At 40.5% G+C, this 72,089-nt stretch overlaps 1 protein-coding gene across 36 annotated transcripts; it reads left to right on the forward strand.

Moving 5' to 3' along the window:
- Nucleotides 1-18,798: 18,798 nt before the first annotated feature.
- LOC107803119 (uncharacterized) lies at nucleotides 18,799-48,929 on the forward strand. Of its 36 annotated transcripts, none has more exons than XR_012697353.1 (8): nucleotides 18,811-19,018; nucleotides 19,607-19,663; nucleotides 20,016-20,133; nucleotides 20,825-20,889; nucleotides 35,396-35,470; nucleotides 35,987-36,064; nucleotides 45,813-45,884; nucleotides 48,442-48,929. XR_012697353.1 is itself a non-coding variant. In XM_075226608.1 (7 exons), the coding sequence occupies exons 2-6, from the start codon at nucleotides 19,116-19,118 to the stop codon at nucleotides 36,035-36,037; spliced, it is 279 nt and encodes a 92-aa protein (XP_075082709.1). In that variant the 5' UTR covers nucleotides 18,799-18,925; nucleotides 19,019-19,115; the 3' UTR covers nucleotides 36,038-36,064; nucleotides 44,192-45,833. The 36 variants fall into 36 exon arrangements, 17 of the variants coding, with proteins under 17 accessions (XP_075082709.1, XP_016482229.1, XP_016482227.1 ...); XR_012697349.1 differs by having other exon boundaries at nucleotides 18,818-19,018; nucleotides 35,396-35,485; XM_075226608.1 differs by lacking the exons at nucleotides 20,016-20,133; nucleotides 48,442-48,929 and adding an exon at nucleotides 19,019-19,131 and having other exon boundaries at nucleotides 18,799-18,925; nucleotides 35,396-35,485; nucleotides 44,192-45,833.
- Nucleotides 48,930-72,089: the final 23,160 nt, after the last annotated feature.

Genomic DNA, 72,089 nt, shown 5'->3' on the forward strand with positions numbered 1-72,089 from the left:
TTTTGTCCGAAAATTCCAGCACTGTATAAATTGGAGAGTTTCACTTTTTAAGGTTAAGTTTTTGACATCAGCTGCTACAGTAGACGGTTTCTTTTACTCTTTTTATTAGTTTTTGCTATTTTGAGTTTTTTGAATATTAATTTCATCATTTTAATTATCAATATGGGTTTAATTATCACTTCTTCTTCTTCTTCTTTTTCTTCCAATTTAAGCATGAGTAGTTATATTTTCACTAGAGTTGTGACCCAACCCTAGTGTGTAAACTTAATGGGTGTTTAATTTATTGCTTGTTTATGGTTGGGTGTTGATTATCTAGCCTAGTTCTTGCTTTTATGTGAAGAATTAATAGTTGCAAATATTATTTCATGCCTATTTGACTTGGTCTCTACTTGAGAAAAAGAGACTTAGTCTTGAAAAACTTGGCTAGCAAGAAATTGGGTCAATCGAGAGACTGATAAGCCCAATTAAAGGGTTGAACCTAGAGATAGTAAAACCCGACTTGAGCTTATTATCAACTGTTTTGTTCAATACCCATTTGGACTTGAGAAGGCCAAACTAGGCAAAACCACTCTCTGACTGATAGGCAGTGAGTGGGTACTTGAGTGTTGATAGCTATAATACACCCCGACCAAAAAAACAAGCTTTAAAGTTTACAACCCATTAGGCAAATACCTAGGTGAAGGTCATAGCCCTAGGCCTTTTATATCATTTGAAAAACAACCAAAAATAATTTCCTAGTTTCATTTTTTAAATCGCAATCGTAGTTTGATTTATATTTTCAAACAAAACCAATTATTGCGGAAGTGCAAATTTAGATATGCAAACTCACGTGCTAAGAGATATACTACTAACACCCATTCACATAGCTCCCTGCAGAATTCGACCCCGACTCTTGTTGGGTAATACTATTGCTTCGACCGTTTTCATATCCTCAAATAGAGGAGTAAAATTGGATGAGATCACTTCTGCGGAGAAAGGACCGCATCTGCGGCCAAGCCCCAGGCTGTCTCCCCAAGTTCCGCTTCTGCGAACGTAGCCTCCGCATTCGCGAGTCCGCTTCTGCGGACAATTGATCGCACCTGCGATCCTAGCTAGCCTAGAAAAAATCCGCTTCTGCGACCAGAGGCTCACATTTACGATCCCGCACATGCGGCCAATTCCTCCGCAGGTGCGAAGACACCAGAAACAACCCAACTTCAACAGATTTACACAAGTCTAAAGTGATTCGATATCGATACGAATCACACCCGGGGCCCCCAGGACCCCGTCCGAGTATACCAACTAGTTCCAAAACACCTAACGGGCCTACTTGAGGCCAAAACCCACATCAAAAAACATGAATTCAATGAATCGCAAGCCAAATTCAAGCTTAAGCAACTATGAACTTCCGAATTTTGGAACCGACGCTGGTACATACCAAAACAACTCTGATTGACACTAAATTTTGCACACAAGTCATAATTGACATTACAGACCTATTCCAACTTTCAAAATTGGAATCCGACCCTAATATCAAAAAGTTCACTCCCGGTCAAACTTCCCAAACTTCCACAAATTTCCAACTTTCGCCAATTAACGCCAAAATGACCTACGGACCTCCAAATCAACATCTGAACACGCTCCTAATACTCAAATCATCATACGGAGATATTGGAACCATCAAAACTCCATTCTGGAGTCATCTTCACCTAAGTCAAACTACGGCCAACTCCTACGACTTAAACTTTCAAGTTATGGATTATGTGTCCCATATCACTCCGAAACTCTCTCGAAACCAAAATCAAATACCTTGACGAGCCATGTAAGCACAATATAACATAGAGGAAGCATAAGTTAGGGAATCGGGGTTAAAATACTCAAAATGACTGGTCGGGTCGTTACATCCTTCCCCTCTTAAAACAAACGTTCGTCCTCGAACGAGTATAGAGACATACCTGAAATGGTGAAAGGATGAGGATAACGGCTACGCATATCATGCTCGGTCTCTGAAGTCGCATCTTCGACTGGTTGACCCCTCCACTGAACCTTCGCTGAAGCAATGCTCTTCGACCTCAACTTTCAAATCTGCCTATCTAAAATGGCCACCAACTACTCAACATAAGACAGATCCATGTCGAACTGGACTGAGCTGAAGTCTAGCACATGGGACGGATCGCTGTGATACTTTCAGAGCATAGAAACATGGAGCACTGGATGAACTACAGCTAGACTAGGTGGTAGCGCAAGTCTGTATGCCACATCTCCAACCCTCTCAAGAATCTCAAAAGGTCCGATATACCTAGGGCTCAGCTTGCCCTTATTCCCGAACCTCATAACACCCTTCATGGGTGAAACCCGGAGCAAGACCCGCTCCCCAACTATGAATGCAACGTCGTGAACCTTTCGATCCACATAACTCTTGTGTCTGGATTGGGCTGTATGAAGTCAATCCTGAATCAATTTAACCTTTTCCAAAGCATCCTGAACCAAGTATGTACCCAATAGCCTAGCCTCACCCGACCCAAACCAACCCACCAGAGACCGGCACCGCCTACCATACAAAGCCTCGTACGTGGCCATCTGAATGCTCGACTGATAACTGTTGTTGTAGGAAAATCTGCAAGCGGCAAGAACTGATCCCAAGAACCCCCAAACTCCACACAAATGCACAGAGCATATCCTCCAATATCTGAATAGTGCGCTCGGACCGCCTGTCCGTCTGATGGTGAAATGCTGTGCTCAACTCAACCCGAGTACCTAACTAATGCTGTATGGCTCTCCAGAACCATGATGTAAACTACATACCCCAATCAGAAATGATAGATACCAGCACACCATGAAGCCTCACAATCTTGCGAATATAAACCTGAGCCAGCTACTCTTAAGAGTAAGTAGTCACCACTGGAATGAAATTAGCTGACTTGGTCAATCTATCCACAATCACCCAAACTGTATCGAACTTCCTCTGTGTTTGCGGGAGTCCAACTACAAAATCCATAGTGATCCTCTCCCATTTCCACTCTGGGATCTCTAACCTCTGAAGTAATCTACCTGGTCGCTGATGCTCATACTTCACTTGCCGACAATTTAGGCACCGAGCTACATACTCCACTATGTCCTTCTTCATTCTCCTCCACCAATAATGCTGCCTCAGGTCCTGATACATCTTCGCGGCACCTGGATGAATGGAGTACCGCGAACTGTAAGCCTCCTGGAGAATCAACTCACGCAAGCCATCTTCATTGGGCACACATAGCTTGCCCTGCATCCGTAATACACCACCATCTCCAATAGTGACCTCCTTGTCATCGCCGTGCTGAACCATGTCTTTGAGGACAAACATATGGGGGTTGTCATACTGACACTCTCTGATACGATCATAAAGGGAAGATCGAGAAACCACATAAGCCAAAACTCGACTCGGCTCAGAAACATCCAATCTAACAAACTGGTTGGCCAAGGCTTGAACATCCAAGGCTAATGGCCTCTCTACTACCGGTAGATATGCTAAGCTGTCCAAACTCTCTGCCTTGCGACTCAAGGCATTGACCACCACATTGGCCTTCCCAGGATGATATAGATATCATAGTCCTTAAGCAACTCTAACAACATCCGCTGCTACAAGTTAAGATCCTTCTGTTTGAATAGATGTTGCAGACTCTTGTGATCGGTGTAGACCTCACAAGGGATACCGTACAAATAGTGCCGCCAAATCTTCAAGGCATGAACAATAGCTGCTAAATCGAGGTCGTGGATAGGATATTTCTTCTCATACAACTTTAATTATCTAGACACATAGGCAATCACCCTACTATCCTGCATCAACACCGCGCCGAGACCGATACACGACGCATCACAGTACACAATATAAGACCCCGAACCCGAAGGCAATACTAACACTGGGGCTGTGGTCAAAGCTGTCTTGATCTTTTGAAAGCTCTCCTCACACTCCTTGGTCCACCTGAACGGAGCACCCTTCGGGGTCAATCTGGTCATAGGTGTTGTAATAGACGAGAAACCCTCTAAAAATCGGTGGTAATGCCCTGCCAAACTAAGAGAACTCTATATCTCTGTAGCTGAAGACGGTCTGGGCCAGCTCTGCACTACTTCAATCTTCTTGCGGATCTACCTTGATCCCCTCACTCGATACTACATAACCCCAAAATGCCACCGAATCAAGCTAAAATTCACACTTTGAAAATTTTGCATATAACTTCTTTTCTCTCAAGGTCTAAAGCACAGTCCTCAGGTGCTGCTCATGATCCTCTTGGCTCCGGGAGTACACCAGAATGTTGTCAATAAACACAATGATGAATGAGTCAAGATAGGGTCGGAATATAGTGTTCATCAAGTGCATGAATGTTACTGGGGAGTTGGTCAGCCCAAATGACATCACAAGGAACTCGTAATGACCATACCGAGTCCTAAAGGTAGTCTTCGGGATATCTGGTTCCCAAATCTTCAACTGATGATAGCCTGAACGTAAGTCAATCTTGGAGAACACTCTGGCACCCTATAGCTGATCAAATAGGTCATCAATACATGGCAATGGATACATGTTCTTCACTGTAACCTTGTTCAACTGGCGATAATCAATACACATGCGCATAAAACCATCCTTCTTCTTTACAAACATGACTGGAGCACCCCAAGGCGACACACTGGGCCGAATAAAGCCCTTACCAAGCAACTCCCGAAACTTCTCCTTTAACTCCTTCAACTCTGGTGGGGCCATATGATATGGGGGAATAGAGACGGGCTGAGTGCCCGGTAGCAAATCAATGACAAAGTCGATATCCCTGTCGGCATGCCCGGAAGATCCACTGGAAATACATCTGGAAAATCCCTCACTACCAGAACTGACTCCACGGTAGGAGTATCAACACTGACATCCCTCACGAAAGCTAGATAAGCATTATACCCCTTCTCTACCATATACTAAGCCTTTAGAAATGAGATAACTCTGCTAGGAATATAATCTAAAGCACCTCTCTACTCTATCCGTGGTAATCCTGGCATAGCCAGCCTCACGGTCTTGGCGTGACAATCGAGAATAGCATGATAGAGAGACAACCAGTCCATGCCAAAAATAATATCAAATTCTACCATACTGAGCAACAATAGATCGGCTATGGTCTCAAAACCACCAAGAACAACTAAACACGATCGATACACACAGTCAACAATAATAGAATCTCCCACAGGTGTGGATACATAGACAGGAGAACTCAAAGAATTATGGGATACACCCAAATATGAAGCAAAATAAGATTACACCCAAAGACTGATGCATCTCTATGACACACCGGAACAATACCTGTGATGACTTAGTTGGATGCAACTGCCTCCGTCCTAGCAGGAAGAGCGTAATATCTGGCCTGACTCTTCCTCTAGGGCGACCTCTACCTGCTCGACCTCTACTTCTAGATGGTTGTGCAGGTGGAGTGGTAATTGGTGTGGTACCAATGGCCTGAGGACCCGGTGGAGCACGCGGAGCCTAAGTAGTCTGTGAAGGTGCACCCCTCCTGAGCCTGGGGCAATCCCTCACCATATGACGAGTGTCACCACACTCAAAATAAGCTCTCGGAGGACGTGGCTGTTGTGGATGGCTCGGGCCTGATCGATTGGACTGACCATTAAAAGCACCTCTTGCAGGAGGTGCACTAGACAATGGCGGTGCATAATACGGAGCCTGAGGCCTCGGAGTGGCCGGAATAATGCTGGAAGCTGGAAGTGCTGAATGAACAATGCGACTTACATAGCCCCTATCATGACAAGCTACAACCGGGGCACGGGTACCACTATATGTGCCAGAATCTCGAGACCTCTTGGCCTCCTTCTCATCTCTCTCCTGAGTCAACATGCCCTCCAATCTCCTAGCGATCCCCACCACTTGCTGGTATGCGATGTCCATCTCCAATTCTCGGTCCATGCTAAATCTGATATTAGGGTTGAGCCTCTCGATAAATCGACGGACTCGCTCTCTAACAGTAGCAACCAAGGCTGGTGCATGCCTAGCCAAATCACTGAACCGGACTGCATACTCTGACACAGTCATAGAACCCTGGTGCAACTGCTCAAACTCTATGCGCCATGTATCTCTGAGACTCTGGGGAACATACTCCCTCAAGAACATATTCGAGAACTGAGTCCAAGTGAGTGAAGCTGCCTTGGATGGACTACCATAGTACGGAGAATACGGTTGCACTCCTAAAGAAAATCATGGGCATCCTCTGATGCCAAGCCACTGAACGTAGGAGGGTGGTACTTCTTGTACCTCTCGAGCCTGAGCTTCTCCCCCTCAGAAACTGCTGCCCTAACCTCGGGCTGAACTGGGGCGACCGGCTGTGCTGGTATGACCTCTGGGATTATGTCAACCTGGACCTGCTACTCTGGGGTACGGGCGGCAAGAGTCTGTGCTCCTCCCCCAGCTTGAGATGTGACAAGAACAAGTGGGATCAACCCTGCCTGAGCTAAAGTGCCGAACATGCTCAGAAGTTGGGGGAGAGTCTCCTAGAGTGCTGGTGCAGTAACATGCGTCTCAGGTGCCTGCCCTCCAACTGGAGCTACTGGTGGCTCCTCTGTAGCATCTCGTGCGGGTGCTCTGGCTGCACCACGTGGACGTCCCCAGCCTCTACCCCGTCCCTGGCCTCTCGCGGCTATAGCAGGGGCACGGGTGTATGGTCATCTGATCCAGCTGTGCGTGTCCTCACCATCTACGAGAGAATAGAAAGACAGAAGTTTAGAATCCCGAGGTCAATAATTTCGCACGATAAGGAATCAAAGAAGTAAAGCTTTTCATAACAGTTTCATAGCCTCCCGAAGATAAGTACAGACGTCTCCGTACCGATCTGCGAGACTCTACTAAACCTGCTTGTGACTCATAATACCTATGAACCTAGAGCGTTGATACCAACTTGTCACGACCCCAATTTCCCTCCGTAGAATGTCGTGACGGCACCTAGTCTCTAAGACTAGGTAAGCCTAACAAACATACAGAATAACTGAAATGATAATTTTAATTTCAAAAAAAATATCAACAACTATATGAAATAAAATCTGCAACTCAACATGTACATCTCCCAAAACCTGGTGAAAATATAAGTCACAAGCTCTAAATACAATACTGAACACTCATATACATCACTGACTATAAAGATGAAAAGAAATAAGAAAAGAACAGGGTAGAAGGGGACTTCGAGGCCTGCGAACGCGGGCAGGTGTACCTTGAAGTCTCCAAAGGCTGATAGGATGTACCTGTATATGAACAAAACATGTGCAGAAGCGTAGTATGAGTACACCACAACGGTACCTAGTAAGTGCCAAGCCTAACCTCGGTAGAGTATTGACGAGGTCAGGCCGAGGCCCTACTGGAGATAATAAGAAACAAGACATAAAATATAATAATATACTGAAATAACAGGGAAGGAAAACAATAAAGAAATTACAGAAAGTAACAACACGGAAATCAAGGAAGCTAATAAAATCACGAAAGGAAAACAAGGATTTTACATGTTAAGGAAACAACAACCAAACAATACAGCAAATAAAGAAGATCAACATGGGCACTCCTAAGGTACCGCCTCGTAGTCCTAAATTATTAAAATAAATCATAGTCTTTCCTTATATCACCGCGGGAGCCTTTACATTAAGTTTTAAAAATCATTTTTTCCGAAATAGCACCTTGCGTTTTAGCCCACCTTATCACACCGCATGGCTTCTAGTAGTTCCCTACTAACCACGCGTATCAAGCCCACCTTATCTCACCGCATACGTTTCAACACCCAGACCTTATACCACCGCATGCGTATCAATAATCACGTCACGGCAAAAACCTCGTGCAAACAGTAACAACCACACGGCAGAAATCTCATACAAAAAATAACAACAGCACGGCGAAAACCTCGTGCACACAACCAAACAATCACCTCAACAATAACACGGAAGTCAAAATGTAACAACTAAATAAAATGACACTTCATAACTTACACCTTGTCTCAATAGAAACCACGACCTTTGCAACTCAACACCAAACTCAACAACAAGATATTTCAAGGATAGCAAATTTCAAGTAAAGAATTTTCACAGTTTAATGAATACGGAATTAAGAAAGCAAGTAATTCAACTAAACATGTAGTACAAGTTGCAAATAAGATATAAGACAATTAGACATGTGAAATTAGTCTAAACATGATGACTATAATATGCTAAAGTGACTCTATTAAAGCATGAAAAAGAAACTACGAAGCTAAAACTGGAATCTCAACATTTAGCCCGTGTACGCACTCGTCACCTTGCGTACACAGCCTTCACATATCACAAATTATCACAACAGTACCAAATCCGAAGAAATATTTCCCTCACACAAGGTTAGACAAGTTACTTACCTCAAACCACGACAAATCAATCAATTAGAAGGCGTTTCCCTTGATTTTCCAACTCCGAACGACTCGAATCTAGCCAATATAATTTCATACTATAAATATAACTATAGAAAACTACTTTAAATGAATAAATTATGATCTTAGCAAAGAATTGAAAAATCACTCCAAAAAGTCAACCCGGGCTCGTGTCTCGAAATCTGACCAAAATTACAAAAACTAAATACCCATTTAATATCGAGTTCAACTATACAAGAATTACACAAATACGATACTAAAATCCCGCTCAAAACTCCAAAATTCAGCCTAAGAAGTTTCCTCCATTTCCCCCAATTTTAAACTCCAAAACACTAATTTAAAAGATGTAATTAACAGTATATTCATGGGAATTAATCAAAAATGAGTCAAGAATGCTTACCCCAACAATTCCTCTGATAATCCCTCAAAAATTCGCCTCAAATCGAGCTCCCAAAGTCCCAAAATGAATTATGAAATCAAACCCTCGAATCCCCATTTTCTGCCCAGCGACTTCCGCTTCTGCGACCAATAGGTCGCTTCTGCGATGCCTCACATGCGAAAAAACCATCGCAAGTGCGGTCCCAACTTAAGTCCAGGGCTTTCGCTTCTGCGGATAAGGGCTCGCATCTGCGAGACCGCTTCTGCGGAGAAAGGACCGCATCTGCGGTCAAGCCCAAGGGTGTCTCCCCAAGTTCCACTTCTGCGAAGGTAGCCTCCGCATCCGCTAGTCTGCTTCTGCGGAAAATTGATCGCACCTGCGATCCTAGCTGGGCCTAGACAAAATCTGCTTCTGCCCACACCAGCGGCCAATTCCTTCGCAGGTGCGAAGACACCAGAAATAGCCTAGCTTCAACAGATTTACACAAGTCTAAAATGATCTGATATCGATCCGAATCGCACCCGAGGCCCCCGGGACCCTGTCTGAGTATACCAACTAGTTCCAAAACACTAACGGACCTACTCAAAGCCAAAAATCACATCAAACAACATGAATTCAATGAATTGCAACCCAAATTCAAGCTTAAGCAACTATGAACTTCCAAATTCCGGAACCGACGCCGATACATACCAAAACAACTTCGATTGACACCAAATTTTGCACTCAAGTCATAATTGACATTACAGGCCTATTCCAACTTGTGAAATTAAAATCCGACCCCAATATCAAAAAGTTCACTCCCGGTCTAACTTCCCAAAATTCCACAAGTTTCCAACTTTCACCAATTAATGCCAAAACGACCTATGGACCTCCAAATCAACATCCGAATACGCTCTTTAGACTTAAATCACCATATGGAGCTATTGGAACCATCAAAACTCTATTCCAAAGTCATCTTCACCCAAGTCAAACTACAGTCAACTCCTACGACTTAAACTTCCAACTTAGGGACTATGTGTCCTATATCATTTCGAAACTCTCCCAAAACCAAAACCAAACACCCCGGCGAGTCACGTAACCACAATATAACATAGAGGAAGTATAAATTAAGGAATCAGGGCCAAAATACCCAAAACGACCGCCGGGTCGTTACAGTTGATTGCTCTAGGTGGCTCGACCAACATCATCAGATCGAGGGTCATAGAACACTGGGGTTGCAGGATCAAATCGTACCGGCGGTCCGGGTGTTGAACGGATTCAACATGGCATGCGAGACCACGAAGGGTGATATAACTTTACCGGTAAACACTGCCGGGACCACCCAAGAAAAAGAGTTCTAGGTGATTGAAGGGGATATGAGGTACAACGCCTTGTTCAGAAGGCCATGGGTTCACAACACAAGAGTGGTGCCTTCGACCTTACACCAGGCACTGAAATTTCCCACTCCAGGAGGAGTCAAAACAGTCTATAGAGAACAACCAGGCGCAAAGGAAATGTTCGCTATCGATGAAGTAATCCCGGCGCCCGCTGTTTCAACATCAAAAAGCAGGGAACCGACCAAAAAAAAAAACTAAATCGAATCAATGATACCGGCCTCAGCCGATCCGTAAAAACAGAAGGAGCACAGAGCAGGCGATGAGGATGAACAACGTCCTGAGATCTTTCATAGCGCCCGATGACACTGACGCCATCTAATCGACGATCGAGGGGTTGGAGTAGGTTATATTGATCGAGCACCTAACAAATCGAAAGGTATACCTTGGCACGGGATTAACCCCCGAGCTCAGAAAAAACTTATTGATTTTCTTAAAGCTAATGCTGATTGTTTCGCCTAGTCTCATCTAGATATGACAGGGATACCATCGGAGGTAACAACTCACAAATTGAGCTTGGATCCAAAGTTCCATCCGGTTAAGCAGAAGAGAAGGCCATAGTCCGAGATCAAACACATATTCATCAAGGATGAGGTATCAAAACTTCTAAAAATAGGTTTCATCCGGGAAGTTAAATACCCAGATTGGTTAGCTAACGTAGTATTCGTGCCTAATAAAGGAAATAAACTTAGGATTTGTGTATATTATAAGGATCTAAACAAGGCATGTACGAAGGACTCTTTCCCTTTGCCTAACATCAATCGAATGATCGATGCAACGGTCGGACAAGAGATACTAAGTTTTCTCGACGCTTATTCTAGGTACAACTTAATTTGGATGGACCTAGGCGATCAAGAAAAGACTTCTTTCATAACCAAATTTGGCACCTACTATTATAACGTAATACCATTCGGATTAAAGAACGTCGGTGTCACATACCAACGCCTAGTCAACCGAAAGTTTGAAGAACAAATAGGAAAATCAATGGAAGTTTATATTGACGATATGTTGGTTAAGTCCCTGTGAGCAAAGGGCCATTTGAAACATTTGCAGGAAACCTTCGACATATTGAGGAAGTACAACATGAAGCTAAACCCGGAGAAATGTGCATTTAGAGTCAGCTCGGGCAAGTTTCTCGGATTCATAGTCTCTAACCAGGGAATAGAGATCAACCCGGACAAAATAAAGGCCATAGAGGACATCGCCATAGTTGACAACGTCAAGGCAGTACAAAGACTGACCGGGAGAATAGCCGCATTGGGCCGGTTTATTTTGAGATTGTCGGATAAGAGCCATAGGTTCTTCTCACTATTGAAAAAGAAATCCAACTTCTCTTGGACCCCGGAATGCCAGCAAGCTTTAGAAGAACTCAAGCAATACCTATCAAGCTCCCCTCTTGCTTCACACTCCGAAGGTGGACGATTAGTTGTACCTCTACTTGGCGGTTTTCGAGGTGGCAGTAAGTGGTGTCCTGGTTCGGGAAGAAGAAGGTACACAATTTCTTATTTATTATGTTAGTGAAACCCTAGGCGATGCAGAAATAAGGTATCCTCACCTAGAAAAATTAGCGCTCGCCTTACTAAGCGCTTCTAGGAAATTAAAACCGTACTTTCAATGCCGCCCCATATGTGTCATGACCTCTTATTCGTTGAGGAATGTCATGCATAAGCCTGAGATCTCGGGGCGGTTAGCCAAATGGGCCGTATAAATTAGCGGGTTTGATATCGAGTACAAACCCTGGACTTCCATAAAATCTCAAATTTTGGCGGACTTTATGGCTGACTTTACGCCGACCTTGGTACCCGAGGTCGAGAATTACTTACTACTTACTTCAGGGATTAGCTCGGGGATTTGGACCCTATTCACGGATGGTGCCTCCAATTTGAAGGGGTCCGGGCTCGGTATCGTATTGAAACCACCTACGGGTAATGTAATTAGATAGTCTATTAGAACTGTAAAATTGACTAACAACTAAGACGAGTATGAAGCTATGATTGCAGGTCTAGAACTGGCTAAGAGCCTAGGGCCCGAAGTGATCGAGGCCAAATGTAACTCCCTTCTTGTCGTAAATCAAGTCAATGGGATGTTAGAAGTAAAGGAGTAATGAATACAGAGGTACTTGGATAAGTTGCAGGTGACCTTACAATGATTCAAGGAATGGACTCTACAACACATAACTCGGGATCAAAATAGTGAGGCTGACGAACTGGCCAACTTGGGGTCGTCTGTCGACTCTAATGAATTTGATTGGGGGCAGTGTTACAACTGATGAACTCAGTGGTAGAAGAAGGTCATGCCGAAATAAACTCGACAGGTTTGACTTGGGATTGGAGAAACAAATACATAGACTACCTGAAGATAGGAAAATTGCCATCGGATCCCAAGGAGTCAAAAGACCTGCGCACCAAAGCTGCCAGGTTCAGCTTGGTTGAGGGGAAATTGTTCAGAAGATCCTTCTTCGGCCCACTAGCTAGGTTCTTGGGTCCGGGAGAGACTGAATACGCTATGAGAGAGGTCCACGAGGGCACTTGTGGGAACCACTTGGGGGTAGAATTCTTGGTTCGAAAGTTAATCAGAGCCGATTACTACTGGAATGAGATATAGAAAGATGCGAAAGACTTCGTACGGAAATGCAGCGAGTGTCAAAGACACACCCTAATGATTTATCAACTGGGAGAGATGCTTTACCCGGTCCTATCACCATGGCCGATTATAAAATGGGGGATGAATATCGTCGGTCCCCTTCCATGGGCGTCCGGTAAAGCCTACTACATACTACTCATGACCGATTATTTTTCCAAGTAGGTCGAGGCTCAGGTGTTCGAGAAGGTCCGGGAGAAATAGGTCATCGACTTCATCTGGGATTACATAATATATCGATTTGGGATACCGACCGAGATCGCTTGCGACAACGAAAATAATTCGTCTGCAGCAAGGTAAGTATGTTTTTCGAAGACCACAAAATCAAAAAGATATTGTCAACACCTTACCAATCTATGGGAACGGACAAGCGGAGTCAACGAACAAAACTATACTCCAAAACTTGAAAAAGAGACTGACCGATTCAAGGGGAAGTGGAAAGAAATCTTGTGGGCATACTGAATGACTTCGAAGTCAAGTACTAGAGCGACCACGTTCTCCCTAGTCTACGGTGCAGAAGCCTTAATCCCGATCGCGATGGGGGAATCGAGCCTCAGGTTCCAGTATGCTACTGAAATATCAAATGACGAGGCCATGACCACGAGTTTGGACTTATTAGACGAAAGGAGAGAAGCCACTCTGGTCCGGTTGGCCGCCCAAAAGCAGCGAGTGGGGAGGTACTACAACCGAAGAGATAACCTTCGATATTTTCAAGTAGGAGACTTGGTGTTAAGTAAAGTAATGCTACACACTAGGAACCCAAACGACGAAAAACTAGGCCCGAATTCGGAAGGACCATATAGAGTTGCCGGAATAACCGGGAAAGGTTCATATAAACTTGAGTCCGAAAATGGTGAACAACTACAGAACAACTGATAAGGTACAAGCACAATTCCCTTTTTAAAATTTGTTATATTATGGACTAACTTATGTAGGTACTAGGCCTAGGGCAAATGTGATAATTGAGTCTGAAAGCACATATTGTACTCTTTTTCTCTTGATCCGATTTTTCCCAAAGTGGATTTTACGGAAAGGTTTCTAACGAGGAAACAGTAAAACGTGCTACCTTAGTTTCGAAGGCCGACCTAAAGCCATACTTTCTGATCACCTATGCCGGACCGACAATATTCGAGCCCTCACGAGTTCGGTCTCTAATACTGGGGGCCATTACCCCCTAAGTTAGGATCCTTAGAAGGTGTTATTATTTAATACTTAAAGCCAAGGCTTGATGATTAGGATCTGTTATAAGGGTCAAATGGTCAAATGAACCATACCCATATAGCTTACTCTTTCCGTGGCATAAAGCTTATGCGCATTATGTACTCTACAAGCAAATCAATGAAAGAAATTTTCCGTCTATATTTTATCACTACGCATTTTGCACCATCGATACATTCGTTAAGTTACTTAGAACAAATAACGGATCCTAAATCCTAGAGCCTACGGGACACCCCGACTCGGGGACTGTCGTTTGACAAAAAGATCAGATGGCCCGGGCTATCGAATCCTGGAGGCACCGACCTTATTAAGCAGGGCCCCAATATGAAAGGCTACAGCTAACATAAAATGGCTTGGAGACGTCCATGTCCGTACTCAGAAAGTAAGGCCCTTACATATGATTAAAACATATTAAAAAGGTTACCCTCGGCAAAACATCGTCGAGTACGATTAAAACACTCAAGTATCTTAAAGGTCTTCATTTTTTTATCGAGATTTCAAAGCCTAAACAACTCAGAGTTATTATCGAAACCGGTCCTCACTCGAGCTTCCGAAAAATGGGTACTCTAGATTACGTCCAACTCTATGCTAAGGCATTAATGACGATCTTCAAATAAAAAATTGCAAACAGATGCTGAAAAATAAAAGACACAGTGTTGCTGAAGGGAAATTTTTTATATATTCCAAAAATATTTACAAAGGCACGATAAAACGGCCTCAAAATAAACAAAAAGAAATATACAAAAGGAAATAAAAAAAAACGATAAGCTAAGGCATCTACGCCTAATCTTCACCAAAGCCCGACTCAACACCGGAACCTTTGGGCTCATATAGCCTTTTTGCCTCGATCTCAAGCCTCTTGACCTCTTCAATCTCGGCCGACAGATCAAACCCCCGGGCATGAATCTCCTCGAGAGTCTCCCTCCGGGATAACCCCTTTACATACTCGGCCTTTGTTATTAAGCGGGCCTCAGCTATTTCCACATCGGTTTTGTATTGGGCCGACATTTCCTCGACTTCAGAGGAATTAATCGATGCTGCCTCTAACTTGGACTTGAGCGCAGTATATTCCCGAACGAGGTTGTCCCATTCCGAGACAGCTGAATCCAGTTGTGCTCGAAGCTCGTCATTTACCCAATCCCACTTGTCGGCCTTATCCTTTGCCACCCGGAGCTGGTCCTTGACCAATGCCAACTCCTCTTTTGTAGCCTCATTTTCTGAGGCCAGAAGGTCCATCCTGCTCCTCAGCGTCTCGGCCAAAGTTTTGAGCTCGTTCATCTCGGCCCGAAGCTGGTCAATCAGGTCTATCTTCTCTTGGACTTGCGAGGTTGCATCGTTAGTCACTACGTGTAACCTCTCATTTTTAATCTAAAAAATTCTTACCTTCTCGACCAGTTCGGCATGCTCCCACTTCACAGACAAAGCCTCCCTTTGAGCTTTTTCTAGCTCAGCTTGAAGAACAGGGAGATCCTCGAGGGCCTCATATTTTTGCTCGCCGAGAACCCTGTACATGTCCTTCTGCCAGACTTGCTCCTTGAGCTCAAACTCGAGCTGGCTGACTTTCATTCAAGACCAATGGAAGCTTTCATGATGGCGCACTGAAGCTTGAAAAATAAATCAATAAGATCATGATAATACACTGAAGTTAAATAAGATGCACGAAGGGCAAAAGGAATGGGAAACTTACCTAGTTCAGTGCCTGTTGTGCCTCATTGAAGAGGATCGATGTGCTCACCTTTTTCATCTTCACCTGGTCCTCTTCGGTCACCAGGCAACAAAGATAGCTGGCCATGCCCACCGAAGCGGACAATACCCGAGTGTTCGCCATAATAGTAAATACGATCATTCTTTTACGGTCGGGATCCATGCTCGGAGTAGGGAATTATTTCACCAGCTTTGGGCTCGAGCTCGGCTCGCCTTCTCCCAATGACACGTCCTTTTTCAGGATCTCTAAATGACCAAACTTGGAATAATCCTCCAATGCGCCCATGTCCACACCGTCAAAGAACATGTTGAGGACCTCGTCTGTAGCCCGTGCCATCTCATTTGGATTCTCCTTAATGGCCTGAGCCTCGTCGAATAAGGATTCTGTATGGGACGACGAGTCCGCGATGTCAGTGACACCTTCAGCTTCCCTCGGAGCAAGGATAGTTTCTCGAGAGACCATAGCCTCGGATTTTCCTTATGACTCCCGAGCTAAAAAGGGATCGGCCTCTCAGCCACTTTCTCCGGTTGCCGCCTGTTCTTCTTCATCAATGGCCGAACCATGAGCGACGAACTCTAGTTCGTCATCTTCAGGGTAATCCCTGATCCGGTAGAGGGAGTCAGAGTCCAGTACCCTGGCATGGGTACTCTTCTTGTTGATTTTTCAGACCCAGACCATTACCCTCTTCTACTTGGCTTCGGCGTCCGGGGAGCCCAAAGATTTCCTCTTTTTTCTCTTTTTCTCCTCTTAGCTCCAGGCTGACCTGAAGCGGATGGTTTATTGAATGAGGACGAAGCTTTATCCTTGTCCAATACCCGAAGCTTAGTGGTCTTGGGTAAACCTATGAAAGAAAGAGAACTTAGTGGAAATGATGGTTGAGTATGAGAATAGACTTGGTCGGGAGGAGCACTCACCATGGGAACAAGCCTCCCACTTGCCATTTGAGAGTTTGCGCCGTTCGCGCTCAAAGTACGACAGTTGTTTGCAGCTACCCTCGACCTACTCTTTGAAGTGATGAACTGCATTGGGAACTTGGGCAACCGCTGCACGATGGTAGAAGCAGGCAATAAGTAAAAAGAACAAAAGAAATTCCAAGTACTCAGAAGGGAAAGGAACTTACGGGCTAAGTTCCACTTTTCAGGGAACGATAAGAATTAAGAGGGAATGAGATCTTCGATTTTTACCCGAACGAATCTCCCCTGCCAGCCTCGATCTCGATCTTCATCGATGCTCGAAAATAGAGCTTTACTTACCCGACGAACGAGCTTGATTAACCCCTTAGGAAAACTCGGGGACTGTAGATACGAAGCAGGTGGTCGATGGTAAATCGATGCTTCAGTGTTGTTGACAAAAATGGTGGAGGAGGATTATGATCCTCCAAAAGGACGGGTAAATCTGCCCGAGGCAGACCTCATACATTTTGCAGAAGTTAAGAATTATGGGATCCACCGGGGCAAGTGTGAAGGGATAAGTGCAAATACTTATATACCCCTCTACATGAGTGGTAATGCCGTCATCGGGACCAGGGACGACTACTTCTTTTCCCTCCCAATTGTAGTCCTCCCAAACTATAGGGGGTGTATCCTCGATAATGGAGAATATGTACCTCCATACCCCCTCGCCTTGGTCCTGTAAACTGGAGGCTTTTTCGACCTTGAAGTCATTTTCAATGGAGTAGCCTCCGGAGATGAAGCTCTTCAGGGGAGGTTCCGGGGCCACTTCAGGTACGACAACTTCAACATTCATGGCCGGGTTAGAAGTTGAAGGGACGGTCTGTTGAGGCACATATTTCGAAGTCTTCGCCATCAAATTCTGGGAAATATGAAGATTTGAAGGTGAGGATGAAGATTTGAAGATGAGGATGAAGGATTGAAGGTCAAATTTGAAGATTAAAAGATGGAATATGAAAATTTGAAGATGAAAGTATGAAGATATATGGAAAAATGTATGAAGATTTGAAGGAGTTAAGAATAAGTGAAAAGTTTGGGGGTAAATTAAGGAGCTCTGAAATTAGAAAGTAAAAAAGTGAGAAAAGAACCGAAGCTTTATAGAGAAGGGGTAATCAATGCGTGACATTTCACATTCGGGGACGGTCAACCGGCGGCTGACACATGTCCGAAGTCAGAACGACGTAATTGATCGGACGTTTCACTGACCCGTCATCTCGGCTGTAGTGTACAAAAGAAGGAACATGGTTAATTCATTGCTTCTCGTCGCTTTGATAAATCTGCTCTCCGAAAAGCGAAGGGACTATCTGTGTACGGGTAAAATCGGGGGCAAAGTTTTCCTCGATTCCCCAATAAGAAAATAAGAGGGAAGTACGGTTCAATGCGACTATAAGCAAGGCTGAAGGACCCCTCATATCTAAACCCAAGAGGAGTGAACGATGTATCTGGGATCGGGCATGACAAAGTAATGGATCTAGACCAAGTAAAGTTTATAGACCACGAGAAATGCAGGGAACAGTTATGCATGACAAGTAGGGAGCAGTAATATTCGCCCTAAACTGGATATTACGACGCGAATCCCGTCCGATATCAACTGAAGATCGACATTTACCTGAAAAAAAGGATTTTTACCTTATTTAGACTGCTACTAGGACTGAAATTTCTTTACTATATAAAGGGAAAAATTTCTTTTATTTTGACACAGTGTTGACATGCAAATCAAAGCAATATAAAAGTTCATTTTTGTCTTTCAGCTATTATTCAAAGTGTTCTTAAGTTTTTCTCTTCTCTAATCGCAACCGAGCTTACATCGAGGGTCCAATCGAGACCGAATTTCAGTGTTCAACTTAAGATCAGGCTTGATCATCATATCATAATTGGTTTGATTGTTCATTTTATCTTTAACTTAATTACTTGTTGTTCTTAGATCATTTGTATCCAATTAAATCACATATCTTTTAAACCGCGTACTAATTTAATTATTACTCATTTTGAGAGTTAAACACATTTTAACTATATAACAAGTGAAGGTACCCTTGTGCATCCAAGGGTACTTTCGAAATAATATTAGTTTTTATGGGTATTTTGGTACTTGACTTTCAGCCCTTCTATTTCTTCTTTCTAGGTGACACGTGATGGAACATTTTGTTGGATATAGCTGGATTCCACTACAGTCTACTAGGGTCCCACTGAGTTTCACAAGCCTCAGCTGATTTTGCCATATTTCTTATTCGTCACTCTATTTCTTTTTCATTCTCTGCAACTCGAAGTTCGCCTTTTTTTTGGTCATTAAATTTCAATTTTTATCTCGCTCTCACCTTTTTCTTAAGCGGGCATTGTTTTTGTTCTCATGTTCCGATTGGATTTACCTGTTGCAGGTGAGCTTCGGTTTAATTTTTCCTGTTGGTTTTGGATTTTGGTGCTTTTTTCTCTAAGATCATACGGAGGGAATTTTTCACAACTTCTAAGATTTTGATGCATGTGGTTAGAGGTAATTGATTTTCTTCCTTTTTAATTTTTTTCTAGAAATTTCAAGGTTTCGATCTGTAATTGCGTGGTCATCTTCTTCAAATGCAGTAAACTATGAGCCTTAATCCTCTCTGTAATGTTAATGGATGTCAGTTTAAGTGATTTAGACATTTCAGATTTAGTCTCTGCCGTCATATTGTTCTTTGGCTCTGCGTTCTATGTGTTCTGTGCTATCTTTGCTGTACAGGAAAATAAATCTAATTCTTTCACTGCATGTTACGGCATGTGAACTCTACAAACAGTTGTCTAATGTTGCGGCATGTGAGAAGTTTGAATTTTCTTTTGCTTATTTTGGAATAATGTGGAGGTGATATTTTATTTTCTGTCTGTGAATTTATTTGAATTGCACTGAACTTCCGCTGATTTTTCTATAATTTCTGGATTCGTGTGTTTCTATAATTCATCTTTTGAAGGTTCATTATTATTGGACTTTGCAGGTATGCATTTTTTATTTGGTCCATTGAGGATTGAGCACTTAACAGTTAACACTACGGGTAAGCTCAATTATCTAATTTTGTTTATACCATAGAAATTTTTAGGTGATATGAAGCTAAGGAAGTAGAGTACGACCAAGGGTAAACTGGTAATAACATATGATGTGTAGCTTCAAACGGTTGTACTTGACGCCTGAAAAGATTTAACATCATCTTGCCAGACCAAATAAACCAAGCCATTTCGCTATTATTCATGTGCATTTTCTCCTGGCTTTGTTGTTATTACTGTAGTTGATCCGTAAGTTTCCAGAAATTAAGGCAAGTTTGAGACTATTTTGTAAATCTTTCTCTTTCTTCTACATCAAATCTGTCTCACCATTTTAACTCTCCACCTTTCTCTCTCTCGGTTAAGAAACTCCAAAAGCTGTTTGCACATACGCTATTGTGAACTTGAGAAATGTGAAATTTGACGTCGAAGATAAATGTGAAAAAAGAGATCACGAAGAGCCAGTTGACCACTTTCAAATGAGGTCATTTTATTCTTCATTTATTTTTCTTTTTTTTGTTCCCCTTTTGTTGATTATCTGTTTGATTGCTAATCTATCTTTCAATATTTGCTTCTTCGTTTGATATTTGAATTGTAATCGTGTTGCATGGTTGATTTTTCTCTCTGTCTTTAAAGATTACCCCTCTCGGATTCTCAACCCCTATAATGTGGTAGGTCTAAGATTGTAATCGTGTTGCATGGTTCATCCTTCTCATTATTTATAACCTTCTAAATTGTGATTTATGGAATTGAAACTGCTTTCTCTATTGCAGATTTTATCATGTAAATTAGCGGAAATTTGATATTTTCTTTTCATCTTTTGGCCTCGTACAGATTTAAAGAAACAAATGTGTTCTCTTTAATTCTTTAGGACAACAATAGGTATTTGGAATGTTAAAGCAATATGTTATATTAGCAACATGTGCTAACCTTCCCAAGTTAATTGTTTTTTATGACATTTATTCTTCTAAAGTATGAAATCCATTCCTCCTAATACATAATCTTAGCAGAACCCATTTGAGTTTTTGCGACTTAGCTATGTATGTCAGTTACCGATTTACGTTTAATGATTAAATGATTTAAATATGTTAATAACTCAGCATGTGTTAGATTTACCTAGTCCTCGGGACTAGGTGCCATCACGATACTCATGATGGGATTTTTTGTCGTGACAGGAAAACAGGTATATCTTCAATGCCAACTCCCGCCATGCACAACAAATCAGCTCCAAGATCTGCAGGTAAGGTGCAGAAGTGTAGTATGAGTACAACCGACCCCATGTATTCAATAAGTATCATAATTAACCTCGGCGAGGTAATAGAAACAAGAATTATAAATGATACTCGCCAATCACCTGTACGGTTCATAATTTCCAACATGTACAACACATTAATATGAACGAATCATGAAATTTTAGATAAGACCACCTTGAAGATCAAAATATCCTTAATGCACTCTACTCAGTCAACAATCCAACAATCCAACATATAGGGAAGATATGCAAATAAATAAGATAAACATCCAAGGAATATAGCAATTAAAGAAGAAATACAATAATTAAATATCAATCCCTTATGACGCGTAACTCGATCCAAATAGAAATCACATTACAGCTCTTTGGCCCACATCAGAATCTCAGTAATCAAACCAAAACAGTAACCAGCTTTCCCAGAGCTCACATCAACCAGAAAAATTGTCAATTTCTCACAATCCGCGGGTACACCATTAAGAAGGCACATGAGAGGGTGACCTTGGGTGATGGATCCGTATCCACATGTAGCACGACCAATTCAACGTGCTATCAGCCCGACGTGGTCACATGCTCAATATCATAATCCGCCCGGTGTGGTCACAGGCTCAATATCACAATCCGCCCGGCGTAGTCACAGGAAACAACACAATCAACCCGGCGTGATCACAGACATAACAACACAATCTGTCCGGCGTGGTCACATGCATAACAACACAATCCTCCTGGCGTGGTCACGGGCATAACAACACAACCCGCTCGACATGGTCACATGCATAATAACACAATTCGCTAGGCATGGTCGCATGCATAACAACACAATCCGCCCGGTGTGGTCACAGGCTACTAGTCCAAATCATATCATGCAAAAAGAAAATATATAGAATACATGTATAAGATCAATGCATATTAGATTTCATGCTCCTGGACTGGTATAAATGACATGCTAAGGTGTATGCATGTGCAAAGTGTTCTAGTATAGCTCAAAATAACAATTTCATCACGGAAATAGCAATTATCAAGCTTATTCAGGGGATTAACCTCAATATAACCTCTAACATGGTTCAAATAGTTCACAACATGGTTACAACTATGAGAAACATCACAATATAAGGCTTAGCAAATCAATTAAAAGCATGTCATAGCCTAAGAATGGATAAATACCCCGGTGCTCTCACATGGGCTCAAACCCCACATATATGCGCACCCATAGCACGTAGCTATCACAAATAACTCAGGTAACTAGTGCCTCAACCAAGTTTAGGAAAGATACTTATCTCAAGCAATTCAAACCAAATATCGAGCAAGCCAAACAATACTCTAGAAACGCTATCCCGCGCTAACCGACCCCCGAACGGCACGAAACCAACCAAAAGCAACTCAAATCATCAAATAATGCCAAAGGAAGCAAACACAAATGATAAAGGTCGAATCTTTAACCAAATACTCCAAGTCAACCAAAAAGTCAACCCGATCCCGTACCGCGGAACACGACAAAACTCACAAATTCTGATAACCCATTCGAATACGAGTCCAACCATTCTAATTTTACTCAAATCCGACTCCAAATCGATGTTTAGAACTCAATAATTCACTTTACGAAAGTTTAGACAAACCCCCCCTAATTTCTCTTCTAAATTCATAATCAAAATGCCAAAATCGAATATGGAATCATGGAATATAATCAAAACCGAGTAAAACAATACTTACCCCAATCCATGTGGTGAAAATTCCCTCCAAAATCGCCCAAATCCAAGCTCTCCAACTCAAAATGTGAATAAAATAACTCAACCCTCGAATATATAGAACCTGCCCAGGCACCGTCGCATGTGCGGTCCAACAGTCGCTTCTGCGGCATCGCTTTGCGATAAAAACTCCACTTTTGCGGATAACACTGAAGCCCTGACCTCACACACTTTCCAAAACGCTTTCGCTTCTGCGACATCGCAGGTGCGTGACACATCCTGCTTCTGCGCTTAGCCCATAACCAGCTTCTTGCTTCTGCGCCCAAACCATCGCTTTTGTGGTCACGCAGATGCGCCTAACATTCTGCATATGCGGATATCCCATCCTCCAGCCTTCTTCTCTTCTGCGACCATGATCCCCCATCGGAGGTCTTACATCTACGGCCAACCCTCCGCAGATGCGGAAACACCAGAACATGCAAATTCTCCAGCAAGGCAACATAGCCCAAAATGAATCCGAAATGAATCTGAAACACACCCGAGGCCCCCGGGACCCCGTACGAACATACCAACAAGTCCCAAAACACAACACGAACCTACTCGAGGCCTCAAATCACACATAATAACATTAAAACCACGAATCGTATCTCAAATCAAACTTAATGAAATTTTAAACTTTCAACTTCCAAAACTCGTGTCGAACCATATCAAATCAACTTGGAATAACCTCAAACTTGGCACACAAGTTCCAAATGACATAACAAACCTATTTCAACTCTCGGAATAACAATCCGAACTAGATATCATCAAAGTCAACTCTCGATCAAACTTATGAACATTCCAAACCTTCAAATTGCCAACTTTCGCCAAATAGTGCCAACACCGTGTAGAAACATTCAAATGCAATTCTGGGCATATGACCAAGTCCAAAATTACCATCTGGACCTAACAAAATCATAAAAACTCCGATCCGAGGTCAAATACACAAAAGTCAAACTTGATCGACTCTTCCAAATTAAAGTTTCCTATTTAAGAATCATTCTTCCAAATCAATTCCGAACAACTCGAAAACCAAAACCGTCCATACACGCAAATCATAATATACCATATGAAGCTACTCATGACCTCAAACCGCTAAGCTGAATGCAAATGCTCGAAACGACCGGTCGGGTCGTTACATTCTCCCCCACTTAAAATATATGTTCGTCCTCGAACGTGCCAAGAGTCGTTCCAAAGCTATCAAGTCACTGAATAAACTCATCATGCACCTACCCATGGGTGATACCACGTCACCACAATTCATATAATCCTGACAATACAACCTAACTGAAAATCCTCACTTCAACCATAGTCCATAAACCTTAAAACCCAAATCCCCAAGCTCCGGAACTCCTTATAATATCCGATTCTCGTATCTGTACACTGTATAAATCTGAACAAGTTGTATCAAGCCATCACCACAACCCATGATATAATCACATGATATACCACATAACTCGGATACTCATAGCAATTACTTTCGACTATAATATCTGCCTAATAACAAATCCGACACCGGTAACAAACCTCATATCAAATAAAACCTTGTCAAAAACCTTCGTACACTGCCAATGATGAAAGAAATATGTAGTAACTCATAACCACTCATCATATCAACAAGTCGTGGGGCTCTCTGTCTCCCTACAAGAACAAAAGTCAAATTCTAATCTGACTAGTGACATTATTCTTCCAAACATACTTTAATCAAGTCCGATAGCACTCATTCCAGGCCCAATAACCTCATCTCATCTAGTACAAGCTGCTCGACCAACACACCACACTAGCACCACCTCGAGCCACATACCCAACAATTTGTGCACCAAACAAGCAACAAGTCAAATATACCCAATAAGGGGAAAGAGAATCAAATGAGAGAACCGTCCAGCAAGCTCAACAAATACCACCGCAAGGCGCAATGATATGAACCCACCACACAAGGAGAACAAAACACGTGAAGTAAGTACAAAGGATCATATCCTAGCATAACTCCATCACGATGCGTGACCCAATCCAAACACCAGTCCACATGGAATACCTTGAGCCATGATGCTGACAATCAACAACCATATGCATATCAACAACAAATACGCGAAATGCATGATCACAACCATGGAGAAATGGATAGCAAAATATACCACAAACCGGAAGACCATAACCAAGGTGCAATCAACCATTCAACACTCTAAGAGACATCTCGCTTGAATTCCTCCACAAGGCCCGAATAGAACCGCATCATATGTGTAAATAGTCAACAATCTCATAACCCATCGTAGCATAGAAGAGAAACACATGAAAATATCAGAAAATGAATAAGATCAACTCTAATCGAATGACAGACCCCTCAACGGTCGTTGTACTGAGTACCCAAATTCTGATCTGGTGTAACATACACATCCTCATTAGGCCTACCGGTGGCCTCCAAATCGATTTTGATCCTTCCGAAATGAGTAGATAACCTTCCCAAAGATCCACTGAAACCCATCCATAACACATACCATCAGCTATCTAACTCTGGCCATACCTTCATAGTTCACAACCAAGAAATAGTCCACCTCTGCGACATCTAGTCTCCAAATCACGAGAATACAAAAATCTTCATATCCGATCCTGACTCGACCACCCAATAACTGACACATCTCTCGAGCACAATCATCTCACGAGAACTACTTTATTCTTTCGTACCACATAGTAAAATTTGAACATCAGCAGTCAAGAACCAGGTAATTACTGTAATACAGTCAAGCATCCGCAAGACAAAATGCAATGCGCCTTCTGAAATATGCACCCTCCAAGGTGATACCAAATAGTGCCAGTATTCTTCTAAACATCTAAACCCGTCCATGCTGTCTAGAACTCATGACCTTCCCTTTGAACAGAACCAAAACCTCTTACATGCAAACCTTAATTCCACATGTTGCGCCGTATTTATCATGCCATCATATAAAAACACGAAAACTCTATTATTAACCTCGAATCACAAGCAGAACACACATTCCATCCTCTAGAAACCTTCTACTTGACCCCATCCACGAGCGAATCACAACACACAATATACTCCTCATGCCGGTAGAAGACATTCGTCCCAATGAGTGGTAGAAATCATCGAGAACTCTTTGAAACCCATTAGCACAAGACCAAGCCATCAATACTAAATCCCTCTATCTTAACCAAGTCACACAGGTCGCCAAACCCAAGAGTATCGTCACAAAACACCTGTAAAGCCTCGCCACACCAAGAGAACCAAAAGAACCGCTTATTTCTATTACCATGCCGATCTAAACCACTACTAAGCTGGCTTATTCCTTCGAGTTCCTCTCGACTTGCCTTCATGTTAACATTTTTCCTTGCTAGTACACTACGATCCTTAACCTAATACTCACCAAAAGAGATCCTTGCATGAAATCATGTCGCCCTAAAGCCCATAAGCCACTGTATTCCCTCTTAAGCACCCAAAAGTACCGCAACCGAGATACCCACTATGAAGAGACTTTATATGAATCTAAAGTTGTTTCCCTTAACCTTTATGATACTAAAATGTAGAATTCTTAATGATACAGAAACACCGCGAGTCCCGACACCATCCAATGCAAATCTCACATCTTAGCCATTAACAAATTCAGAGATTCCTCAAATACCACATATGAATCTTGAACCAATTAGAACTTTCTCGAGAGTCATCCACTCTATCCAACTCTCAAATGCACCGCCAAAATGAGCCGAACGACATGTCCCCAATTAGCACACCAACACCCAAAGAAGTAACCCCACCTAAGCGCAACTGAGTGACTCCCCTTTCTTAGCACATTACATCCATCACGAATCATAAACCCGAATCATTCCAAAATTTCCATATATCCATAAAGTGTAATACATCATGCATCTAGAATTCCTTGCTCAAGTCATCCTCGAAACCAACCTCTCCAAGTCATAATTGATCCACAAACATACCTCAGACCGAAACTAATGTAGCACATAACCATGCAGCCTGATCGTCAATAGCAGACTCCCCCACTTGGCTCAAAGCCATAGAAAATATCATTCAATAACCCACAATACCTTTACTTCATAACTGCCATTATCCCGCACTGTAATTCAATTAAATCCCTCATAATTTCATGTAGCACTAGTCATAAAGTACCTCAAATCATCTGCCAAACTCACATTCATCCTTAAGACAATCAAGCCAACATTCTCAAGTGGTCCAAACTCATATTGCAACATATACAACCCACCTGTAGAAAAAACTCTCCATAAAACATCATAGGCATCACACAACCTCAGGATATCCAGCAAGAGATAACCCCCTACTTAACCTCAAACTAGCATTTCTCTATTCCCTTTCATGGACACAACCACTATGCAATCACTGAATCTTCCCTTGTCTGAACTCATCAACAAGACATAAGAACCTACCTCATTCCACAAATGATCAACATGAAGGATCCCTCAAAACACTTAAAACTCCAGACTGTACAACACATCGACACAGAAATCGCGCATCCATAGTCCTTTCACATACCAAGCAAACTCTTCGCATGACATCTAAACCGTCTAAGCACATACCTCAGTCATATAATACTCACCATATAGCTACCCAACAACTCACTCAGCCAGCAATACCACTCTTAGGGACCCTACTGGACATAAAATTCCATACGCACATACTCACCCAGTTGAAACCACCGAGCCCAAGTTGCGGTCCGAACCACGACCTCAAGTCTTCCAGACTAGCCCATCACCAAAACGTATGAAACACATCTCGCACCTCATCCATGACATCACTAGCCGACAACGCACAACCGACACTGAGTGCTCAACATAACATACAAGTGAGTGGAAGGAATTCAAAGAGATACGCTTCAAGCTGAATCAATGCCGCACGATAATGAAAGAAAGATGCAAAATTTTTCTACATGCCATGTAGCCTCTCGAAGATAGGTATGGACGTCATCATACCGGTCCGCAAGACTCTATTGCATACTTGCTCATGACTCGTAGAACCTATGAATCTAGAGCTCTGATACTGTCACACCCAAAACTCAGGGAGCGCGACCGGCGCTCAACCGAGTAACCCGGCTGAGCAAGCCTGTCAGATATTCCTTCTACCCAAACTCATTCATGAAATAAGAGGAGATGTACTCCATTAATCAAACACTGGAAAGATTTTATTAACAACTTCCTTTTCATTCCCATTAGCAGCTTCATTCGTAATTTCCAAAATATTACGAGTTTATAGAATTAATGAAAAATATGATTTCTAAATACCAACATTTCTAGTTCAATTCCCAACATCCACAACAACCCACAACCTATCTATGGAGCCTCTAAGTACAATAGAAGAGTAATATGGAAATGCCGGCAACAAGGATCCGGCTATACCTCAAGACACAGTGTATGAGAAACAAAAGATACATGACCTCGAAATAAAGTGGGGCTCACCAAATCAGCTGAAAAGAGTGTACGGCTATCACTGATCAATGCCGCCTGCTGTAGAACCACCTGCATCTATTAAAGATGCAGCGCCCCCGGCAAAAGGGACATTAGTACTGTCGAATAACACTAGTATGTATAGCTAAAAGTCCTCTTTCAAAATAGAATGCCCATATAAGAAAATGCAACACATAGAAATAGCAAGTCACAATCAACAATATCCAAATGTCCAGTTAAAACATAATAATTTGCAAAATATGAACTTCATATACAATTTTGGTTGGGAGATCATTAGCACCGATATACCACTCTCTTTGTTAAGACGGAGTCCGATCACTCCCGATCGTCTAGGCCATCTCCCCACGAACAATGTGGTTTGACAAGTGATGCGAAAGAAAGTTGTTATCAAGAGTAGTACCACCATGTGCGCAACATGGCGTCCGATCTCTACCCGATCAGCTAGCCCGCCTTCCCACATATGCCGTGTGGGTTGACTTTTCCAATCCACAATTGTTACCAGTTTTATCCCAATTAAGGGGAATAATATCACAATTTCTCCAATATTTCAATTTCATCCCAAATAAGGGGAATAATCACAATCCACCCCTACACCGGCACATGTAGTTTCAGGTGTGGGCCTTATGACCCACTCTTCCTCGATTTTGCTAATGATTCTCCCAAAAATATTTTTATTATTTGATTTGCACACAAAGGTAACATAAATACAATTGTACTCACCTCAACCTCTTTCACATTTTATAAATTCTCATTAGTATTCCAGTCACTCACAACAACAATATTTCCTTGGCTCATTTGGCCATTTACAAGATTCTTTATTCCTGGCACGGTGGCCGTATTTCTTGTTCCACACTTTCACATCATTTATTTTCAAGGACCACCATCAAATATCAACATACATGATATTTCAGAAATCATATACTTTAAATCCATTTGTAATGAGAACTTTAAACACAAAAGGTTTCTTCCCAAAGAATGGGGCATACAAACCAGCAATAGAAACACACATCAAAATCATAAACAATCAATACACAATTTATTCTTACAATACTCTTCCCCAGAAATGACAGTGTACAATTTCAACACCTGAGTATGTAAGAACTCGAATCACACTGGATATATTTATAAAGCAAAGCATTAGTTGAAGCAACCACTTATGGGCATGAATTGAGTACAAAATCTTTTAGACAATTCTATTTTTGAAAATATTTTTAAACAATTGAGTCGAGGCTCATTTCATATTCTTTATCGCATCCTCTTATTTCATTTGCACTACTAAGCCACAATCATAATTTAAATTCTTGGCACGTTGGCCACACTCTATATCCCCAATTCACTTATTTCAGTTTCAAGCATCTTTATAGATTATCAACAACAAGATATTTCCAATCAATACTTTACGTACACATATGGGCAATTTAGAGTCTTAAGCACATCGAGTTTTTCTCACCCAGTTGGTATACTAGTTTTCATTTAAAACACGACTCAAAGTCATAACATTTTAATACGCAAACCATACTTTGAACATATATCTTTCGATATAAGGCTCATTCGGAATAGTCAAGTTTATAGAAGATAACCCGAAATATAGAAGTTAGAAATCTTGAGCCAACCATACTTGAACTTACGAGAACATTATGGAATTCGATTCTAAGAGAGAAAGTTTAGCCAACATACCTCAATGGAGCTTCCTTAAACTCTAAAATATTCCAAAATTCGTAGCAACTTCGATCTATTTTAGAAATATAATAAATTGAACAAAAATTAGGAAGATGATCATGGTTCTAGCTCATTTTAGCATTTTATCAAATACTAGGTGTGCATTAAGGTTTTAAGGTCCCTTTTATGGAGGATTCCATCATCCCACGACCCATTCTTTACCATTTTTAGCTCAACAATTTTCCTACACTCCTTGATAACACATGCATGCAAAATAACCAACTCCCATGCCTAAACATTATCTTACAAATTACCCAATTCTAGATAAAATTCGAGATCGACCGTACAATTGGCCTCAAGAACTGGGAAAATATCTGCCTGGGTTTGCGGTCACTATGCGGCCCGCAGACCTGTTCTGCGGTCGCATAGTCGATCGTAGAATGGCATCCAAACTTGCCCATACCTGCCTCACTCTACGGCCATTATGCGGCTCGCAGAGTGATTCTGCGATCACATAATGGACCGCAGAAATGCATTTCTCTGCCAAAAATTTTCCTTTAGTCCTCAGTGCATTGTTCAATCCTCACACGTAAGCCTACTCCGGCACCACGAAACCTTGAATTCATTTGCGAAATTTTACCGGGCTTTGCACTTAAATACTTGGAAAGTTTTTGGGGTGTTACAGATAACAACTTGTCACGACTCAAATTCCAACTAGTCGTGATGGTACCTAACCCAACTCACTAGGTAAGACAAATAACATTAAACACAAATCAAATGAGGATAATATGAATCAATAAATGAAATAACTGAATCTTTATACAATAACCCAATGATTGGAAGTATAAGTCATGAGCCACTAAGATGTAGATTTAGAAAGCTGGAATAAATTCAACCTCTATTTGGAATGTGCATAAATAGATTATAAGTCTAAAGCTACCAAGGACAAGTGGCAGCAATATCCGGAAAACAGGTTCATCTTCAATGCCAACTCCCGCCATGTACAACAACATCAGCTCCAAGATCTACACGCAATGTGCAGAAGTATAGTAGGAGTACAACCGACCCCATGTACTAAATAAGTATCATAACTAACATCGGCGAGTTAATAGAAGCAATAATTATAAATGATACTCGTCAATTACCTGAACGGTTTATAATTTCCAACAAGTACATCACAGTAATATGAACGAATCATGAAATTTCAGATAAGACCACATTGGAGCACAAAATATCCTTAACATACTCTGCTCAGTCAATAATCCAGCATAAAGGGAAGATATGCAAATAAATCAGATAAACATCCAAGGAATATTGCAATTAAAGAAGAAATGCAATAATCAAATATCAATTCATTGCGGCGCACAACCCGATCCAAATAGAAATCACATTACGGCTCTCTGACCCTGAGTAATCAAACCAAACCAGTAACCAGCTCTCCTAGAGCTCACATCAACCAAAAACGTGTAGGTTTCTCACAACCCGCGTGTACACCATCAAGAAGGCACATGAGAGGATGACCCTAGGGAGATGGATCCGTATCCACACGTAGCATGACCAATTCAACGTGATATCAGTCCGGCATGGTCGCAGTCTCAATATCATAATCCACCTGGCATGGTCACATGCTCAATATTATAATCCGCCTGGTATTGTCACAGGATATATCACAACCCGCCCGGCGTGGTCACATGCATAACAACACAATCCTCCCGATATGTTCACTGGCATAACAACACAATCCGCTCGGCGTGGTCACATGCATCCAGTCCAAATCATATCACACAGAAGTAAATATACAAGAATGCATGTATATGATCAATGAATATAAGATTTTATGCCCCGGGACTGGTATAAATAATATGCTAAGGTGTATGCATGTGCCAAAGTATGCTATCATAGCTCATATCGGCAGCTGCATCATGGAAATTGAAATTATCAAGTTCATTAAGGGGATTGGCCTCTATATAACCTCTAACATGGATAAAATAGTTTACAACAGGGTTACAAATATGAGAAACATCACAACATAGGGCTTAGAAAATCAATTCAAGGCATGTCATGGCTTAAGCACTACCCCGAGCATGGATAAATACCCCGGTGTTTGCACATGGGCTCAAACCTCACATATATGAGCACCCATATCACGTAGCTATTACAAATAACCTTGGCAACTAGTGCCTCAACCAAGTTAAGGTAAGATACTTACCTCAAGCAAGCCAAATCAAATACCGAGCAAGCCAAACAATACTCTAGAAACAACATCCCGCACGAATCGACCTCCGAACGGCTCGAAACTAGCCAAAAGCAACTCAAATCATCAAATAATGCCAAAGGAAACAAACCCGAGCGATAAAGGTCAAATCTTTAATCCAATACTCAAAGTCAACCAAAACGTCAACCCGAGCACGCACCTTTGAACCCGACAAAACTCACAAATTTTGACAACCCGTTCGAATACGAGTCCAACCATACTAATTTTACTTAAATCCGACTCCGAATCGATGTTCAGAACTCAATAATTTACTTTAGGAATGATTAGACAACCCCTCCCCCCCATTACTCTTTTAAATTTATAATCAAAATGTCAGAATCAAAGATGGAATCATGGAATATAATCAAAACTGAGTCAAAAATACTTACCTTAATCTATGTGGTGAAAATCTCCTCCAAAATCGCCCAAATCCAAGCTCTCCAACTCAAAATATGAATAAAATAACTCAACCCTTGAATATATAGAACCTACCCAGGCACCCTCGCATGTGCGGTCCAATAGCCGCTTCTGCGATAAAAACTCCGATTCTGCGGACAACACTGAAGCCCCGACCTCATACACATGTAGAAACACTTCAGCTTCTGCGACATCGCAGGTGCGTGGCACATCGCGCTTCTGCGCTTAGCCCACATCTAGCTTCTCGCTTCTGTGCCTAGTCCATCGCTTCTGTGGTTACGCAGATGCGCCCAACATTCCGCGCCTGCGGACATCCCATCCTCCATCATTCTTTGCTTCTGCGACCATGATCCCGCATCTGCGGCCAACCCTCCGCAGATGCGGAAACACCAGAACCTACAAATTCTTCAGCAAGGAAACATAGCCCAAAATGAATCCGAAATGAATCCGAAACACATCTGAGGCCCCCGAGACCCCGTCCGAACATAGCAACAAGTCCTAAAAACACAACACGAACCTACTCGCGTCCTCAAATCACACATAATAGCATCAAAACTACAAATCGTATCTCAAATGAAACTTAATGAACTTTTAAACTTTCAACTTCCAAAACTCGTGTCGAACCATATCAAGTCAACTCGGAGTAACCTCAAATTTTACACACGAGTTCCAAATGACATAACACACCAATTACAACTCCCGGAACAAAATCCAAACCTGATATCATCAAAGTCAACTCTCGGTCAAACTTATGAATATTCCAAACCTTTAAATTATCAACTTTCGCCAAATAGTGCCAAAACCTTGTAGCAATATCCAAATATCAAATCCAGGCATACGTCCAAGTTCAAAATCACCATCCGGACCTAACATAACTATAAAAAATCTGATCTAATGTCAAATACACAAAAGACAAACTTGATCAACTCTTCCAACTTAAAGCTTCCTATTTAAAAATCATTCTTCCAAATTAATTCCGAATAATTCGAATACCAAAACCATCCATACACGCAAGTTATAATACACCATATGAAGCTACTCATGACCTCAAATCACCGAACTGAATGCAAATGCTCGAAACGACGGATCGGGTCGTTACACTTGTCTACCTTAACAAACTTGCTTTTTCTTCATATCTTTTTAGTTAAATGAGCAAATCATACTGCACTGCAAGTCTACTGCTCCATGTATTTCTTTTACAAGTTTTAGTCTTTATCTTTTTTGTATCTTCTATTAAGGCGTGTGTATTTGGATGTACATATGGATAGTAAATATATTGTATGTTTATGACTAGGAGAGTTTTCCTTTTCCAAATTTTTTAGGAGGGTTTTCCGTTTTCCTTTTCCATATTTGTTAGGCGAGTTTTTCTTTTTCATATTTGTTAGGACTAGTTTTCCATATTTGTTAGGACTAGGGTTTACTACTTGACTTGTATATATATTCTTGTTAATCAATAGAAGAAGGCAAGCCTTTCTTCCACACTTGGCCACCGTGTTCTTGTGTGTTTGGCTTTGTATTAGAGCCAAGATCGAGCCAAACCATAAGAATCTCGTAGTGACAAACCAATGATAGGGGACAGTGGTAAACACGTCACCTCTAATAGTGGTGGTGGTGATGAAAGAAACAAACAAAAGGCCATCTTTCCGTACTACATAATATTTAATGACAATCCTAGGATTTGATAGCACATGTGGCTTTGAAAGGAGAAAACTATGATAAAAGGGCACGGTCCATGAGGACCGCCTTAAGGGGGAGGAAGAAGTTCAGACTTATTGACGGAATAATCAGGAGACCAGATGAGAAGTCTCTAGATCTTGAAGAATGGTGCAGCATTAACTCGTTGTTGGTTTCATAGACTCGGAATGCTATTGAGCCTACTTTGTGTTCGTCTATACTACACATGAAAGTTGCTGAAGATTTATGGACTAGTATTAAAGAACATTTCTCGATCTCTAATGGTACAAGAATACACCAGTTGAAGGCCAAACTTGCGGAGTTCAAATAAAAGGGCATCACCATAGTTAATTACTACGAAAAATTAACAAAACTCTGGGAAAAACTTGCTAATTTTGATCAAATACCAACTTGCACATGTGGTAAGTGCACATGCGAGCTTGGTACAACCTTGGAAAAGAAAAAGGAAGAGGAGAAGATGCACCTTTTTCTTATGGGGTTAGATGAAACACTATATGGAACAGTGAGGTCGAACTTGCTCGCTCAAGATCTGTTGCCAACTTTGAATTGAGTTTATGAGAAGTTGGTACAAGAACTTGTGAAGACGATGGCTTGAGGGGCAGATGGGGATGGTGACGTTATAGCCTCTACTGTACAAGTAACATCCCCGATAGAGGTCGAAATGAAGTGAGTGACAAAAAAACTTGCTCCTACTAAGAGAGAATTGGACATGAGAAAGTTGCTTCCAGCTGTTGGGTATCCAGAATGGTGGGGAGACAGACCTCACGGTGATGGTAAATCAAGTGGGCGCAGTAGAGGAAAATAACAACATTATAGGGGTGGAATGAATAGAGGCCGCAGACATGGCGCTGCGTATCACGCGAATGTTGTACAGACTATGAGAGGTGGCATCTTCACAGCTGTGATGGGGGAAGTAAAGGCTGGGCCTCCGGGGTTGAGAAATGAGCGGTGACAAATGTTGATTTCTATGTTGAATAACCAATAAATAAGTTCGAATGAGAAGATAACCGGAAAGCAAAATTATGTATCTTGGATCCTTGATACAGGAGCGGCGAATCATATGATAGGATGTTTAAAATTATTGCATAATTTGCAAAAGATTAAGCGATGGCCTGTTAGTTTGCCTGATGGGAGTAATGCAATAGCGACCATCACAGGTTCAACGAAACTTGAAGGAAATTTGGTCTTAAAAATAATTTTTTATGTTCCTGTCTTAACTTGCAACTTGATTTCTATATCTCAATTAATCGATTACTCAAATTATTTGATGATTTTCACTAAACTTTTATGTATTATGCAGGACCACATCTCGAGGATGTTGATTGGAGCGGGTGAGCGGAAAGATGGACTCTGTTATTTCAGAAACAAACAGAGGGTATGTGCCCTAAAGGTTGGTGTTGTGGGCTTGCTGTATCTTTGGCAAAGACGTTTGGGTCATCCTCTCTACAAGTGACCAAATTAATTCTTGTTGTAGATTTTAGAAAAAGTAGTGATGTTTTAAATAAAAGTTGCAATGTATGTCATTGGGCTAAACAAACAGGAGACAAATTTCATTTTGAGTAATAGTAGAGCTTCTAGCATCTTTAAGTTGATTCATTGTGATTTCTGGGGACCTTATCGAACAACTTCGTCTTGTGGTGCATCATATTTTTGACTATCGTATATGATTACCCGCGTGCTGTGTGGATTTTTGTATTGATTGATAAGAATGTGGATTTTTGTATTGATTGATAAGAAAAAAGTAGTGTAAACTGTGAAGATTTCTTTGCTATGATAGACAGACAATTCAATAAGTGAGTTAAAACCTTCAGGAGCAATAATGGAACATAGTTTGTATGCTTTAGTAATTATTTTCTGAAATGTGAGATTGTTTTTCAAACTTCATGTACAGGAACACCCCAATAGAATGGAAAAGTGCAAAGAAAGCATCGCCATATCTTGAATGTAGCCCGAGCCTTGCACTTTCAAGGTAACTTACTGATTGATTTTTTGGGGGAATGTGTTTGACGGCTTGTCACTTGATTAATCAAACTCCATCTTCAATCTTGTATGGAAAAACACTTTATGACTTATTATATGGTTGACTGCCTGAGTATAGACATCTTCGATCGATATGTTATCTCGAAGCTTAGGGAAGAAGGTGATAAATTTTCAAGTCGAAGCCATAAGTGTGTCTTCATGGGATATTCCTATTGAAAGAAGGGTTGGAATGTGTATGATTTAGATAAGAAAGAATATCTTGTTTCACGAGCATTGATTTCTATGAGACTGACGAAAATAAAGAAATGCATATAGAGGAACTAGGAGAGGATGAGGAGTTTGAAGCGAGGGGGTAAAGAATCGGTCCAAGCTCGTGAAGACGAGCTTGACGTGGAGGATCACCACGAAGTTGAGATAGAGGAAAATATTCACTAGGAGGTAGGGGCCGAAACTGAGAAAGATGAAATAATAGAGGAGGAACAGTTTTGTCAAGACCCAAAATCCAGCTAGTCGTGATGTTACCTAACCCAACCTGCTAGGTAAGCCAATTGATAGTCATCACAGCTCAATTAGGATAACAAGAGTCAATAAATAAAATATTTGAACTTTCTATACATAATCTCAAGGATTGGTAATACAAGCCATGAGCTTTTAAGACTTAGAATTTACGAAGCTGGTACGAATACATTATCTGTTCAAAATATACATAAACATATTTACAAATCTAAAGTTACCAAGAACAAGAGACAGCTATAAACGAAACGTAGGTACATCTTCAATGCCAACTCCTACCATACACAACAATGTCAGCTCCAAAATCTGCACGCAAGGTGCAGAAGTGTAGTATGAGTACAACCGACCCCATGTACTCAATAAGTAACAAACATAACCATAGGTTGAAAGCAGTGATGAGCTCGGAAGAAGGTCAGTGTACAACACCAATAGCCAATATCAACTCATAATAATATAATGGAGGCAGTAAAAGTAACGACTCAAAAGATATCATGCTCAGCTCGTTCACAGTTACACAAAAGTAGAAATGCTTTCCAAGTATAACAGTCAAGTCTAGATATTACAACTGAAAATCAACTAAATATGAGTTTATCAAAATAACTGTATTCCCAATTCATAACACCATATAAGGATTTTCGTTTACCAATTAGCACGAGGAAAATACATCTCTATGCCTACATGTCAATATACATGTCAAGTCATCAATTATCATATACCGTCCAGCATTAGAAAAATGCATCTCTATGCCTACATGCCAAGTATGCATGTCAAATGAATGATTTCACAATGGTATCACCAGGTACTCACTCTCAACATACTCTAGTTGTCTGTTTCTAATTGCCCACTTCATCACACACACACAAAATCACTCAGCACTGTACGAGTGCCTGGCTCGTAAGCCCTTCACCAAAGCATGTGTATATGTATCAGCTTGCCTACGCTTACTGCTGTTATATCAGACTCTGAAGGGGTGGATCCTGCCCAAGCGCTAATCAAAAGCCAATATGGCCTGCTGCAACGTGCAGCCCGATCCACACTAATAATAAAGCCAATAAGGTATGTTGGGGCGTGCAACCCGATCCATGTAATAATAATAAAGCCAATATGGCCTGCTGCGGCATGCAGCCCGATCCAAATAACATTCTCAATACGGCTCTAAGGCCCATCTCAGTCATCAACCTCTCAAGTCTCAAGGTCTCACAATCTCATATCACTCAGCCCAAACAATACCACATATGGACAACAACAACAACGTGTGATGTAACATCTAATAATGAACAGAGACTGAGATATGATATACAAATGAAGAATTATGACTTAGTGTATAACCACAGTTAATTCAGATATCTCAAAACAACAGAAATAGCCTCATTAGGTTTCAACTACATAAGCACATAGCCTAAACATGATTTCTAACATGAATCACAGCTAAGATAATCAAACAGGTAGGGAAAACACAGATATAATAAGGTATGATAGAAAAACAAGTCCGGTAATAGTCTAAAAGACAACTCGGATCATGATTACTCCGGTGCATGCCCACACGCCCGTCACCCCAATACATCTCATATAACATAGTTCCTAGGGTTAAATACCTTCAAATTCAAGTTTAGATATGTTACTTACCTCGAACAAGCCAAATCCAATACCGAGCAAGCCAAACAACACTCTAGAAATGCTATCCCGCGCAAATCAACCTCCGAACGACTCAAAACTAGCCAAAAGCAACTTGAAATCATCAAATAATGCCACAGGAAACAAACTCAAATGATAAAGGTCGAATCTTTACTCAATTACTCAAAGTCAACCAAAAAGTTAAACCCAGACCCGCACCTCGAAACCTGATAAAATTGCAAATTCCAATAACCCATTCGATTACAAGTCTAACCATACTAATTTCAGTCAAATCCGACTCCCAATCAATGTTCAAAACTCAAAAAGTCACTTTAGGAATGGCTTGGCAAAACCCCCACAATTTCTCTTTAAAATTCATAATCCAAATGTCAAAATCAAAGATAGAATCATGGAATATAATAAAAGCCAAGTCAAAATTACTTACCTCAATCCATGTGGTGAATATCCTCCCCGAAATCGCCCAAAACCGAGCTCTAACCCAAAATGTGATAAAATGAACCAACCCTCGAATATATATACAATCTGCCCAGCATTTTCGCATCTGCGAAATATTGGCCGCTTTTGCGACCAGACTATGCTTTTGCAGACTCCACTTACTAGCCAACTTATTGCATATGCGGAAAGTTTCCCGCCTCTACACCCTCGCAGGTGCGCGTCCATACTCCGCTTCTGCGCTTCACCTCGATTCTGCGTACCATCAATCGCTTCTGCGCAACTACAAATGCGCCCTGTTTTTCCGCATCTGCGAAGTTCCCAAGCTCATTCCTATATCACTTCTACGACCACGTGACCGCATTTGTGACTCTGCACCTCCATCCAAATCTCTGCATGTGCGGTCACATCAGAACCCAGCCAAAACCGGCATCAACAAACATGATCCCAAATGATCCGAACCACCTCCGAAACTCAATCGAGACCCTCGGGACCCCGTCTGAATATACCAACAAGTCCCAAAACATAACATGGACCTACTCGAGGCTTCAAATTACACATAATAATGTCAAAACGATGAATCGCACCTCAAATCAAAGTTGAAGAACTTTTAAACTTCCAATTTCCAAAACTCGTGCTGAACCTCATCAAATCAACTCAAAATGACTTCAAATTTTGCGCACAAGTCCCAAATGATATAACAAAGCTATTACAATTCTTGGAACCACAATCTGAACTTGATATCATCGAGGCCAACACCCGATCAAACTTATGAATATCCAAAACCTTCAGATTGTCAACTTTCGCCAAATGGTGCCGAAACTTCCTTGAAACATCCAAATGCAAATCTGGGCATACGCCCAAGTCCAAAATCACCATCCAGACCTAACGGAACCATCAAAACTTCGATCCGAGGCCAAATGCATAAAAGTCACACTTGGTCAACTTTTCAAACTTAAAGCTTCTAAAATGAGAATCATTCTTCTAAATCAATCCTGAGTCACCTGAAAATCAAAATCGACGATTCACACAAGTCATAATACATCACATGGAGCTAACTCAAAACTTCAAATAGCTGAAAAGAATGCAAATACTCAAAATGATCGATTGGGTCGTTACATTCTCCCCCACTTAAACATACGTTCGTCCTCGAACGTGCCAAGAGTCATTCCAAAGCCATCAAATCACTATGTAACCTACCATGCACACACCCTGGGGTGATGCCACGTCACCCTAATCCATATAAGTCCGTCAACTCAACATAACTGAAGAATCTTCCTTCAACCTTAGTCCATAAGACTTGGAACCTAATTTCCAACATTCGAAATTCATTATAAGAGAGGAATCAAGCACCCAATAGTCTTTTCCACATCCCAAGAAAACTCTTCTCACCACACCTAAGCTATCTAAACACATCCCATAGTCACATCATACTCATCATATAGCCATTCAACCACTCACCAAGCCATAAGTCCCACTCCCAGGGACACTACCGAACATATAAGTCCAAAGGTGCATGCTTACACAACTGAAACTACCGAGCCCAAGCTGCAGTCCAAACCTGGCCTTAAGTCTTCCAGACTAACCCATCACCAGAACACAAAAAACACATCTTTCGCCCCATCCATGGAATCACAAGCCGCTGGTGAACAGTTGATACCGAGCGCTCATATAACATACGAGTGAGTGGAAGGAATTCAAAGAGATACGCTTCAAGATGAATCAATGCCGTACGATAAGTAAAGAAAGATGGAAAATTCATGCTAGATGCCCTGTAGCCTCTCGAAGATAGGTATGAACGTCATCATAAAGATCCACAAGACTCTACTAAACATTTGCTCATGACTCGTAGAACCTATGAACCTAGGGCTCTGATACCAACTTGTCACGACCCAAAATCCAGCTAGTCGTGATGGTACCTAAACCAACCCGCTAGGTAAGCCAAATGATAGTCAACACAACTCAATTAGGATAATAAGAGTCAATAAATAAAATATTTGAACTTTCTATACAAAATTCCAAGGATTGGTAGTACAAGTCATGAGCTTCTAAGACTTAGAATATACAAAGCTGGTACGAAATAAATATATTTATCTGTTCGAAATATACATAAACATATTTACAAATCTAAAGTTATAAACAGCAAGAGGCAGCTATAACCGTAACGTAGGTACATCTTCAATGCTAGCTCCTGCCATACACAGCAATGTCAGCTCCAACGTTTGTACGCAAGGTGCAGAAGTGTAGTATGAGTACAACCGACCCCATGTACTCAATAAGTAACAAACCTAACCTTTGGTTGAAAGCAGTGACGAGCTCGGAAGAAGGTCAGTGTCCAACACCAATAGCCAATATCAGCTCATAATAATATAATGGAGGCAGTAAAAGTAACGACTCAAAAGATATCATGCTCAGCTCGTTCACAGTTACAAAAAAGTAGACATGTTTTCCAGGTATAACAGTCAAGTCGAGATATTACAACTGAAAATTAACTAAACATGAGTTTATCAAAAGAACTGTATTCACAATTCACAACACCAGATAAGAATTTTTTCTTTTACCAATTAGTGTAAGTAAAATACATCTCTATGTCTACATGTTAATATACATGTCAAGTCATCAATTATCATATACCGTCTAGCATAAGAAAAATGCATCTCTATGCCTACATGCCAAGTATGCATGTCAAATGAATGATTTCACAATGGTATCACCAGGTACTCTCACCTTCAACATACTCCAGCTGTCTGTTTCCAATTTCCCACTTCGTTACACACACCCAAAATCACTCAACACTGTACGAGTGCCTGGCTTATAAGCCCCTCACCAAAGCACGTGTGTATATATCATCGTGCCTGTGCTCACTACTGGTATGTCAGACTCCGGAGGGACGGATCCTGCCCAAGCGTAAATCAAAAACCAATATTTCTACTGTAGAGTGCAGCCCGATCCACAATAATAATAAAGTCAATAAGGCATGTTGCGGCGTGCAACCCGATCCATATAATAATAATAAAACCAATATGGCCTGCTGTAGCGTGCAACCCGATCCAGATAATAACAATAAGCTAATAAGGCATATTGCGGCGTGCATCCCGATCCAAATAACACTCTCAACACGGCTCTAAGGCCCATCTAAGTCATCAACCTCTCAAGTCTCAAGATCTCACAATCTCATATCACTCAGTCTAAACAGTACCACATATGGAAAACAACAACAATGTGTGATGTAATATCGAATAATGAGCAGAGACTGCGATATGATATGAAAATGAAGAATCATGACTAAGTGTATAACCAAAGTTAATTCAGATAGCTTAAAATAACAGAACAACCTAATTAGATCTAAACCAAATAAGCGCATAGCCTAAACATAATTTCTAAGATGAATCACAACTCAAATAATCAAACAGGTAGGGAAAACACAGATATAACAAGGTATGATAGCAAAATAATTTCGGTAATTATCTAAAAGGCAACTCTGATAATGATTACTCCGGTGCACACCCACACACCTGTCACCTAGCATGTGCGTTACCCCAATATATCTCATATAACATATTTCCCAGGGTTAAATACCCTCAAATTCAAGTTTAGATATATTACTTACCTCGAACAAGCCAAATCCAATACCAACCAAGCCAAACAACACTCTAGAAATGCCATCCCGTGCAAATCAACCTCCAAACGACTCAAAACTAGCCAAAAAAAACTCAAAATCATCAAATAATGCCATAGGAAACAAACCCAAACGATAAAGGTCGACTCTTTACTCAATTACTCAAAGTCAACCAAAAAGTCAAACCAGGGCTCGCTCCTCGGAACCCGATAAAACTCACAAACTCTGACAACTCACAAATTTCGACAAACCATTCGATTACTAGTTCAACCATACTAAATTCACTCAAATCCGACTCTGAATCGATGTTCAAAACTCAAAAATTCACTTTAGGAATGTTTAGACAAACCCCCAATTTCTCTTTATAATTCATAATCCAAATGCCAAAATCGACGATAGAATCATGAAATATAATCAATGCCGAGTCAAAAATACTTACCCCAATGCATGTGGTGAAAATTCTATCCAAAATCGCCCAAAACCGAGCTCTTAATCCCAAAATATGATAAAATGAACCATCCCTTATATATAAATACAATCTGCCTGTCATTTCCGCATCTGCAAAATATCGACCGCTTCTGCGCCGTCGCTTTTGCAAAAAAAAAACCACGCTTTTGCGGACTCCACTTACTAGATGACTTATCGCACCTGCAGAAAGTTGTCCGCTTTTGCGCCCTTGCAGGTGCACGTCCATACCCCGCTTCTGCACTTCACCTCGCTTCTGGGTACCATCAATCCCTTCTGCGCAATTGCATATGCGCCCTATTTTTCCGCATCAGTGAAGTTCCCAAGCTCATCCTTATATCACTTCTGCGAGCATGTGACCGCATTTGCGGCTCTGCAACTGCGCCCAAGTATCCGCAGGTGCGGTCACATCAAAACCAGCCAAAACCAGCATCAACAAACATGATCCCAAATGACCGAACCACCTTCGAAACTCACCCGGGCCCCTCGGGACTCCGTCCGAACATACCAACAAGTCCCAAACATAACACGGACCTACTCGAGGCCTCAAATTATACATAATAATATCTAAACGATGAATCGCATCTCAAATCAAACTTGAAGAACTTTTGAAATTTCAACTTCCAAAACGCGTGTCGAACCTCATCAAATCAACTCGGAATGACTTCAAATTTTGCGCACAAGTCCCAAATGACTTAAAAAAGCTATTTCAATTTCTAGAACCACAATCCGAACCCGATATCATCGAGGTCAACTCTCAGTCAAACTTATGAACATCCCAAACCTTCAAATTGCCAACTTTCGCCATATAGTACCGAAACCTTCTTGAAATATCCAAATGCAATCTAGGTATGAAACCAAGTCCAAAATCACCATCCGGACCTAACAGAACTATCAAAACTCCGATCCGAGACCAAATACTCAAAAGTCACACTTGGTTAATTTTTCAAACATAAAGCTTCTAAAATGAGAATTATTCTTCCAAATCAATCCTGAATCGCCTGAAAACCAAAATCGACGATTCACACAAGTCATAATACATCACATGGAGCTACTCAGAATTCAAACAGCTGAACAAAATACAAATGCTCAAAATGACCGGCTGGGTCGTTACAAGTTGTGATGCGTACAATGCAAGAAACATACATCGGTCCGATTGTGTGATTATATTACTAATGTTGTCCAGAAATTGAGTCCATCTTGTCCTCCATACACTTCACGACGTCACTCAAGTATGCATTTTCCTTTAACACAATAAGTGAATTGTAATAAGTTCTCTGTACAACAAAGGGCTTTCCTTGCAGCAATCACTGCAGCACATGAACCAGCTCATTTTTTTGAGGTTGTGAAAGATGGAAAGTTGAGAGAAGCAATGAAATTAGAAATACAGGAACTTGAGAATAATGGAATATGGGTAATAGAGGATTTACCTCCTAACAAAAAGGCTCTCAGTTGCAGGTGAATTTACAAGGTAAAGTACAACTCTGATGGAACAATTGAGCGACACAAGACCCGACTAGTTATTCTCAAGAATCATTAAGTAGAGGGGATCGACCATAATGAAATATTTACCCAGTGGCAAAGATGGTGACTGTCGGTGTATTTTTGGCTATAGTTGTGTCAAAGAATTGAGAGTTACATCAAATATATGTACATAATGCTTTCCTGCATGGGATATTCAAGAGGAGGTGTACATGAAATTGCCTCCTAGGTTTGGAGTTTCAAGTCAAGAAAAGTGTGTAGACTTAGGAAATCCATTTATGTGTTAAAACAAGCACCGAGGTGTTAGTTTGCTAAGTTGTCGACTGCCTTGGAGGACTATGGGTTCAAGCATTCATACTCTAATTATTCTCTCTTTACTATGAAAAAGGGTGAAGTTAGAGTAATGTTCTTGTGTATATTGATGATCTGATTATATCTGGCAGTGAGCCCAAGGCTATCAGTGAGTTCAAAATATATCTTGGCAAATGCTTTTACATGAAGGATTTAGGTAGCTTGAAATATGTTTTGGGAGTAGAAGTCTCCAGAAAATCAAAAGGCATTTTCTTGAGCCAACAAAAATATACCTTGAATATTATCTCAGAGGTTGGGTTATTAGGTTCTAAACATGTGGGAATGTAGTTGGAACAAAATCATTGGCTGCATTAGTGGGTAGACGGGAGTTTGATGACCCTAAGTGCTATCGTCGTTTGATAGGTCAACTTATTTATCTGTGCTTTACTCGGACGGAACTGTCTTATACTGTTCATACATTTTCTCAGTTCATGCAGCAACCAAAAGAGGAGCATTAGGATGCAATTTTACGGGTTGTTTGGTACTTGAAAGGGAATCCGGGACAAGGTATTTTGTTGAGAAGCAAATGTGATCTACGTCTCTATGGATGGTGTGACTCCAATTGGGCTGGTTGTACCTTGACTCGATGCTCGCTCATAGGCTGGTTTATCTTTGGTGACTGTGTATATCTTGGAAGACTAAGAAGAAACATACCGTCTCGATCATCTGCAGAGGCTGAATATTATTCTATAGTAATGACAATCTGTGAGGTGAAATGGTTGAAGGAAATTTTATCTAGTTTGGGAGTGACTTGCACTTCCCCTATTCATCTTTATTGTGACAGTCAAGCAGTATTGCACATAGCAAAGAATCCATTCTTTCATAAAAGAGCGAAATATATTGAAGTGGACTGTCATTTTATGTGTGACAAGATTTACAGTAAGAATATTCGTACTAGCTTTGTGTCTTCACATGAGCTGGCAGATATTTTTATGAAGGCATTCAAAAAATCTCGGTATGTTTCTCTCTTGCAAGTTGGGCATTTGTAATCCGCATGTGCCAACTTGAGAGAGGGTATTAAAGCGTGTGTATTTAGGTATACATATTGATAGTAAATATATTGTATGTTTAGGACTAGGAGAGTTTTTCTTTTTCATATTTGTTAGGAGAGTTTTCAGTTTTTATTTTCCATATTTGTTAGGACAGTTTTTCTTTTCACATTTGTTAGGACTAGTTTTTCATATTTTTTAGGACAAGGATTTACTATTTGACTTGTATATATATTCTTGTTAATTAATAGAATAAGACAAGGCTTTCTCGTTCACACTTGGCTACCATGTGCTTGCGTGTTTGGCAGCTTCTCTTCTTTAAGGTAACAATCTATGTCACTGATAATGACTTAAAGTGTATCAGTTATTTGAATATTCTAACATTATATTTTTTTAATAAAGAATCTTATACACCTAGAATCTAGAAAACCAGATATATATCTTTAGTACAAAGTTCAAGTAAGCTAAATGACTCATATACAAACCATTTTTAGTAATACATATATTTGTTACCATAAATGTCTTGGATTGAAAGCCAAAAGAGAGTATTATAGGAAGTTGTCAAAAGCAAAAGACGAAGAAGCCTTTAAAGAATACAAGAGATTGAAAGAGCTAAGAAGGAAGCTAAGAAGGCTATGAGTAAAGCTCCAAGGGAAGTTCTAGATATCTTGCACCAAAAGCTAGGAACAAGTGCAGGGAAAAAGAAGTGTTTCAACTAGCACGACAAAGAGAGAAGAGAGGTAAGGATTTAAACCAGGTGAAGTATATTCAAGACGATTGTCAACAAGTGTCGAAAGGAGATAACGAGATCAAGGAGAGATGGAGAGGATATTTTGATCAATTGTTCAACTTGAACCGAGAGGGTAGCATTTTAGGCCTCTAAAAATTTGTTTATGATAAAAACTTTAGCTACACCAGTAGAATTAGGACGATAGAGGTAAAGGATACCATGGGAAATATGAAGATTAGAAAAGCTTTTAGTCTAGATTGTATCCCTATAGAGGTCTGGAACTGTCTTGGGGAGGTTGGAGTAGTATGTCTCACTAAGCTATTTAATGCCATACTAAGAAGTGGTAGGATGCCTGAAGAATTGAAGAAGAGTACCTTGATTCCAATGTATAAGAATAAAGGAGATATTCAAGTTGTGCGAACTATCGTGGTATTAAACTCATGAGTCATACGATGAAACTCTGCGAGAGAGTAATAAATTATACTTAGGAACACGACAAGAGTGATAGAGAATCATTTTGCATTTATGTTTAGTAGATCTACAATAGAGATTATATTCTTGCTAAGAAGTTCAATGAAAATTTATCGGGGAAGGAAAAATTTCTATACATGAATTTTATTAAGCTAGAAAAAGAATATGATAGAGTATCATGAAAGGTCCTTTGGTAGGTGATGGAGAAGAAATGAATTCATAATAAATATATAAATGTCATAAAGCTCATGAAGGAGCTATTGCTAGTGTGAAAAAGCTCATGAAGGAGCTATTGCTAGTGTGAAAACAGTAGCGGAGATACAAAGGAGTTTCCCATCAGTGGGTTTATACTAGGGTTCTAAATGGAGTCCCTACTAATTTACCCTTATTTTGGATGAGCAATACAATACAAGAAGAGGTAATGTATGCTATTTGCTAATGATATTGTGCAAATTGATGAAACTAGCGAGGGTGTCAACCAAAAGCTTGAGTTATGAAGAAGCATTTTAGAGAGTAAGGGTGTTAAGATAAGTAAAAGTAAGGCTGTATATATGTATTGCAAGTTTAGTCAGCATGAGAAGAGCGAAGTTAAGGTGAGATTAGATGGAATTAGGTGCCAAAATGCAAATGATTTATATATCCAGGCTCGTTGTTTTAAGATAATGGAAAGATAGATGAAAATGTTACTCATAAGATTAGAACTGGATGGTTGAAATAGAGAAGTGATACCGGGGTGTTATGTGCTTTTAGGATGCCTACCAAGGTGAAAGGTAAGTTCTATAGAACATCTATAAGACCGACAATGTTATATGGTAGTGAATGTTGGGTTGCTAAATTCAACATATCCACAAGATGAGTGTTGCAAAAATGCGAATGCTAAGATGAATGTGCAGACTTAGCTAAAGATAGGACACAATAGAAGAAGAAAATTCATATATGTGATACCTACAAGTTAGAAATAGGTTTTAGACTTGGTAGAGAACTTCTATTACTGCTGCTGCTGCTATTATTATTATTATTATTATTATTATTACATATCTATTTTTTTAATTATACTTTTATTTTATTTCGATAATGATGATGATATGAGTTGAGCTTAATGAAAGAAATAAGGATCCATATCGCCGACCCCAACTTGTTTTGACAGAGACGTAGTTATTATTGTTGTTATTATGATAATTGTCTTGAATTAAAGTGTATCCAATTAAGTAATCAAACTTCCTTGAATTCTAAGTTTTACGGTGGCAAGAACCTTTTAAATAAGTTAATCGTTGAAAAAAAGGACTACAAACACGTCTTGCTCCAACTAGTCAACCACAGCTTTTGACCATTCTTTTTCCTTTACTCCCTACGTCTAAAGGAGTGTTGGAATTAAGGATACAATAGTTAGCACATTAAATTTGTCAGTGCAGATTTGCTTATTGATTTTTTTTTTTCGAAATATGTTTTACATATTTAGAAATGCACAAAAACAAAATAAATTGCATTTTTAATAGCTTATTTCAAAAAATATAGTTGTAAAAGAACATGTTAACTTCTCATATTGTATTTAATTTAGAAGATGACTGTTCGGTAAATCCACGAGAAGTGTGACAAGTTCACTAGTTTTATTTTAAATTTGACAGCTTTAGATTTCGTAGAAAGATTTTTTGATTTATTATATTTTTATTTTCTCGCAGTTAATGAAATTAAACAAGGGAAGCGGAAATGGAACCGGAAGAAAATGAAAACAAAAAAGAAAAGGAGGTCTCTCGTTAATTTTTTCATAGCATGGAAGATAAACAATATCATTGTATACGGTAAAATACGCTATGCTAAGTGGCCGCTAAAGAGAGTGACACGTGAAACTTAAGGCGGGGATAGTTAGAACCGAAGGCAATTATCCCGTTTGTCACAGGAAAGAATGACACTCATAAAGATGCAACAAATACCCTCCGACCGGTAGCATTATTCCACAGCATTTAATGCGCTGTCATTACAGAGAATTTGTCATTTATGCTCGCCGCTACACCTTCATCAATGGCCCTCATAAGTGACATTAAAGAAGGGAACGATCCTAGGGCCTTGTTCCCTAGGCGTAGCTATAAATAGTGAGCTCTGTTATCTTTGTAAAGGACACGACTTTCCTGACAAACTTATGCTATAATCGATTAAAAGCTTTACACAATTTTACTTTCTTGTTCCTTGGTTTCATCACTGTTCTGCCCGGAAGTTCTGCCCCTGGAATTACTGTTTTTCGTGATTTTATCTTCATTTCAAAGCTAAGTATTGCGTATTTCTTTAATTATTTTATTATTTCAGGATCAAATTAATCCCCTTGTATAGAAATCACGTATAAATTCAACTGTACCGTTTTACGGGTAAATAGTTTGTTGCCCAGCGTGGGGCCTAGACATCCATGTAATTAAATTGATCCTTGCGTCTTTTACTAACGTGTTTTGATTATTTGTCTTAGCAAAAAATTATAAGATATGGCAGATAATGGTGTTAACAACACACACAATCTTGAGGTTCAAGGAGACCAACCTCATCTCGAGGATTTAATCAGTGACACCCACAATGAGGGGAACGATGCCAAGGTGGTCCACGACAGGCGGTGCCCACGACATGTTCGGGAGGCAACTCCCGATGATGCTGCAGATGAGCATGTTGTTGATGCGGTAAGTGTCCTACAAGAGCAACAAGCAATCATTTTAGGGTACCTCACACGACAGGATAAGGTTATGACAGAGTTCAAGCAGGCGTTATCAGAGGCTTCCAATAACGCGAATAGACAAGGTCCGGTTCCTCCCGGTGCTCCCACAAATCAAACAATGCAGAGGGTCGACAACAACACCCCGAGGGGCGAGGTTAGTTCCGATGGGGCTGGGAGAGTGGATCCGGCCCCAATAACGAAAGCGATCCCTTCAAGAATGAACTATTACGATTTATGAGAGAAGTGAACGCCCGCATGGACCAAATCCCGGGTGCACCACTGGTGCTGAAAGGACCGGACTCAAAGAAGTATACTCAATTGCTGTACAAACCAAGCGCGACACCAGAATTAATCCCGAAGCAGTTTAAAATGCCTGACGTGCCAACGTACGATGGAACTTTAGACCCTCAGGAGCATATTACCACCTATACAATGGCGGTGAAGGGGAATGATTTAGCTCCTCACGAGATTGAATCTGTTTTGCTGAAGAAATTTGGAGAGACTCTCACGAGGGGAGCCTTGACGTGGTACTCCCTGTTACCCAAGCATTCCATAGATTCCTTTGAGATGCTCGCGGATTCTTTTATTAAGGATCATGTCGGGGCCAGAAAGGTGCATGTCCGAAAGGCCGACATATGCAGAATTGCACAAGGAGAATCCGAGTTGCTGCGAGTGTTCGTTACCCGGTTCCAAAAGGATAGGATGTTGATCTCGGCTGTTCCGGATGAATGGGCGGCTGAAGAATTCACCAAGGGTCTGAATCCGAGAAGTTCAGACGCTTCCCGAAAACTGAAGGAAAGCTTGCTTGAGTTCCAAGCAATGACTTGGGCAGATGTCCACAACCAGTACGAGTCAAAGATAAGGATCGAAGATGATCAGGTTGGCTTCCAGTCGTCGAAAAAGGACGGGAGAAGAATAGAAAAAAATCAAAAGATGATTTCGACACAGACAAACGGTGTTTGAGGGGCCGGTTTTTGCCCTACGAAGGGAATGAAGGCCGTGGCAGAGGCCTCCGGTCAGCAGAAAGATTCGCTACTGACACAAGGACTGATCGCGATTAGAACAATAGATCATTGCAGGACAAAGCAGCGACAGGTATGCGGGATCCTTCCTACCCCAGGCTATCAGAATACAATTTCAACGTCAGTGTAGTAGAGTTGGTATCATCTACGAGAAACATAAAAGAAGGATGGTTCCCGAAGCCGATGAGATCCGATCCTAGCCAGAGGGATCCCAACTTGTGGTGTGAATACCACGGGATGAATGGCCACCGGACTGGAGATTGGCGACATCTCGGGGAAGAAGTGGCGACACTATTGAAGAATGCGCATCTCAGCTAATTCTTAAGTGACCGGGCCAAGAACAACTATGATTGCAACCGGGATAATGCGGAACCCTCGAAAGCTAGAGAAGATCCCCCAGACGATCAACATGATCTTCAGGGGGAACTAGATTAACGGGGTCACCTTCTCGGTAGAAAAAAGATGAATGTATCAATAACCCATAGCAAGAGACTCCGGGAAGTTGCTAAAGATGACATCACTTTCACGGAGGAGGACGCAGACGGATTGTTGCTACCGCATAACGACGCATTGATAATTTCTTTAAATATTCTAGACTTTAAAATCAAACGTGTTCTGGTGGATCTAGGAAGTTCGGCCAATAAAATACAATGGAGAGTATTGGAACAAGCTAAAATCACTGGAAGCATCAATCCGGCCACAAAAATCCTTGCCGGATTCAACCTCACGAGCGTTACAACCCGAAGAGAGACTTTGTTTCCCATGAACGCTGAATGAGTGATGAAAATGACTCTTTTTGAAGTGGTAAATGGTGATATGGGATATGATATTATTCTGGGAAGACCATGGTTGCACGAGATGAGATTTGTACCATCAACGTATCATCAGTAGTTGAAATTTCCAACGCCCGAAGGATTTAAATAGATAAGGGGCGACCAACCGGAGGCAAGGAAGATGAATGCGATTTCGGTCTCTAGTAGCAAAGGGAAGGAGCACGTGGCATAGCAACTATAGGAACCGGCGCCCGCTCCCGAATCGAATGAAGTTAGCCCAGGGGTAGAAACATTGGATTCTTATCAGGTGCCAAGGTATTTCCAGGTACCAGAAGAGACGGATGCAACAAAATTCACGGCGGAAGAGCTCGAGCATGTTGCATTGTTTGAAAAGTTCTTAGAAAAGAAATTCCACTTGGGGACAGGACTGCACCCCGAGCTCAGGTCTGGCTTTATTGAATTTCTTAAATATAATGCTGATTATTTTACGTGGTTGCATGCAGATATGACAGGTATCCCAACGGAGGTGTCTGTACACAAGCTAAGTTTGGATCCCAACATACCTTCGGTAAGACAAAAGAAACGCCCTATTGCGGAGGCCAGGAATAAATTTGTCAAATAAGAGGTAACTTGCTTATTTGATATCGGTTCGATACGAGAGGTAAAGTATCCAAGCTGGCTAGCTAATGTAGTAGTAGTTCCTAAGAAGAACAATAAATTTTGCATGTGTGTAGATTATAAGGACTTAAATAGAGCGTGCTCGAAAGACTCGTTCCCACTGCCAAACATCGATCAAATGATTGATGTGATGGCTTGGCACGAGTTAATGAGTTTCCTCGATGCTTATTCCGGGTACAACCAAATTAACATGAACTCGGAGGATCAGGAAAAGACTTCGTTCATAACGAATTTCGTTACATATTGCTATAATATGATGCCATTTGGGTTGAAGAACTCCGGAGCCACTTATCAGCGGCTCGTAAACAAGATATTTGAAAAACAAATTGGGAAAACTATGGAAGTTTATATAGATGATATGCTCGTTAAGTCTTTGAATGAAGGTGATCACCTTAAGCATATGCAAGAAACTTTTGACATCCTAAGGAAACATAACATGAAGCTTAACCCCAAGAAATGCGCATTCGGGGTCAGTTCCGGCAAGTTCCTAGGATTTCTGCTATCATAAACAGGGATTGAGGTAAACCCCGATAAGATAAAGTCCATCGAAGACATCCCGGACCAGCTGTCAAGCGTGAAAGAAGTCCAAAGGCTCACATGGAGTTTGGCCGCTTTGAGAAGGTTCATTTCCCGGTCATCAGAGAAATGCCACCGTTTCTTCGCACTGCTCAAAAAGAAAAACAATTTTGAATGGACCCCGGAATGCCAGCAGGCTTTGTGAGATTTGAAAAGGTACTTGTCAAGCCCTCTGTTACTTTCGAAACAGAAGGAAGGTGAAACACTGTTGGTCTACCTCGTAGTCTCAGAAGGAGCGATAAGTGCAGTTTTAGTTCGTGAGTTGGTATGGTAATTACTGTCTTATGCATAAACTTTGATGTCCTTCCGAGTTGTTTAGGCCTGTTCGGCGTAAGTTTGGAGGTTGAAAATTTGAAATATTTCATTAAGCTTGATTTGGTGTGCAATTCACAGTTTTGATATTATTTGGTGTGATTTAAGGTCTCGTGTAGGTCCGTGTTATGTTGAAATTGGTCGGTATGATTGGACGGGGTCTCGAGGGCCTCGGGTGTGTTTCAAATGGGCTATGGACCATTCTTTCTTGTTTTGGAACTGTTGGTTTTCTAGTGTTTTGCTTTTCTCCGCGATCGCGGAAGGTTTATCGCTGAAGTGTGTTTTGTGGCTAGCATATTTTGTTCTTTGCGTTCACATTGGGTTGGTCATGATCGCGGACTGCTGGGGACTGAAGCTTCGCTTTCATAATTTGCCTCCGTGATCGCATTGGACTGTGTCCGGATCGGGGAAGGCATATAGTTTAGTCTTCGTGTTCTCGGAGGGGCACCACGTTCACGTAGACCTGAGGTCTTATGTATCATGTCGCGGGCCTATTGGCGCGTCCGTGTAGGGTCTTTTGGCAGTAGTTGTGACTTGTGCGTTGCAAACGCGATATTCGTCCCGCGATCGCGAAGGGGACCCCTAGGCAGACTTAAATAAATCTATTTCGAGGGTTTGAGTTATTTTATCCTATTTTGAGATTTGGAGCTCGGGCTTGGGCGATAGTTTTAGCGATTTTCAAGATTCGAATTGCGGTAAGTATCCTTGACTCGGATTTGGTTATTATTCATGATTCCATCCTTGATTTTAGCATTTGAATGATGATTCTATGTGAAGAATTAGGGATTTTGGAAAAACTTTTCTAAAATAAAAAATGGGAATTTGAACCCCGATTCGTAGTCGGATTTGGATTAAACTTGTATGATTGGACTCGTATGCGAATGGGTGTGTCATACCCCAACCTTGGGAGGTGTGAGTGGCACACGATGCCTGAAGGACGGTGCAAACCGACTCCTGTTCTTACATTATTTTCATTCATTTAATAAGGCCATTGAGTCCTCCAAGTAATCAATACTAGAACTATAAAGTGTACACCTGATTAGCAAAAGAAATATGGACATTCCATTCATATTTACTGACTTTAACAAAGTATTACTTCCACGTTTTTACATACGACTAAACTCTAGTCTGCAAGCCTCTAAGAGAAACAAAAAGAGTTAAACATATACACAACTTGGTCGGGACAGGACCCCGTCGTACCCAAAATACTTAGAACACAGGCTTTAGTACCTATCGACCTTTGAATTGCTACTCCGGTAAGGTGGAGAGCAAGAACCAACAGCTGAATCATACACCTACTGGGGAGGAATGTCACCGGGTCTATCTGCACCCGTAGGCATGGACACAGCACCCAAAGAGAAGGGCGTCAGTACGGAAAATGTACTGAGTATATAAGTTTAAGCATGTAAATCAGAGATATGAGATCATGCTTTCAACCTGGGTTCTGTATAGCTATACACTAAAGAATACAAGTCTTATGAATGGTTATACCTTTGTTGAAGAACTAACAACACTTCTATAGTGATTAACTTTTCCTCTAACCAATCTTCAGAATCAATACCACCAAATGATAGATGTTGCAGCAGCAATTCCAAGGTTCTCCAAGCTAAATTCTAATAGAAAAATCTTCAGTCACAAGCTCACTAAAACGTGCAACCACATTCTGGCCTCAAATGCGTCACCAGCTAATTGGTCGTGCTAGAAGGCATACTCACCAATTTTACTTAGGTGTGGGGTGTAACATCATCCCCCCCAGAACATTTATCCCTGAATGTTGAATAGTGACCCATCATGACGGTCTCATGGTTGTCTTCTGTAGTGTGGAATAACTGGGGGGTATCTTGATTTCATATCTTCCTCAGCTTCCCACGTCATTTCTTCCTTATTTTTGTTCCTCCAACGTACCTTGACTGAAGCCACTTCTTTAGTTCGCAACTTACAAACTTGACGATCTAAAATAGCCACCAGAACTTCTTCGTAAGATATATCTTCTATGACTTAAATGTCTTCAATAGGGGTGATACGTGATGGATCACTTAAACACTTGCGAAGCATAGACACATGGAATACCGGATGCAACACCTCCAATTCCGGGGGAAACTTAAGCTTATAAGCTACTCGACCGATTTTCTGAATAATTTGATATGGTTTTATATATCGAGAGCTGAGTTTTCCCCTTTTGCCAAATCTCATCACGCCTTTCATAGGTGACACTTTCAAGAACACCCAGTCTCTTCAGTGAACTCCAAGTTTCGCTGCCAGTTATCTGAGTAAGATTTATGTATGCTCTGAGCAGTTAATAATAAACTTAGAATTTATTTTACCTTTTCCACAACCTGTTGCACCAATTCTGGACCTAGTAACTTTGTTTCACCATCTTCGAACCAGCTGAACAAAGACCTGCACCTTCGTCCATATAGAGCTTCATATGGTGCCGTTTGAATACTAGCATGGTAGCTATTGTTGTAAGCATATTCGATAAGTGGTAGGTAATCTTCCCAATTTCCCTTGAAATCCAAAACACATGCTCATAACATGTCTTCGAGCATTTCAATGGTACGCTCGGCCTGGCCATCGGTTTGTGGATGGAAATATATATTAAGGTTAATCCTCGTGCCCAACCCTTTTTGGAATGATTTCTAGAAGTTAGCCATAAATTGGGCACCTCAGTGTAATATGATGGAGATCGAAACCCCATGGAGTCAAATTATCTTCTTAATATACAACTTAGTGTAGTCTTCAGCCGAGAAAGTAGTCTTCACGGGTAGGAAATGAGCTGACTTGGTGAGTCGATCTATGATGACCCATATAGAATCAGATCTTTGGTATGACTGTGGTAGTCTAGTAATGAAATCCATATTGATTACTTCCCATTTCTAGGTTGGAATTTCCATGTTTTGCAGCAATCCTCCCGATTTCTGATATTCAACCTTAACTTTTGACACTGGGCGACGTATTCAACAATATCCCTCTTCATGCCATTCCACCAGTATAGCTGTCAAAGATCGTGGTACATCTTGGTTGACCTTGGATGAACAAAATATCGGGATTGGTGGATTTCTGCCATGATCTTCTCTCGGAGTCCTCTGACATCAGGTACACATAGTCGGTGCATGCATCTAAAGACCCCGTCCTCGGATAACTCAAACACTTTCTTCTTTTGAGAGGGAATGATTACCCTTGTTTTCACCAAGGCTGGATCTTCAAACTGTGAATTCTCTACTTCTGCGACTAGCGAGGATTCGGGGACATTCCGAAATGTGGCTCCTACGTCACCAGTGTCAAGCAATTGTACACTTATGTTTGCCAACCGGTACAAGTCTTTAGTCATCTCCAACTTCTTCATCTCCACATGCCACAGGCTGCTTATAGATTTCCGACTTAACGCATCAGCCACAATGTTTACCTTCCCGGGGTGGCATAAAATATCAACATCATAGTCTTTTAACAATTTGAGCCACCTCCGTTGCCTCAAATTCAACTCCTTTTGCTTGAATATGTACTGTAAACTCTTGTGATCGGTGAAGATTTCAATATGAACTCCATACAGATAGTGGCGCCATATCTTTAGAGCGCAAATGACAACTGCTAGCTCCAGATCATGGGTCGGATAATGATTCTCTTGTTTCCTCAGATGCCTTGAAGTATATGCAATAACTTTCCCGTGTTGCATTAGAACACTGCCTAACCCCACTCTAGAGGCATCACAATATATGACATACCCTTCTGGTCCCTCAGGTAGAGTTACCACTGGTGCCAAGGTTAGCCTGTCCTTTAATCCCTGGAAGCTCTTCTCACAACCATCGATCCACCAGAATTTAGCTGCCTTGTGCGTTAGTTTCGTTAATGGAGCAGCTAAAGAAAAGACATTTTCCACAAATCTTCGGTAGTAGCTGGCTAGGCTCAACAAGCTGTGTACCTCGATAGGAGTTGTTGGTCTTGGCCAATTCTTGACTGCTTTAACATTCCAACCGTCAACTTTGATATCTTCCCCTGATACTATATGGCCAAGAAAATCCACCGAGCTTAGCCAGAACTCGCACTTGGAAATTTTGGCAAACAACCTGTGATCCCGGAGTGTACGTAGAACCTTTCGCAAATATTCCGCATGTTCTGCCTCCGTTTGAGAGTACACTAAAATATCGTCAATGAATACTAAAAAAAACATATCCAAGAATGGCCTAAATACTTGATTCATCAGATCTACGAAGGCCGCTGTTGGGTTAGCTAGGCCAAAAGATATAACAAGAAATTCGTAGTGGCCATATCTAGTCCGAAAGGATGTCTTTGGAACATCTTCTTCCTCGATCCTTAGATGATGACACACATACCTGAGATCGATCTTCGAGAAATACTTAGCACCTTGCAATTGATTGAACAAATCATTGATCCTTGGAAGCGAATACTTGTTCTTGATGGTTAACTTATATGTTTGTTGGCAGTCGATACACATTCTCAACGAACCATCATTCTTTTGAACAAATAATGTTGTGGCTCCCCACAGGGAAGTACTGGGTTGGATAAAGCCCTTATCAAGAAGATCATTCAGCTGGCCATTCAACTCCTTCAGCGCGACAGGAGCCATCCTGTACGGAGGAATTAATATCGGTTGCATATCATGTGCAACATCGATATCAAACTCAATCTCCCTCTCAGGTGGAACACCCGAGAGCTCATCCGGGAACACATTGGGAAATGTGCTAATAACCGGAACCGACAGAAGGGTTGGAAACTTTGCCTCTGCATCCTGCACCCATACAAAATGATAGAAACATCCCTTCGTGATCATCATTCGAGCCTTAAGGTAAAAAATAAATTTCCCCTTTGGCATTGCAACATCGCCCTACCATTCAAGAAAGTGTTCTCCCAGAAAGTTAAAACAAACAACATTCTTCAGGCAATCCACCGTAGCATAACAAGAGGCTAACCAATCCATGAACATAATGACATCAAATTCTATCTTTTCTAACTCATTCAAATCAGCCAAAGTATGGCTATCATGAATCATCACATCACAACCTCGATACACCCGCCTAACTACCACAGATTCGCCTACGGGCGTGGACACCTTGATTGGTTGGCATAACAATTCAGCCTTCTTACCACATTTACTAGAAACAAATGGGAAAATGCATGAAAAAGTGGAACAGGATCTATCGGAGCATACCATGTCTGGTGAAGACTCTAAGTTCTTGCAACCCGACAACGCATAGATACGATTCTGTTGCCCGCCTGTGCCAGACATTCCATCTCTACCTCTACCCCTTCTATCAGTGGTTGCATTCCTTGCTCAGGAGGGTGTGTCATCGATGAAGAAGCTATTGCTGATCCCGTTGAGGGTGTCATGCCACCCACATTTCTCACTGGGTAGAAATGCGTGATATGACCGGGCTGCCCACAAGAATAACACAAATCTGAACCTTGGTGGCATTGCCCAAAATTATTCTTACCATATTGACCACAATGTGGTATTGGGGGTCTCGCCCTGCTAGGGTCCCCGTTGTTCTGAGAACTCTGCATTAAAAAATAAGGGCCCCTACTTGAAAAGTGGTCTGTTCTCGATGCTGGCCCCGGGACTGTGATGGCACGCTAGCCACCATGTTAGATGATTGCTGAGGAAATGAGGACCTAAGCCCACCTTGAAACTCTCCTGTGTCTCCCATAGACCGGAATCTCTTAGATTGACCTTGGTCGTTTTCTTGTGCAACTTGTTGTAGTTTCTTTCGATCCTGTAAGTTCTATGCATAGGCTTGAATACGGGCAATGTCCATAATCGGATTCAGAGAAGCCGTGGTAAAATCCTTTATCTGATGCGACCCAAAACTAGCCACAAATTGATGTACTCGGTCACTCATCTCGGCCGCCACTGATGGAGCATACCTAGCGAGGGAGTTAAATTGCATGTTGTACTCCCGAACACTCATGTTACCTTGCTCCAATCGCAAACATCTATCTTGTCTAGCTCAGCGGAGTTCAACGGACATATACTGCTGCAAGAACACCTCAGAAAATTCCCCCCATCCCGCTGCTGGGGCAAGAGGTCCCCTAGACTATCCCAAGTATCATACCACACAATTGTTATATCCCTCAACCTGTAAAAGGCAAGCTCCAAGGACTCAGTATCAATAGCATGCATCACTCGCAAGGTCCACTGCATTTGATCCAAAAAGTTCTGGGGATATTCGTTTGGATCTGTTTCTGTGAATACCGGGGGGTCCATGTTTATGAAATCTTACTCTTGTGCAGACTGCTTTTTCTGAAGGGGCAGGGGCCTGGGAGACCACCAACCGAGTTAACAATTGTACTGCACTTCTCATGTCTAAATCCTATTCAGGCTCAACCGGGGGAGGAACGGGAGGTACATAAACTCCTCTATGTTTTTCCGGGGGTGGTGGCATTGTCCCCGAAACTTGTGTCTCAACCTCACTGTGGTATCCATGTTGACCCATCGGGGCAAGCGACACCTGGCCGGTACCTTCTCCTTCTTTTCATTCAATCCCTGAGCAAGTGCTTGATGCCATGTGGTAGGCATTACTATAAGCATAAACAAGATGAAGATCATAAATGAATACTTACAACTCATATCTATCGCACGATCTGGATCAGAAAGAAGGATGTTCATCCTAAATATCGTGTAGCCTACTATTTATAAGTATGGTTCACAACATACTCATAAACAAAACTCTACTAGATACGGCTTGCAGACTCCCTAGGACAGACCTACTCTGATACCAAGTTTGTCACACCCCAACCTTGGGAGGTGCGACCGACACACGATGCCCGAAGGCCCGCGCGAATTGATGCATGTTCTTACGTTCTTTTCATTCATTTAATAGGGCCATTAAGGCCTCCAAATAATCAATAACAAAATTATAAAGTGTATAATTGATTAGCAAAAGAAATATGGACATTCCATTCATATTTTCGACTGTAAACAATTGTACTGCACTTCTCATATCTAAATCCCCTTCAGGCTCAGCCGTGGGAGGAATGGGAGGTACATTAACTCCTCTATGTTGTTCCGGGTGTGGTGGCGTTGTCCCCGAAACTTGTGTCTCAACCTCACTATGGGGTTCATGTTGACCCATCGGGGCAAGCGTTACCTGGCTGGTACCTTTTCCTTCTTCTTCATTTAATCCTTGAGCAAGTGCTTGACGCCTTGTTGTAGGCATTACTATAAACATAAACAAGATGGAGATTAGAAATGAACGCTTACGACTAAGCTTTATCGCACGATCTAGATCAGAAAGAAGGGTGTTCATCCTTAATATCTTGTAGCCTCCTAATTATAAGTATGGTTCACAACATAACGATAAACAAAACTCTGCCAGATATGGCTTGCAGACTCCCTAGGACAGACCTACTTTGATACCAAGTTTTTCACACCCCAACCTTGGAAGGTGCGACCGGCACATAATGCCCGAAGGTCCGCGCGAACCGAAGTGTATTCTTACATTCTTTTCATTTATTTAATAGCGCCATTAAGGCCTCCAAGTAATCAATACCAGAATTATAAAGTGTATAATTGATTATCAAAAGAAATATGGACATTCCATTCATATTTACGACTGTAACAGAGTCATACTTCCACCTTTTTATATACAACTAAACTCGTATTCAAGCCTCTAAGAGAAACAAAAAGAGTTAAATATAGACATAACTTGGTTGGGGCAGGGCCCCACCATACCCAAAATACTTAGAACACTGTATTCAGTACGTATCGACCTTTGAACTGCTACTTCGGGGAAGAGGAGAGTAACAACCAGTAGCTGAATCGTACACCTACTGGGGAGGAACGTCACCAGGTCTATATGCACCTGTGGCCACATGAACACAGTGCCTAAAGAGAAGGGCGTTAGTACGGTAAATGTATTGAGTATATAAGGTTAATCATATAAATTAGAGATATAGCATAAGAGATATGAGAGCATGCTTTCAACTTGGGTTCCGTAGAGCTATACACTTAAGAATATACAAGTCTTATGAAGAGTTAAGCCATTCACGGGGATTGTATGTTGATTTCAATATAACATTTTTAGCCCTTTTAGGGCATATCACTTCATATCGTAACAAGCCTCGTAGAGAACTCGGTAAATTTCTTTCTCTCATCACATCGTACCCGGTCTCAGGAGGTATCGGTCATACCCGGCCACAGAGGGCTCGGTAGTGTCTTATCTTACATTACTTTGTACTTGGCCTCCTAGATAGCCCGGTCATGCCCGGCCACACCAGGGTTCGGTCGTACCCATCCACACAAGGACTCGATAGCATTTCACATCGTATCAAATTGATCAGTGGTTGCACAATATTTGTCGTACCCGGCCAAACAAGGGCTCGGTGAAGTAAAATCGATACACATGTATATAAGTGGAATGGAGAATCAACTTCGAGAATTATTAAGTTTTAGACTTTGAACAAATCATACTTCCCGACCTCAGGATACTAACTGGGAACATTTTTGGCTTGAAATAAATGCTACCAGCAAGAATGTACAAGAATAGAGCAACATCGTGAGAGGTCTTAGAACTACCATACCCTTCAATGCAGGAGTCATTTTAAGGAAGAAGAGACCTACACTAACTCCTGCCAAGAAAGAAAGTCGCCCTACATACCTTTGTTGAAGAACTAACTTCACTTCTATAGTGATAAACTTTGCCTCTAACAAATCTTCATAATCAATACCACCAGATGATAGATGTTGCAGCAACAATTCCACGGTTCTCCAAGCTAAATTCTAATAGAACTGTCTTTTGATTTGGTTTAGGCTATTTGAACATCAAGAGATATTAAAGCATTTTGGGTGAGTTGTAGTGAATGATACTTCCTGAAAAATGAAAGAGAATGAGCCTCACTGCCCATTTTTATATATATATACAGGAAACTTCATCGGGTCTACATGCAAAACGGGTCGCCCCACCCCGGTCATAGTGCCCAGTGAGACATTTGTCACAAGCTGACTGAAACGTGTAACCATATTCTGGACTCCAACACGTCGCCAGCTGATTGGCCGTGCTAGAAGCCACACTCTCCATCTTTACTTAGGTGTGGGGCGTAAAAGGGTGTTCAGAATTTATGATTTTTATCGGGTTTCGGGAGGCAGGCCCGGGTTGACGTTTTGGTTGACTTCTTTATTTTTGTAAAAGATCAATCAATTTCTACCACCATGTTTGATACAATTGAGTTATGTTTTGCTCGATTTGACTGGTTTGAAGGCGCATTTGAGGGGCAAGGATTTTTAGAGTATTAATTTAGCTTATTTGAGGTAAGTATCTTGCCAAATCTTGTGTGGGAGTGAAACCCCTTAGGATTTTGCCTTAATTGCCTAATTGTGTTATGTGAAAAGTGACGTGTGCACAAGGTAGGGAGCGTGTATACATGCTCTATGTGTGAGTTTTGACCGGATTAGACCGTAGGCTATTAATATGCCTTAATTTGATAATGAACTTTATGTTAAACATGTTTAAAACACCTTGTGACTACATGATCATGATCGGTACTTTGACTTAGCCTTAGTCATGCTTTATTGTTGAATACTCCTCCACACTTTTATGTTATTGTCATGTCCTTATGTACTTTATTGATAAATTGCGAGCTTGTATCTTGATGAAACTTTGGGTATTGTTATTTTGTGATATTGTGTCACATGTGGACATGTTGTGCAGGTTGATTATTGTTGTGTGGAGTATAAGGGTGGCGAGATGTGCATGCGGTGACATAAGGGAGGCATTTCATATGATGTGCATATGGCGAGATAAGGGTGGTGAAATGCGCATACAGCGACATAAGGGCGACATTTCATTGATTATGTGTATCCGGCGACATAAGGGTGGCATTGTTGATGATGTTATGTGATATTTTGGGGTATCTTTCTTGATGTTGTTTTTGTGTTGAGATGGGGTTGATATTTTGATTACATACTTGTTTCTTAAAGTTTCTGTATTGTACTTCTGTGAATTATTGATTGAATTTGATATGCTATCACATGCCTCACTCATATTTAATTTTTATTGACAAGATAGGATTTACTATATTGAGGTTCTACCACACGTTCTACGAGGGTGTTGATATTGTCTCTATTATACATATTCTGTGTCAATTTCTTTTGATATATTGCACAGGTTATTTGTCTAGTGGGTATCACATGACTTGAACCTTGTTATTACTCTACCGAGGTTAGTCCTGATACTTATTGGGTACCGATTGTGGTGTACTCATACTATATTTTTTCAAATTATTGTGCAAATCCATGTACCTCGGATTGGGCATGTAACGACCCGACCGGTCGTTTCGAGCCTTAGTGATCCGTTCAGTGGTTTGAGTCCTTGAATAGCTACATATTGTGTATTATGACTTCTGTGCATAGCCGAATTTGATTTTTGGATGGTTCAAAATGAATTCGGACGAGTGATTCTCACTTTAGAAGCTTATTTTAAAAATAATGACCGGGGTTTGATTTTCATGGAAACGACCCCAGAACGGTGTATTGATGGCTCCAATAGGTTCATATCGTGATTTTGGACTTGGGCGCATTCTCGTAATAGAATTCGAATATCCGTAGGTTGATTTGTGATGTTTTGCCGAAAGTTGGCAGTTTTAAGGCCTTGAATTTTCATTAGTTTGACCGTAGGTTGACTTTATAGATATCGTGTTTGGATTCCCTTTTCAGGACTTGAAATAATTCCGTTTTGTCATTTGTAACTTATCCGCAAAGTTTGGCGTCATTCTGAGTTGATTTGATAGGAATCGTACGCGCGGTTCTGTTTTGAGAAGTTCTTGAGTTTATGTTGAATTCTTGTATTTTGAGGTCCGATTCATGATTTTGGATGTTATTTTGATGATTTGATCGCACGAGCGAGTTCGTGTTATATTTTTAGACTTGTGTTAATGTTTGGTTTGGAGCCCCGAGGGCTCGGGTGAGTTTCGAACGCGTTGCAGAGTGTTTTGATAGAGTTTGAGCGCTGCTGGTTTTGTGCCTAAGCTTCAGGTCTCGCAATTGCAAGAAATGAGTCGCAATTGCGATGTTAGTTTAGGTCTGTTAAGTTTGCATTTGCGAATAACGGGTTCGCATATGCAAAGGATGGGCTGTGCAAGCTATTTCGCAATTGCGATCAACCAGGTCGCATTTGCTATGTGCCACTTTTCGCAATTGCAAACTGTGTGTCGCATTTGCGACCATAGAAGGGGTGTGAAGAGCTTTGCATTTGCGATGGTTTCTTCGCATTTTCAGGGTGTGCGTTTGCGAACCCGATGTCGCAATTGCGACACCTGCGACTCGGCATAAGAGCTGATGGACGGATTTTGGTCTCATTTTCATATTTTGAAACCCTAGACTCGGTAGGAGGCGATTTTGAAGAGGGATTTCATCTACAAACTTTGAGTAAGTGATTCTAATCTATTTATGATCATATTCCATCATTATATCTTGGATTGTTAACATCAAAATCATATGAATCAAAGTGAAAATTTGTGAAACTTTGTGAAACTTTGTCAAAGTTTTGAAAAATAAAAATTTGAGTTTTGAGAGTCGATTTGGACTCGGATTTTGAAACTAATCGCATATATGAACTTATGGGGTCATGGGTAGACGGAATATACCATTGGACCCGACTTTTGACCAGGCGAGTCCCGGGTTGACTTTTGAGCAATTGTGTAAAGATCGTAGATTTAATTATTGGAATTGATTTCCTTTGCATTAATTGGCGTTATTAAGTCAATTTTGGTTAGATTTGTGCTGAGCGGAGGTGAATTGTAAAGGAAAAGCTTGAGGGTTTTTAAGGTAAGTATCTTGCCTAACGTTGTATGGGGGAACTACCTAGTAGGAATTGAGGTGTTTACACTATTTGAACTACGTGAAAGACGTGTACACGAGGTGACGAGTGTGTACGCGGCTTATATGTAGAAATTTGACAGGCTTAGACTCTTAGGTTCTTATGTTCATTAAAAATGAAAATGTCTTATCATGTTAAATCCTCCATTTACTAAATTTCCCCTTACGTGTCTTATTTGAAGTTGATTGATTTATGTTCTACACTTTTTGTCAAATAAACTCTTATAGGCCTTAATTAAAGTTGTTGCCTCTTTAATTTTCATGCCATCTCTTCCATAATTACTTAACCTTAATTAGAGTTATTGATATCTCTTTCGTAATTGCTTAACCTTAATCGAAGTTATTGTTATCCCTTCATTGTTAATTATCATTGTTTGAAGTTATTGTTCGTGTTATCCCCTTCCTTATTGATTTTCGTTACTTGGAGTAATTGTTCATGTTATATCTTTACTTTTTGATTTTCATTATTTGAGACTCGTTGTTGAATATTATCTCTTTTATTGTGAGTTAGTCTTATCTAGTATTGTGGTTATACATTATTCCTCTCATTGTTGAGTTATTTGGTGTTGAAGTTGTGAAAGTTGTTAATACGTTGAGGCGATGTTGGTTATTGTTGAAACATCTATCTTATTGAGCATTTTTCATCTATTGTTGTTGTTAATATTCTTGTATATGTTGTGGTGGGGCCAAGGGCTATTGTTGTGGAAATATTGATATTGTTGTTGTTGGCAAGTTGTAATACATGGGCACTTGTGGTGCGGATTGTTATTGTGATATGATATTGACGCCCATGCGGAAGTATAAGGCTTGGGGTTGATGTGCATGCGGCTGTATAAGGTGGGGCTTATGTGCGTGTTGCTTGTATGGGAACTGCATGAAGCCACACACCCTCATAAGGTGGGCTAAAGTGCGTGTAGCTATTTCGGGAAAAACTATTTTCAAAACCTATTTTAAATGTAAGGCTCACGCGACGGTATAAGAAAAGATTTTGATTAAAATTGAGAAATATGAATACGAGGCGGTACCTCGGTTGTGATTCCTGATTATACGAGGTGGTACCTCGGTTTGATTTCATTATACACGAGGCGGTACCTCGTTGTGATTCTTGTTGTTTATTCCATGTTGCAAATTGTTTTGGTGGGAATTTTTCTTGTTGCTTCTTTCTTTATCGTTCTAGCAGTTGTTGTCCGTTCATGATCACTATAGTCCTTTAGTTTCTTCTTTTATGCCATTTCCATTATTGATTTTCGGTACCAGTTCATGCTATTGTCTTGGTTTCGTCTCAGCTGTTTCTTCATTTTTCCATTACATATCCATATTACATTTTCATACTGTCTATGGTCTGGGGGCATTGATATTGATGATATTTGTGTAGTGGTGTGCCTACCTTCTGTGAGTTATGCATTTTACGTTTCATAGTGTTGTTTCCTATGTACCATTCGTCGTCTCTGCTCTTACTTGTTGACTTGAGTTGTGGTAGAACACTTGCACAAGCATACATGTAATTAATCACTCATATTGGTTAAAGAAGATGAATCTTGACGTTTATTTACCATTTACAAATATTTTCGTATAATTGCCTTCTGTGTGAGAGTTGTAGTATTGGCACATGAGTCATCCACGCGGTTATGAGATATTGTCACTCCCCTAGCACGTGAGCTGTCTGTGCAGATATGAGGTATTATAGGTATTGGCAAATGAGTGTCCGTACATCACGTGAGTTGTCTGTACGATTGTGAATTGTAATGTGGGCACAAGATGCCAAGTGATTAGGGTTCGTGAATTGGGACCCGTGAATTGAAATTATGCGGTGTGGTACTTCGGGGAAACTCTTGAATAGATCTTGTGTGAAAACAATCATTTTTATTGAGTTGTTACTTGCTTTCCTTACTTGGTTTCATCGGACTTAAACTGTATTCAGCTTACCCAATCAGCTTACTTGCAAGTACTATTGTCGTTTACCATGCTTAGCTTTATATTGATCTTGTTCCTAATTAGTTTCATATTCATGCTCGTACAGGATGTCATGTCTAGTACGTGTCTTGACTGCTCCTCGTCACTAATTTACCGAGGTTAGTCTTGATACTTACTGGGTACCGCTGTGGTGTATGCATTCTATGCTTTCTGTACATTTTTGTGCAGATCCAGGTACTCTGGAGTTTGTGGATCATTAGCTAGTTGATCGGACATTGTTGTGGAGACTCAAGGTATACCTGCCATCACGTTCGCAGGGCTCAAAGTCACCTTCTCATAGTTACTTGTACAGTTTATTTTTATTCCGAAACAGTTGTACTTAGAAATTTTCAACTGAATTTAGTAGAACTTATGACTTGTACTACCAGTTTTGGGATATTGTATTGTACTCGAGGTTGTTGGCCTATTATAGAAGATTATGATTTATGTTTGATAGTTGTTTTGGTTGAATTATTTAATTCAGTAAGTGTTATGCTTACCTAGTCTTAGAGACTAGGTGCCATCACGACTTCATACGGAGGGAAAATTGGGGTTATGACATGGTAGATTGATAGGAAGGCGTTGTGCTTATTGGAGACTTCAAGGTATCGATGTTGTTTTATTCGCAGGCCTCAGAATCTCTCTATTTACTTTATTTTTATTGTTTATGTATTTCAAACAGTACTGTATTTTGAGATATTCTCATGTATTCAATTAGAGCACATAACTCTGTACTACCTAGTTTTGGGAATATGTTGTGATTATCGTTGTGTTGGCTTGTATCACCTTTATTTTTTGCATTTATGTTAATATCTGTTTTATTCTATCATGTTAAACTAATTTAAATGCTGATAAGTGATCGGCTTACCTAGTTTTAGAGACTAGGTGTCATCACGGCCTCTATAATGGGATTTGAGTCGTGACAGCTGCTGTGTATCCCTAGCAATCTTCATAGATTGCGACTTCTTCAGCATTTCTTGCCTCTGCTCCTTGCTAACCAACTCAAGGTTCCACCTGAACCAATCTTCTAGGTATGCAGCACTTCCACCACACCAACCAAACACGAACATTGCCCTGTACTACCAACGCACAGTGTTCTTTTCATTTGTAACGATCGTTTTTACTAGCTTTCAGCACTCTGTCGTCAACCTTAGTTGCTCCCTTATCTTTGGCAATTTGTCAATTTGACTGTCATCACCCTGAATACTTTGGGAGAGTTTGAACAATTTCTCCTCGTTAAGTATTGGGGCCAAACACACATATAAGTATACGCGGTCGACAAGTAATAAAGTAATAATTTTAGTATCGTTACTACGAGGACTTGTTATTACCTATTAACTAGATTAAAAAATTCTAATTATCTAAACAAGAATTAAAACTAAAAGAATTTGAGTCATAACTAAATAAAGAGAAAGAAAATAACTAGTGAACTCTAAACAAAGGAAGAGAATATTTTGGTATTATCAATCAAAACGATCTAGGGCTATGAGCTATCTAATAATCCTATTATATTTTTCACTTGAATTGACTAATAATGTATCTGGTTTATTAACTAACAGTATTAGTATTGCTCATAAGAATTTGTGGAGATCTTACCCGCCTGTTGAAGCTACCCTAACGCCTATATATCTATGAAGTTAGAATCAACAAGAATACATTCATAATTCCTGTATAATTACCAAAATCAACAAGAATGCATTCATATATATATATATATATATATATATATATATATATATATATATATATATACATACATACACACACACATACTAATCGTGACTCTGTTCCTTGATGCATAGGCTCAAGAACTTGCTCTACACAATCCTATGTGCAATCTAGAATTCTCACTTTCAAGTTTAATTCTAGATTCTTAGTTAGTATTCAATTGGTGATCAAGAAATCAAATAATTAAGCGCAAAATTAAATAAATAAACTAATACGATAAATCAAGATACCAAAATCAATATTAAAATAATAATAGCCATGAAAGAACCACAACCCTTGAACGTGAAGTTTCGCTCAACGTAGACATGGTAGTCAAACAACAAATTACCCAAAGAAACATAAAAACTACTCCCTTCGTTTATAAAAGATTGGCACTATTTCCTTATTAATCTGTTTCAAAAAGATTGGCACCTTTCAATATTTTTTTAATAGGAAACATTTATAGCCACAAAAATATTATGGCAGGTTTAAGACCAACAACAACAACAACAAACCCAGTGAGTTCCCACAAGTATGGCATAGGGAGGGTAGTGTGTACACAGACATTACCCCTACCCTGGGAAAGCAAAGAGGTTATTTCCGATAGACCATCGGCAAGCTTAAGACTATAAGTTTCAAAAGTTTTACAGCCACACAAATGTTATACCTTGTTTCGTAAAAAATAAACGGGTACAGTTGAATTTATAGAGTAGTTTATAGACAAGTGAATCGATTTGACCCAAAAATATTAAGTAAAAAAAAAAACAAAATAAGATTTTGAAATGAAATTAAAGGAAATACAAGTTTGGCTATGAACTTAGCCTCTCTGGTGGCAAGAGTGAGAACAATATTCAAGAATAAAGACTGAGAACAGTGCTATAAAGTGAGAGCAGAATGTAGCTTTATTACTACAGAATATTTCATGTCTACAAATGATCCTAATTCCCCTATTTATAGCTTTATTTAGGAAGACAATATCCCAAATCAAGCTTCTCTTTAATAAGAAAAAAACCGTCATTGATGGTTATATATATATATATATATATATATATACACACATACACACACACATACTAATCGTGACTCTGTTCCTTGATGCATAGGCTCAAGAACTTGCTCTACACAATCCTATGTGCAATCTAGAATTCTCACTTTCAAGTTTAATTCTAGATTCTTAGTTAGTATTCAATTGGTGATCAAGAAATCAAATAATTAAGCGCAAAATTAAATAAATAAACTAATACGATAAATCAAGATACCAAAATCAATATTAAAATAATAATAGCCATGAAAGAACCACAACCCTTGAACGTGAAGTTTCGCTCAACGTAGACATGGTAGTCAAACAACAAATTACCCAAAGAAACATAAAAACTACTCCCTTCATTTATAAAAGATTGGCACTATTTCCTTATTAGTCTGTTTCAAAAAGATTGGCACCTTTCAATATTTTTTTAATAGGAAACATTTATAGCCACAAAAATATTATGGCAGGTTTAAGACCAACAACAACAACAACAAACCCAGTGAGTTCCCACAAGTATGGCATAGGGAGGGTAGTGTGTACACAGACATTACCCCTACCCTGGGAAAGCAAAGAGGTTATTTCCGATAGACCATCGGCAAGCTTAAGACTATAAGTTTCAAAAGTTTTACAGCCACACAAATGTTATACCTTGTTTCGTAAAAAATAAACGGGTACAGTTGAATTTATAGAGTAGTTTATAGACAAGTGAATCGATTTGACCCAAAAATATTAAGTAAAAAAAAAAACAAAATAAGATTTTGAAATGAAATTAAAGGAAATACAAGTTTGGCTATGAACTTAGCCTCTCTGGTGGCAAGAGTGAGAACAATATTCAAGAATAAAGACTGAGAACAGTGCTATAAAGTGAGAGCAGAATGTAGCTTTATTACTACAGAATATTTCATGTCTACAAATGATCCTAATTCCCCTATTTATAGCTTTATTTAGGAAGACAATATCCCAAATCAAGCTTCTCTTTAATAAGAAAAAAACCGTCATTGATGGTTATATATATATATATATATATATACACACATACACACACACATACTAATCGTGACTCTGTTCCTTGATGCATAGGCTCAAGAACTTGCTCTACACAATCCTATGTGCAATCTAGAATTCTCACTTTCAAGTTTAATTCTAGATTCTTAGTTAGTATTCAATTGGTGATCAAGAAATCAAATAATTAAGCGCAAAATTAAATAAATAAACTAATACGATAAATCAAGATACCAAAATCAATATTAAAATAATAATAGCCATGAAAGAACCACAACCCTTGAACGTGAAGTTTCGCTCAACGTAGACATGGTAGTCAAACAACAAATTACCCAAAGAAACATAAAAACTACTCCCTTCGTTTATAAAAGATTGGCACTATTTCCTTATTAGTCTGTTTCAAAAAGATTGGCACCTTTCAATATTTTTTTAATAGGAAACATTTATAGCCACAAAAATATTATGGCAGGTTTAAGACCAACAACAACAACAACAAACCCAGTGAGTTCCCACAAGTATGGCATAGGGAGGGTAGTGTGTACACAGACATTACCCCTACCCTGGGAAAGCAAAGAGGTTATTTCCGATAGACCATCGGCAAGCTTAAGACTATAAGTTTCAAAAGTTTTACAGCCACACAAATGTTATACCTTGTTTCGTAAAAAATAAACGGGTACAGTTGAATTTATAGAGTAGTTTATAGACAAGTGAATCGATTTGACCCAAAAATATTAAGTAAAAAAAAAAACAAAATAAGATTTTGAAATGAAATTAAAGGAAATACAAGTTTGGCTATGAACTTAGCCTCTCTGGTGGCAAGAGTGAGAACAATATTCAAGAATAAAGACTGAGAACAGTGCTATAAAGTGAGAGCAGAATGTAGCTTTATTACTACAGAATATTTCATGTCTACAAATGATCCTAATTCCCCTATTTATAGCTTTATTTAGGGAGACAATATCCCAAATCAAGCTTCTCTTTAATAAGAAAAAAACCGTCATTGATGGTTGCTTAATGGTTGGCTATAAATGCAGATATTCTCTGTAACGGTTGCTCATTGAATGCTATCTGATGACAATATTTTGAATCTTTGTTACCGGCTACTCCATCTTAGGGATTCGTTCTATACCGATTGCATGCTTACATCCGGTGCCAGCTGTTTTACCCCATACAGATAGTCACCCTACTTTTCAGTGAAGCAACTCAGTGTTACCATGACCACAATTCTTGTCGTCTATAACCTATCGATACTCCTCATTTTTACTATTTACTTTTGCAACTTCCTTTTCTTCTCCAACTTACCTTAGAATCCTACTTGTAAAATTCAATTTTCTCAGTAAAATATTTCTTCACAGAATTCTTACCATCATGTCTTCTAACATTGTTGCTTGCAGAAACTCTGGCCATATATTCGATGGAGTCCCAAAGAAGAACAAAACAAATGAGACCGATGTTTAGTCGGAACCTCCTATCGTAAACACCATCATACCTCTTTATCTTAGCACGAAATCTGACCTTCAAGATCGAAAAAAAACTTGCAAATCCCAAAAGTGACAGACACTGGCTTATTCGTAGGTATCCTTCTCCAATTCGTCCTCCTAGCATCCCTGTCGTGAGGGAGGAATGTAATTGGAACAACATTAAAATTCTCACCCCTAATAAGGTAGAGAGGGTTACCTTTTCCAAACCAGGGTTCATGTATGCCTATACAAACCCTTTTACTTTGAGAGTGGGTGAAGGAATCAACCCAATAAT

Source organism: Nicotiana tabacum, chromosome 12 (assembly GCF_000715075.1).
Source record: "Nicotiana tabacum cultivar K326 chromosome 12, ASM71507v2, whole genome shotgun sequence".
NCBI classification, from domain to species: domain Eukaryota; kingdom Viridiplantae; phylum Streptophyta; class Magnoliopsida; order Solanales; family Solanaceae; genus Nicotiana; species Nicotiana tabacum.

What these genes read in the sequence shown, in the direction of transcription:
- LOC107803119 (XM_016626741.2), top strand. Translation starts at nt 18,991, where the DNA reads ATGTTCCGATTGGATTTACCTGTTGCAG. An exon ending in ATTGGATTTACCTGTTGCAG is followed by an intron (nt 19,019 to 19,606) that starts GTGAGCTTCGGT and finishes TGGACTTTGCAG; the next exon opens with GTATGCATTTTTTATTTGGT. An exon ending in ATCAGCTCCAAGATCTGCAG is followed by an intron (nt 20,890 to 35,395) that starts GTAAGGTGCAGA and finishes TGTATTATGCAG; the next exon opens with GACCACATCTCGAGGATGTT.